The sequence below is a fragment of the Sinohyriopsis cumingii genome, chromosome 5, assembly GCF_028554795.1.
Source record: "Sinohyriopsis cumingii isolate HCF-2022 chromosome 5, ASM2855479v2, whole genome shotgun sequence".
Lineage (NCBI taxonomy): Eukaryota > Metazoa > Mollusca > Bivalvia > Unionida > Unionidae > Sinohyriopsis > Sinohyriopsis cumingii.
Window position 1 is genome coordinate 151,306,142 of NC_142965.1, and position 72,089 is coordinate 151,378,230.

At 36.8% G+C, this 72,089-nt stretch overlaps 1 protein-coding gene across 2 annotated transcripts; it reads left to right on the forward strand.

Annotated features, from left to right (window-relative positions):
* The first annotated feature begins 29,764 nt into the window (after positions 1-29,764).
* Positions 29,765-50,973, forward strand: LOC149800466 (uncharacterized). Of its 2 annotated transcripts, none has more exons than XM_089960093.1 (18): positions 29,765-30,011; positions 30,609-30,756; positions 32,213-32,312; positions 32,863-32,960; positions 33,902-34,022; positions 34,908-34,977; positions 35,448-35,651; positions 36,431-36,566; positions 36,953-37,066; positions 39,639-39,779; positions 40,201-40,326; positions 41,328-41,498; positions 42,429-42,554; positions 44,097-44,294; positions 45,535-45,711; positions 46,275-46,511; positions 47,247-47,370; positions 49,692-50,973. In XM_089960093.1, the coding sequence occupies exons 1-18, from the start codon at positions 29,976-29,978 to the stop codon at positions 49,705-49,707; spliced, it is 2,343 nt and encodes a 780-aa protein (XP_089816219.1). In that variant the 5' UTR covers positions 29,765-29,975; the 3' UTR covers positions 49,708-50,973. The 2 variants fall into 2 exon arrangements, with proteins under 2 accessions (XP_089816219.1, XP_089816220.1); XM_089960094.1 differs by having other exon boundaries at positions 32,866-32,960.
* The last annotated feature ends 21,116 nt before the right edge of the window (positions 50,974-72,089 follow it).

Consider the following 72,089-nt stretch of genomic DNA (forward strand, 5'->3'; position numbering starts at 1 on the left):
CGGATCATGGCACCGTACGTCCTAAAGTCACTTTGAACGGACCCAAAATCATTTTCATGCAAGTGGGACAAGTGCAGTTTAAAGATTCGATGAGTTACTTAGCCATGCCTTTGAGTCGAATGCCTAAAACGTTTGGAATGACAGAAATGGCTAAAGGGTACTTTCCACACTTTTTCAATACGGAAGCCAATCAACATGCCGTTCTACCCCATTTACCTGAGGCTCACTATTACGACCCCGACAACATGCGTACCGAACAACGAGAAGCTTTCTACGCTTGGTACCAGGCTCACGCCTCGGACCCTTTCGACTTTCAGGAAGAAATGCTAAATTATTGTCGTTCCGACGTGGACATTTTACGGCGTTGCTGTGGAAAATTTCGAGAACTGTTCATGGAACACGGAGGGGTCGATCCTTTGAAGGAAGCTTGCACCATTGCCAAAGCGTGTTCCTTAGTGTACCGACAACGATTCATGCCTGAAAACACCGTGGCTGTCATCAGTCCTCAAACGACCCACTATGTCAAACGTCAATTCTCGGTCAAAGTCCTACGCTGGTTACATTACTTGTGCGACAAGGAAGACAAATGGATTCAGCATGCCCGCAACGGAGGAGGTGAAAAGACCATCGGAACGTATTCGGTCGATGGCTGAGACTTAAAAAACTCCAAGATCGTGTACGAGTTTAACGGTTGCTTATTTCACGGATGTCCCGTCTGTTACCCTGACCGTGGCACTAAAAATCATTTTTTACAACGAACCATGTAAGCCCTGTACCAGGACACTTGTCAGCGACGCCTAAAGTTAGAACAGCAAGGATACCAAGTGGTGGAAATGTGGGAACACGAGTACGATCACCGTATGAAAACCGATCCCGAGTTTAAACGAGTCGTGGAAAGTTACAAGCTGATGGACCACGCTGAACCCGAGGGATAGTTTGTACGGAGGAAGAACCAATGCCACCTGTTTGCTGTACCAAGCCGACGAAGAGAAAGGAGAAGAAATCAAATACTTGGACGTGTGTTCGCTGTATCCCTACGTGTGTAAATATTGTCGCTTTCCTGTAGGGCACCCACAATTGTTCACGGAACATATCGACCTGAAAAACATTCGACAATACGAAGGCTTGATCAAGTGCAAAGTCTTGCCGCCCACGGACATGTACCATCCCGTGCTACCTCACCATTGCAAAGGCAAACTGATGTTTCCTTTGTGCCGTACTTGTGCCGAAACGTGCAACCAAGATCAGCCTTGTCAGCACACCCAGGAAGAACATGCCTTGTCGGGGACTTGGGTCAGCGTGGAATTGTTCAAAGGTCTGGACATGGGATACCAACTGTTAGAAGTGTACGAAATTTGCCACTTTCCCAGGACACAACAATACCACAAGGGTGACCCCACGCAGAAAGGCATATTCTCCGACTACATGGATGACTTTTTGAAACTGAAGCAAGAAGCCAGTGGCTATCCTTCCTGGTGTCACACTCCCGAAGACCAAATACAATTCAAAGAGAAATACTATGAACAAGAATGCATCACTTTAGATCACATCGAGAAAAACGACGGCAGGCGATCGTTTGCCAAAGTGATGTTAAGTTGCTTGTGGGGAAAAATGGCACAACGACCGTGTTTACCCAAGACGGAGTATTTGACCGAACCTTCCCACTACTTCCAGATGATTCACGACAAAACCAAATGCATGAAACACGTGGACGTCGTTCGAGAGGATTTGATCTTGGTCAATTACGAAGAAGATCTGGACTTTGTACAAGACGACCCTTTTGGAAATGTCATCATTGCGGCTTACGTGGCAGCTCATGCTCGCTTAAAATTGTACGAAGCTTTAGAACTGTTAGGGGAACGCGTCCTGTACTTTGACACGGACAGTTGCATTTACATCCATCAACCGAGACAACAGCACCCTGACATCGAAGGAGACCGTTTAGAAGCCTGGACAGACGAGCATCTCGACGACAAGATTCTAAGTTTCGTCAGTGGCGGTCCCAAAAATTACGGTTACGAATACCGGGACAAACAAGAAGTGCAAACGCAGTGCAAAGTGAAAGGATTGACTCTGAATTATCGTACCAGTCGTGTGGTCAACTTTGGGGTATTGAAAGAAGCCTTGCAATCCGGAGAGGATGGACATTTTAAAGTGACCACCTATCAACCGAACAAGATTGTACGTTTACCCACTCACCACATCGTCAGTCGGCCCTTGGAAAAAGTCTATCAAATCGTGTACCAGAAGCGAGTGCGACTTCCCAATCATTTCACCTTACCGTATTGACACGTCGGTATTGGTCTGTATATAAAAAGGAACCCTAGGCAAGATCGATAGTTCATTGTGACTACCAAGACCAAGCGAACAAGATGAATACTTTCAGAGAAACACAAAACAAGTTTAGAAAGGCACAATTCAAGTGTGGGGCTTCTGAAGTGGAATGCGATTGTGAGCCTTGCGATGGGTACGATGCTGTACGTTGTGACCTTAGCGATGCCGTAAAGCATCATGGGAACTTTGTTCTCACTACCCCTATCATGGAAAGTGATGCTGTGCGTGTGAAACCTGAGGGATGCGAAAGCGATGCCGCTCGTCCTCTTGGACATTTTACTGGGTTTCGTTTTAAAGGTGGATGTTCACCTTCACGTCTATCCCCCTACGGATGTCATCCAGCCCTCAGCAAACTCCTGTCGATGTCACCCAACCCTCATCGAAACGAACCTGTGAAAGACGAATATTCGTTTCCTGTGCGTTTGTCGGAATACTGCGACTTTGAAAATCGTCTTCAATCGTTCAAAGGAAAATGGCCAAAGTATCTGGGAGGACCGACCCCCGAAGAATTAGCCAGAGCCGGATTTTTCTACTTGGGCGAAGGAGATAAAATCAAGTGCTTCAGTTGCGGTTTGTCACTTCACCACTGGGAACCGTAAGATTCGGCCTACGTAGAACATGCTTGATGGTCACCGAATTGTCATTACTTACCCTTAGTGGGACCGAGACATTAAAGTAACTTACCATGTCGTTGACGAAGAAGAAACCAGATTGGTTAGGAGTCAAATGTTGGACATCACCGAGACCAGTATTTAAACTTCATTTCAAAAACGATATTAAATCATTACCTAAAGAACTACAAGAGAAGATTTACAAGGAAGTTTGGCAGGGTTTTGCCAGAGTGAAATCTCAATGGGTCACTGAAGAACTTTTGTGCCGAGAAATTCACAAGAGGAAAGTGAAAAAAGTCAACCAGTGTGTTAGATTTCTTTCTGTCAAGTGTGATTTCGTCCTATTGTATTACTCTAGACCGATTACATCAAAAGAGTTCAGTGACATTCTTGGACGTTACCCTGAATGGCAGTGGCCAGAAATTACTCACTATGTGGATTACCTTTGCTCTAGGAGAAGATTGTGAATTGTACGGACTGACCTATTTATTCATGGATACTTTACAAGAGAACATTCGTGCTTTGCCTGTGGAGTTGAGAGAACGCATTTACCGAGAGCTGGTCAAAATACAAGTCAAACGTAAAGAACAGTTGCATCCGTTACGTCACCGGTGTTTGAACCACTGGTACCTGAATGGTATAAAAGAACTGATTCGTCAGAAATTATTTCAGTGGTCAGACCTTGTTGAATACTTCCAGGGCCCCGATGATCCACGTGTTGATCATTTTGGTTACTTCGAGATTCACCTATTGAAACGCATTGAGGAAGACAAGTTAAAGGATTACCAATATATTTTACGTGGAATCTACTTAGTGGAAGAGGAAACTCCTAAACAAACTTTGAAGTTTAGGTTACAGTATGCAAGATTTAGATTCCCTACTGGAGAACGAAGATCTCTGGCTAGAAAGTACGTGTATTGTTTCCGAAACAAATTGACTATAAAAACAGGCTGCCATGCCACGACTTATGTCGTATGTAATTGAACAGATTCCGTGGAAGGAACTCAATGACCATATTCAAACCGTGGATCATTACCATCGATTATTACAAGAACTGTATCCATTCAGTTTGGGTCGGCAAGTGGTGTGTATCTTAGTGACTTGTTTTCTGGGATTTCGTTTACCAGCCGATTCCTTGTGGACTCTTTACGAACAGTATTTACCACCCATTCAACATGAAAGTGGTGCCTTTAAATGTTCACGAGAGACTCCTTTTGCTCAAAGCCTTACGTTTTCATCTGGATACTTCTCGACCTCTACGGGAAAAAAAGATTCGTCAACTTTTAGCTACCCAAGACGTGTATGACGATGTGTGTGTAGCTTGTGACTTACACCCGCATTGGACAGATGTCCGTGCCTGGAAAAAATGGGATTTTGAGGCTTGGACCCAAGAAGTGGCCCAGTATGCTCGAGAGCTGTGATCCTTCCTTTCAACGTCCAAAGAAAAAAGTTACTTTTCAACCTGTGTTAGTGACGGTGCCAGAAGAACCCGTCACCCAGGACAGGACTGTCACGGACAGGCCTGAAAGACCCTTTCGGGAGGACACTTGTGTGACATTACCCCCTATAGAACTGCTCAGAACTTTACCTAAAACATGTTGTACAAACACTTGTTTTTATTCCACGTTAATGGTTATCATGTGCCTTTTATCCTTGTACTTAACCCTTTGGCTTTTATGTATTTTTCTCTTTTGTATTCATGTTTAAAACATTCAATAAACGTGTTCTGAAAAAAAGTATATAAACTCTCGTCGTGTTTGTTTTCGTGTCACAAGTGACATTCCTGACACTATGGCTACCTCTGCTGTCTCTGCTCCCTCTTCCTCTACTGTCAAAGTCATCGACGAACACTTAGATCGTGCCAGTTGGGAGGCTTTGTATCTTCGCCATCCCTTTAACATGCTCATTGCTGGACCTAGCGGTTCAGGCAAAACCGAATTCGTCAAACGTTTGATCGAACATAAACATCATTTGATCGATCGACCACCTCAGCGCATCTTGTGGTGTTACAAAGAGTGGCAATCGGCGTACAGTCTCTTGCGAGAAAGTCAAGGCGATTCCATCGTGTTTGTGGAAGGCATTCCTAAAGAAGACGACGGCATCGTCTCCGACTCCCGTCAAACCCATTTGGTCATTTTCGACGACATGTTAGGAGAAGAAGAAGAAGAAATTAAACTGTGGTTCACGCGCAAAGGGCATCACCGTAATGCCAGTGTCGTTTACATCACCCAAAATTTGTTTCAACAAAGTAAAGCCCATCGCACCATCAGTCTCAATGCGCATTACGTGGTCTTGTTTAAAAGCCCTCGAGATAAATCGCAAGTGCAAGTCTTAGCCAAACAGTTAGGAACGCCTTGGCTGACTGAGGCGTACGACGATGCCACTAAAACGCCACACGCCCATTTACTCTTCGATTTGAAACCTACGACCCGAAATGATTTGCGATTTCGTACCCACTTGTTTCACCACTGGTGCCAAGACGGAGGGCCTGTCCTGTACATGTCTCCGTCCTCGACTTAATTTCACTCCACAAAAAAATCGATAAAAACCTCAGACACTTTTCGTCTGTCTCACACAGCGTCAACATGACGTCCCTTCAGTCGCTTCATCCCGTCAAATTGATTCGTGCCTTGTATGGCATCAGTATAGAAAAAAATCCACAAATACGAGCTCGTGTCTTATCAACTGGTCTCAAAGAAGTCTTACGATGGTTCACGGTGACGGCACGTCAATTACTCCAAGGAATCATTCAGATTCCTCATCAAACCAAACGCTTTTTTGATCGAAACAAAGTCGCTTTGACCCAACTGGCCGATCCCCGCATCGACATTCAAACCAAAAAACAAATCATTTTGAAACCTGGAGGGAGCGGTACTCTAGGATGGGTCATCATTCGCTCTCTCTTAAGATGGGATCCTAATGCCCCCAAACTTCTCCCCAAGAAAAAAGTCAAACGAAGCCCCAAGAAGAAGAAAAAGACCAGGTCCCCAAGGGTCTCCAGTGGCGGGACCCTCCTCTTACCAGACACCACCCCGGAAAAAGAAAAGAAGCCCCCAGAAAAAGAAACAGAGAAAAAGTCCCCAGAAAAAGGAAAGCACACAGAAGAAAACTAGTCACAAGAGAGGCACTTCTTCGGCCAGGACGCAACCTTACACTCGCAAACCACTACCTGTCACGATGGTGACTGCGTCTCCGGCAGCCTCACGTTCATCCACTTCTCTGTTGATCACACCAAGAACTTCTCCGTTCATGACCCCAAGAACTTCCCCAGTGGCAGGACCCTCCAATTTAGTGGCAGTGGCTGCTGCTCACAAAGTACCTTCTCCCAAAATCAAAGTTCAAGAAAGATCGGGCATGTTACAAAATTTACTGGATTTGTCCAAGCAAGAACTGGCTCGATTTAGTCCGTTGCGTACCCCTGCACGACGTGTCATGCCTGTCCTCAAACTGATACGACGTAAAGACAAACAGTGGCGACGCGTTCCAGTATAAAAAAGGCCTGTGACCAAGTCGGGGTATCAGTGTTTTTGGTGCTCCTGAAGACTCAAAGATGTCACCCTCCAGAAAACATCCCTCTTCTAAACAACCCCAAGGAAGGAAAAGAAAAGGACTGCCTCCTCGTTTAGTCAAACATGGGGACATGTTATCTGTCCTGTCCAAACTTCTCCACCTCTACGAAAAAAACTCATTCAATCAGCCTCCAAAGAGGTCATCGATACCGTGTGCGAATGTTGTTTGAACGTCTTGAAAGGCACGATCCCTTTGTCCAAACACCAGAAACAATGCTTAGGCAAACATCATCACGTTCTTCGCCAAATGGTTCAAAAGAAAATTCCCATTAGTCAAAAGAAGAAGATGTTGGTCCAACGTGGAGGAATTTTACCCCTCTTGTTAGGTCCCTTGCTGAAAGGAGTCTTGGGAACCATGTTGGGAGGACTGGTGGGAGCAAGATTAAAAGGCCCTCTGAAGTCCCAAGATCTCAGAATCGACCCCTGACAATCCCATGGAAGGACGAAAACTGGCTTTAGTGCCTTACAAACGATGGATGGAATACCATCGTTGGCAAGAACAACGCACCCCGCATTTACCCCCCAATCCCAATTTGAGCGAGATGTCCCAGTTACAACACGAATTGCAGTCCTTGATGGATCGCCAAGATTTGTCCGAAACAGAAAAATCGCAAAAGTACGGTCAACTCTTGCAACGACTGCAACTCTTTCACCAGAAAGCTTTAGACGAAACAGCTCTACCCACTCTGAAAGATTTTAAGACCTTGATGAAAAGTCCAGCACCATCACCAGTACCAGTACCACCACCACCAGTGGCCAAGACAGAAAAAGGAGAAGAAGAAGAAGAAGGGTTTCAAAATCCACCAGAAAAAGTACGCAAGTTAACAACACCACCTACCTCCAGAATTGGATGGATTAAAAAGATGATGGCCACCCCTTCTTCATCACAAGAGAAAAGAAAGTGAAGACAGAAGTGAAGACAGAAGTGAAACAAGAACCGATATCCCCCGCTCAGACATCCTCCTCTTCAACACGTATTGCCGGTCGCACACGCAAAGCATTGCAATCCAAGAAAGTACCCCAAGAAAAAAAGAGTAGCATCCTCCAAGAGTGGGTGTCTTATTAACACACAAACACAAAAAAATGGAAAAAGTCTTAGCCAGCATTTACTACGATCCCTTTCATCCTGCAGGTTACGCAGGAGTTCAAAAATTGTATCGTGCTGCCAAAACTCGACTGAAAAGTCTCCGTTTACCTCAAGTGCAACGATGGTTACAAGAACAAGCTACCTACACTTTACACAAACCCATTCGACGCAAGTTTTCCAGAAGTCGCACCCGAGTGGAAGGCATCGATCATCAATGGCAAGCCGATTTAGCCGATGTCTCTCATTTGGCCAGCTACAATCGTGGCTACAAATATTTGTTTTGTGTCATCGACGTCTTTTCCAAATTTGCCTGGGTCGTACCCTTGACTTCCAAATCGAGCAGCGAGTTAGTGCGAGCCCTGCAACGAGTGTTGAAACAAAGTGGTCGTCACCCTCTTCGATGGCAAACGGACAAAGGCACCGAATTTCTGAACCAAGCTTTCCAAAAAGAATTAAAGAAACGTGACATTCATTTTTTTACCACCGAGAATCCCGAAACCAAAGCTAGCATCGTGGAACGTTTTCAACGCACTTTGAAAGAACGCATGTGGAAATATTTTACGCATCACCACACTCTGAATACATCGACATCTTACCGCACCTGGTGCAAGCGTACAACCAATCTTACCATCGAAGCATTGGACGTGCCCCGCAAGAAGTGACTCCCGACAACGAAGTGTTGGTGTTTGAGCACCTGTTTGGTACGTCCCCGACGAGGGCTGTCCCCAAGAAAAGTGGAGAGTTGGCCGTAGGAGATTGGGTGCGCATTGGCAAAACCAAACGCACTTTCGACAAAGGTTACTTACCTAACTGGACGACCGAATTGTTTCGTGTCACTGGACGAGTGCATGGTCGTCATCCTGTCGTCTATAAATTGGAAGACATGAACGGAGAAGTGTTCGAAGGAACGTTTTATTTACCCGAGTTACAACTTGTCACCAAAAAAGAAGACGACGTGTACGACATCGAAAGCATTCTCGAACGCAGAACCCGTAAAGTGTGCAAACGACGTGTCAAAGAAGTCAAAGTACGTTGGAAAGGATATCCACCCAGTTTTGATTCTTGGATCGACGCTTCGCAAGTCATCGACTATAAAAAGAAGTGACCATCATGCCCTTTCACACAGACGCAGCTACGTCGACCACTCCTTCACCCAGTTCTTCTGTGCAAGATTTACAAAAACAACCCTTGTGGATGTGGTGTGGAGAACGTGTGCCTAAAACGCAAATCGTCTTTTTCTGCCAAATCTTCGTGGTGTATTGTGTCATCGAGGCAGCCATCGCCAATTTGAGTTTGCAACAAGGAGACAAACAATTGTGGACCATTTTATTGAGCAGTTGCATCGGTTACCTGCTTCCCAATCCCTCCCTGAAATTCTCCTCGAACGGGAACAACGGGAACCTTGTGTCCAGTGCCAGTGTCAGTCACCACTCGAACAACAACAACCCCATTTTGGGCGGAGACACTCCTCTGACGTACAGTAACCCCTCGGACAGCCACAGAACTCTGGAATTATGAGTCACCAAAGCCAATTTTACTTAACCTTACCCAGTGACAGTTCCATGGAGGTGTTTCCCCACAACACGTTGTGCTGTTACACGGCCAAATTACCTCAGGCCATCCCATTAGAGCACGAAGCCCATTGGGGAGTGGCTTTGGTAGAAATGATTCACCCAACACAAATCAAAAACATCACTGAAACTCAAAACACTTTTGACGTCGAAATTCTGGACCCAACGGTGCAGCAAACCATGACGAACACTCCTCAACATAGATCATTTCTTGCGAAAGACCCAATACCCCGCATCAGCAGTGACACTTCTCCTCCTTTTTACGTTTATCACTTTAAAATTAACTCAGGCCATTATTTTAGTGGTCAACATCTGGTGGAGACCATCGCTGACAAATTCTATGCAACATTTGACAAAGTTGTGACCGGACTAAAAAAACGTGTCACCATTGAGTACCATAAGCTGTCTCACCATCTACTCATTAAATTTGAAAGTGAGGAAAAAGGTATACGTATTAAATTTTGCCCTGAATTGTATGACATTTTGGGTGGAGACCTCAATTTGGTCACGGATAAAAAGACCAAAAAGATAGAGAAAGCAGAGATTGACAACAACGGGCATTTTGCAAGGTATTTTTGTTTCCCGGTAGAACTGAACCAGGGACTGAATTTGATGTTTGTGTACTCCGATGTGGTGGAGTACAACGTGGTGGGACACACCTCCGTGCCGTTACTCTGTGTCATTCCTTTCAAAGTAAATTCTGCCACGGCCACTGACGAGGAAGGTGGAAACACTTACCACGTCCACCGCGAATTTGTACATCCTCATTATTTTCCTGTCAGCAAGTCCTATTTGGACACGGTCAACATTGCTATAAAAGGAGATCTGGGACAAAATATTCCATTCACCAAAGGAAAAGTCACGGTGAAGCTCCATTTTCGAAAACGGTTCTCTCACGACTCGTAAGTCATGTATCCAGTGTAACGAGGGGTTGCTCGACAGCGAGGACACGGTTTAGGAGATATGTTGAAATCGGCCTTTCGTTCGGTGGCTCCGGTGTTGAAACCGATGGTGACACGCGGATTGCACGCCTTGAAAGATGCGGCAATGACGCAAGGCAAAGAATTTCTCCAAAATGTCATCATCGACAAACAAAACCCTAAAGAAGCCTTCATGAGGGCAGGCAAAAATGTCTTGCTACAAACGGGTAAAGACCTTTTGGGCCGACGAGATACACCTATAAATGCCCTGCACGCTACCGAGTCAGGCATTCAGCAAGGACAAGGCAGAAAGAGACGACGAAGAAAACACCCTTTCACCAGACTTCACACGTCTAAAGCTAGAAAGACAAAGAAAAGAAGAACCGTTCGAGACTTAGACGTTTTCGATTATTGAGAAACAGCAACAAAAAAATGATGCACCGAGAGTCATGCGCCTGTTCCAAGTCGGAACTGGATCTGTTTGCCATGCCCCCCACCATGATGACCATGCAAGAATCCCAATGGGTGGAATTTCACCCCGTCTCCTCTTTGACGGATTCCGCTCCCATCGAGTTTGAAATCAAAGGACAGCCCGAAGATTACATCGATCTGAATAGCAGTTACTTGTACCTGAAAGTCAAAGTTCTAGATAAGGATGATGGTGGAGTAGAAGACACTGAGAATATAGCTCCCGTCAACAATTTCATGCATTCCTTGTTCAGCTCAGTGGACTTGTACTTGAATAACAAACTGGTCAGCAGCAGCATGGATACTTACCCTTACCGTGCCTACCTGGAAAATCTCTTGACGTACGGAATAGATGCCAAGAATACTCATCTCAATGCTTGTGTGCTATGGGAACCTGACGAAGCGGACAAGTTCGAAAAAATAGATGGAAGCAATGACGGCTTTGAGGAAAGACAAAAAAAAATCTTAAATAAGAAGACTTTAGAACTGATGGATCGTTTGCATTTGGACATGTGGTTGCAAGAGAAATATTTGCTGAACGGTGTCAATGTCCGCTTGAGACTGAATCGCAGCAGTGCTGCTTTCCATTTGTTGGCTGATACTAATGCCAAAAGCAAAATCGAGGACGTCAAACTCTACGTACGACGCGTGGAAGTGTTACCCAAAGTTGGAAATGACATCAGTCAAACGTTGAGCAGAACTACCGCCACGTATCCCATACGACCCGTGGAAGTGAAAACGTTCACCATTCCCGCTAGCCATCATTCCATGATCGAAGATCATCTGTTTCAAGGACAGTTACCCAAGCGTTTAATCCTTGGTATGGTCTTGAATTCAGCCTTCAACGGAGCCTTCGCTGAAAATCCTTTCAACTTTCAACACTTCGACGTTAAGAAAATCGAAGTCAGTCGCGATGGCAAGACCTTGTGTACCCGACCTTTCGAACCGGACTTTGAGCCTACGAAGATGAATTGCTTGAGATCGTACTTGTCCCTGTACGAAGCCACCGGACAGTTAGGAACCAACACCAGTCATGGCATTACGTACGAAGATTACGCAGGAGGCTATGCTTTGTGGGCTTTCGATTTCACTCCAGACCAAGGCAGCGACGAGGGACATTTCCACCCTATAAAAATCCGGCCAGATTCGTGTGGAACTTCAGTTTGCAAAGCCACTGGATAAGACAGTGAACGTTATCCTGTATGCAGAATTTGATAATACGATAGAAATCGAACAGTTTGAGAGAAGTCATTCTAGATTATTAGAAGCTATGGAAGACTGTTATCCCTCTTTACCTAGTGGAGAAACTTTGGAGATGGAATGTAAGGAGACCGTGGAAGGAGAATCTCAAGACAAAGACGAAGAAGTTGTCATGATGAAGTCGAGATGGCCAAAACAAGAAGCCCATTGAGTCTCCTGTTTTGCCAAACACTTGGTGGAAAAAATGACGGAATTGATCAAGAAAGATTGCTATGGATGTCAAAACGATCATCCCAGTCAAATTCAACACGATAAATGCCTGATGTTGTGTGAAGAAGAAAAATTGGACGAGTATCTGGACGAAGCTTGGAGTCTCATCTCGGACGAAGTCGTGTTGCATCAGTGGCATAAAGACTTGCGTGAACATTCTTGTCCACCATTAACCACTCAAGAGATCCATCGTATCGAAGCTCTCCTGAATCAGAGTGGGGAGACGAAGCGAAGAAACGGTTACTCGTCAGACATTTTCAAGCAAAAAGTCAGGATCGAATTGATGACTTATTATTTCCTGTGAAGAAGAAGAAAAAAACCACACAAAACATGGATACCTGGGAACTTTATTACCTTTTGAACCACAGTTCGTACACTGCTTCTTGGAATCCTGTCGTCTGTGCTAAAGATGAACTCCCTCATCGCAAACCTCAAGACCATCTAGCTTATGTCATCAACACGGACGACATTCATCTCCCAGGAACCCACTGGGTAGCCGTCTACTTTCCTCAAGAAGGATGTGTGGAATATTTTGATTCGTATGGATTGCCCCCTTTGGAAGACGATATCATCGACTTTATGAGAAGAAATGCTCAGACCACCCGATTCAATAATGTGAAATTACAAGGCACAGATTCCTTGGTGTGTGGAAAATATTGTGTGTATTTTCTGCATCATCGCAGCCTGGGATATTCCTTAGAACATTTAGTGACTCATTTTGATCCTCGTTCTTCTTCTAGAAACGATGTGAAAGTAGATCGATGGTTTTGTGACCATTATGCTTATCTTTTGTCTCAAGCTAGGAAACGTAGTGTCCATCAATGGCCTAATGATTTCCAACAGTGGAAATCAAAATTTCATTCACAACGTTGTCAGCCCTGTTTAAAGTAGAGTGTTGATTGAAAAAAATGTTTGTGATTTGAAAAAAAATGTTTGATGTTATATTGTTGGATTATTGTTAAAAATGTTAGAGTTGTTGGTTAGTGTTAAGTGATTTTTTAATAAAAAAATGTTTTGTTTTGAAAAAAAAATGCCTTTGTCTTTTGTTTGGCTATAAGAATGTTGATTCATGTTCTTTGACTTCTTACTATCCCTCTCATGACACTCATTGAACGTTCCGGCTCGAAAACCGTAGAGGGATGTTTTTCTTCACGTCCGCGCTTTGACTTTAAGAACCGGGGGAGTTCCCAGTCTAACCATCCATTGTCGACTCATCCTCCTACGAAGATGTGCTCCAAACTAGCTAAGCTAAACGAAGCCTACGTGAATTTGCATAGGGTCAGACTCAGTCTGATACCGAAGCCAGAAGAGGTAGAGAATGTGAGAATGTTAAAAGTCACTGAAGACCTGATAGAAGAGCTCTTCAGAGAAGAAGTGAACAGGGAGAAAGAAGAATGGACAGAGAAGTACAGACTTCAGAGACAGCAGCAACAGCAACAACAACAGCAGCAGCAGCAACAGCAGCAACCTGAACCTGACAGAGGCTTTGTCGATTGTCGTATCGACACCAAAGAGTTCTTCTTCTCTTTCCGAAGAAGCAGACCTATCGTCAGAAAGTCTATCCTCAGAGGACGTCGCATTCTTAGAAACTAAAAGATTGCCATAGCAAACAATACTCTAGAAAAGAAATAACAATCGATTTGCCAATGTGTGTAGGTAGAGTAGTGTGAATATAAACACTAACTCTTTTTTTCCTAGTGTGAGGGTATGTGTTTGTGTATAGGATTGTGTGTTTGTAAGTGCTCACGTACGTTGGTGTGGATAGTAGATTAAGATCATGTCTTTTTTTTTTGCTGTTAGAGGTGTGGGGAGAGTATATTTGGGGTTTGATTGCTTTGCGTATGTGAATAGTATATTGAAGTGATTGATGAAAATTTTTTAGAATAGTAATGGGTAGTATAAAAAAGTGAGTGTTTCTTTTAGGTCCGCGCGTTGTTTGGTCATGATCTAGGTAAAATTAATTTTATGTTTTTAGGGGGATGTTTTCCATCACGTCCGCGCTTTTACTATAAATTGAAACTCTTTCGGCAGTCTAGCTACCCTTGTTGATTGATCAACACCACCAGAATGAACACCAGAATTGTGAAACTGCTAGAACTCCAGATGCACCTGGAATATGCCAGGCGCCTGTTAAATGAACTGGCCGCGGAGGCCATTGTCGAAGAGGGAAGGATGAGAGAGGAGGAGGACAGAAGAAAAAAGGAAGAGGAGGAAAAGGAGAGAAGAAATTTCAGAATCCCAGAGACAGAAAATTGGGATTCTGAAGCCACTTATCCCGCCTCTGCACTCTCAAGAAAAAAGGTAAAAGGAGACTGGGGAAGAAGATGTGTGTGTGGCGCCAGACCAGGAAGGTGCCAGCATTAGATAGGTGCATCTGGAGTTAAAAGCAAACAGCCCTTTTCAGGGCTACCCAATACTCTAGAAAAGAAACAACAATCGATTTGCCAATGTGTGTATGTAGAGTAGTGTGAATATAAACACTGACTCTTTTTCTCCTAGTGTGAGGGTATGTGTTTGTGTGTTTGTGTGTTTGTGTTTGTGTTTGTAAGCGCTCACGTACGTTTGTGTGAATAGTAGATTATGGGTTTGTTTATTGTTTCTTAGCGTATGTGTAGAGTATAGTTTGGGTTTTGTAACCGCTCACGTACGATTGTGTGGATAGTAAATTATGGATTTTGTTTTAATGATTTGAGTGTGTAAATAGTAGATTTGGGGTTTGTTAAATGTTGCTTCACTTATGTGGATAGTAGATTATATGAAATGAGAAAGTAGGGGATGTTTTCCTTCACGTCCGCGCGTTGTTTGGTTATGATTTAGGTAATATCAATTTTATGTCTTGGGGGATGTTTTCCATCACGTCCGCGCTTTCACTATAAGAACCCACAGTATTCGTCGTTCAAACCATTCTAAGGAATAAACAAAGAAGATGGAAGTGTCCCAACTGTTCAATGATTTAAGGCATGTTTATTTTTGGATGGTGGATGGTGAATATGGAGTTGAAAGGATTGAAAGAGATTGGAGGTTAAGAACCAGTGTGCACTATGAGAACGAACTAAAATTAGCCAGGGAGATGATAGAAGGATTAATTGAAGAAGAAATGAAGAGACTGAGAGGGCTAATAAATCCCCCTTATGTCAGAGTGGGAACATTAAAAGAGGCCCTGGAGAAGGTAGAAGAAGTAAGAAGGTTTTTGGAAGAGATAGAAAAAAGGTCAGAGTGGCCCTTTGTCAAAAGGAGTGTTGAAAGATTGAAAAAAGGGGAAGAAAAGATGAGAAAGGTGATAGATGAAGAAGTGGAGAAAATAAAGGACAGGTGGGCAAAAGATAGAAAAGAAGAAGAAAATAGAAAGAAAAAGGAAGAACTAGAGAAACTGAACGCTAACTGGATAAAAATCCAACAGAAGTTCCGAGCCATGGGTCACCCGGACTGGATACCAGAAACAGAAAAGAAGAAGAAAGGAATGATGGAAAAAATAAGAGGATGGATAAAGAAGTTAAGGAGTTAGAAGAAGAAGAAACCCAAAGGCCCTTTTCAGGGCCACCCACATTTCTCGAAAAGAGATTGACTTTCCATTGCCTACCCCTTTTTTTTATTTTTTATTTTTTAATTTAAAAAAAATAAAAAATCCCATGTTCAGTTGCCTTTGTCCCTAGAATGGATATTTTTTTCTCCCATTGTTCAAATGCCTTTGTCCCTAGAATGGATATTTCCTTTCTCCCATGTTAAATTCCCTTGTCCCCAGAGTGGATGTCTTTTTTTTCCCATGTTAAATTTCCATTGTCCCCAGAGTGGATATTGCTTCCCATGTTAAATTTCCATTGTCCCCAGAGTGGATATACCCCTATTTAACATTAAAGTCCCCGAGTCCCTAGGGTGTCCCCATTCACTACTTATGATGTTCTGTTTTAAGCAAATTATATTTCAACCAAGTGATCTGTTCGCCCTTCCTGCTGCTAAGACACAAAAGTTTCTGTTTAATAAATACAAATTAGGAAAATAATTATAAAATGTGCCCTAAAAAGACCATTCAAAGCTTGCATGTCTAACCATGCATGACTGCATGCAAAATACTTGTTCTCATTCGTCATTTCAACCAGAATAGTGTAACCAGCTGCCTCGCGACATGACACAAACGTAACCTCCATAATGATATCATTGTATGAACAGCTTCCATTAGACTATATAGTCCTATCGCAGCTTCCATTTCACTATATAGTTCTATCACAGCTTCCATTTCACTATATAGTCCTATCACAGCTTCCATTTCACTATATAGTGCTATCACAACTTCCATTTGACTATATATGTTTAGTACAGATTCCTTTTGACTGTATATGTTTAGTACAGCTTCCATTTGACTATATATGTTTAGTACAGCTTCCATTTGACTATATAGTCCGATTTCAGCTTCCATTTCACTATATAGTGTTAGTACAGCTTCCGTGTGACTATATAGTCATATTACAGCTTCCACTTAACTATATAGTCCTATTACAGCTTCCATTTAACTATATAGTTCTATCACAGCTTCCATTTAACTATATAGGGGGTTTCACGGTTAGCATCTCCCCTTGAAAACACCAGAGGGCATCTCTGTGCAACTCACTTCCGGATAGTTCAGTCAATTAAGATGGCAGATGTAGATCTAGAAAACATGACAGACCGCTCACATTATGCAAGCAGGATCGATATCTCACTATCTTAAAAAGAAATTCTATCAATACTTGATCAATTGTTTTTACATCTTTGTTTTCACTAACTTACGCTGCTCCCAGCTTTCAAATAAATATTCTCTGCCCGTTTCAGAACTTCATTATCTTTCCATTGCTACCTTATGCTCTAATTTTTATCATTTGATCGTGGGAAAGTGTATCGCTGCGTAAAAAGGTCTTGCAATTTATCTCGCTTGAAGAATAATGAAAATATGTCTATTTTTTACAGCTTCAATCATAGCAGTTAATGTAGGTAGAACGAGAACGAGAAAAATAAGTCTAACTTCTGAAGGTTCTTTTATTATTGATTTAGTCTGTTGCCTTTCTATTAATGTTCTTTATATTTTTCATCAAATAACTTGGGTTATTTTTTCAAAAATGCACAAATATCAACCACGCTTGAACAGACAGGCGCATTTACGAGTCTCCTTGATGATTATTTTAATTTTATTTCCTTGAATGGTTGGAAATGTTAGAATATACAATTTGCATTTATAGGACATTTGTGGTTTTCACCTGTCTGCCTGTCTGTATGTATGTATGTCTGTCTCATTTCATCTGGTGCATGGGTATGTATATCCTCGAATGAATGTGTGTTCGCATACGTATATTACATAAACATATTTCTGGTTAAAAACGAGTATAAAATGATGCTAAGATAGAAAGAGTGACTGATAGATAAAGACAACAAATCATACTGTTTCCAATTTAACATCCGGTCACGTGGATCAATATTGATTTAAAAGGCGAACCAACGTAATAGGACGGAATCTGTGAAATAATTGGATCTTTAAAATTTACATATTTGATGCAAGGAAAGTTAAACAGAATTATACTAATTTTATGAATGCTATTCTAGATGAATTTGCTGGTGGCAATCAGAAATGTTGTCGTAAGTCCCCATCAAATTTGAGAGTTATTCCGTGTCAGTATAAGCAAAGAAAAATCATGCTGAAAGTTATTGCATGTACCGTCCGAAACTTGAGGTTTCAAAAGTAAAAAATAAAATGAAACAAAAAAAAAAGTCATTGGGCATGTTATATAATCTGAATATTGTACGATATTTACACCCAAATATGAATAAATATTCCGTCTGCATTAATTACACTCATTTATCGTTATGAAATGCTAATGTAATTATTGTTTTGTTAAGTTCCTCTAAATACATTAAAATACTGTGTTCCATTTAAAAAAAATTAAAAAATTTCTGGTTTAAAATATTCTGCATTACAAATCAGCTGACGTATCGAATTTGCGTTATAATTTTCTTATCGAACTTTTGTTATAACTTTCTTAACTCGTGCTATTAACGGACTATTAGCCTTGCGAAAGTAACTGAGAAAGAAGGATATATCAACATATGAAGAATGAACATTGTTGAGATTGTTTTCGTTAAAGTTATATAACCAAAAATGTGCAATAAATGTTTAAAATCGGAGAGCAAAGTGAAATGTTCTTACAAATGTATCTGAAATTATGGATAATGAATCTATATTATCAGGTATAGACAGTGTATTTAATTTAATTATTTGATATCATTTAAGTATGGAAAGTAAATATTATTTAATTATCTGATATGATGTAGGTATGGACACAAAATCTAATTATCTGATGTAATGTCTATAATTATTCTCCTAGTATGAACAAAAGATGTTTAACATATATAATTTATTCATTAGCTTCAACATAATGATCTGTATGTAGTACAGCTAAGATTCCTTCCTTTGTTGACTTCGCTAACCAAGTGTAAAACAGTGAACTATCCGGATTTTTTGTGAGCATGCGCATTGGAGCTAAGGGAGGTAATTTTAGGCGCTACGATCAGTAACTCCGTTGTAACCGTGAAGTTCCCTATAGTCCTATCACAGCTTCCATTTAACTATATAGTCCTATCATAACTTCCATTTAACTATATAACTTGATTACAGAAAGTAAATTCATTGTTGGATTAATATGTGTATGAGTCAACACCAACACTAATTTCGATTTGCTTAATTTCTTTGAAATTTATTTCCCGATGCCGACAGCTGGGAGCAGCGCCTACATGACCATCTAGAGTACCAAATACGTTATTGAAAGGAATGAGGTTTATTTCATTAATCTGAGAGATACCATAGTTTATGGACCTCATTAGTGCATAAAGCGATAAAAAAATGTCAAAATTAACCAGTTCGGGTTGATAAAAGCTGATATAAACTCGAGAAAATATCGTTTCTTAAACAGAAAAAGAAGCGGTTTATATTGCAAACTCAACACTTTGTCTGTTTGAAATATCTGGTCTATAACCCATCACTTCGATTCAGCCAGTTTATGCTTTCCTTTTTCACTGTAGTGTCTATCGATATTAAATTCATATCTGCGTTATCAAGGTTTATTGATATTAAATTCATGTTTGCTGTCTCATGGTTTATCGATATTAAATTCCTGTCCGCTGTATCAAGGTATATCAGTATTAAATTCCAGTCTGCTGTGTTAAGGTCTATCGATATTAAATTCCTGTCTGCTGTGTCAAGGTCTATCGATATTAAATTCCTGTCTGCTGTATCAAGGTTTATCGATATTAAATTCATGTCTGCTGTCTCATGGTTTATCGATATTAAATTTCTGTCTTCTGTATCAAGGTCTATCGGTATTAAATTCCTGTCTGCTGTGTTAAGGTCTATCGGTATTAAATTCCCGTCTGCTGTGTCAAGGTCTATCGATATTAAATTCCTGTCTGATGTATCAAGGCCTATTGGTATTAAATTCCTGTCTGCTGTATCAAGGTCTATCGGTATTAAATTCCTGTCTGCTGTATCAATGTCTATCGGTAGTAAATTTCTGTCTGCTGTCTCATGGTTTATCGATATTAAATTCCTGTCTGCTGTATCAAGGTCTATCGGTATTAAATTCCTGTCTGCTGTGTCAAGGTCTATCGGTAGTAAATTTCTGTCTGCTGTCTCATGGTTTATCGATATTAAATTCCTGTCTGCTGTATCAAGGTCTATCGGTATCCGCATTAAATTCCTGTTTGATGTATCAAGGTCTATCCGTATCGGTATTAAATTCCTGTCTGCTGTGTCAAGGTCTATCGGTATTAAATTCCTGTCTGCTGTATCAATGTCTATCGGTAGTAAATTTCTGTCTGCTGTCTCATGGTTTATCGATATTAAATTCCTGTCTGCTGTATCAAGGTCTATCGGTATTAAATTCCTGTCTGCTGTGTCAACGTCTATCGATATTAAATTCCTGTCTGCTGTATCAAGGTCTATCGGTATTAAATTCCTGTCTGATGTGTCAAGGTATATCCATATTAAATTCCTGTCTGCTGTATCAAGGTCTATCCATCTTCAATTCCTGTCTGCTATATCAAGGTCTATCCATATTAAAATCCTGTCTGATATGTCAAGGTCTATCGGTATTAAATTCCTGTCTGCTGTGTCAAGGTCTATCGATATTAAATTCCTGTCTGATGTATCAAGGTCTATCTGTATCCGTATTAAATTCCTGTTTGATGTATCAAAGTCTATCTGTATCCGTATTAAATTACTGTCTGATGCATCAATGTCTATCCGTATCCGTATTAAATTCCTGTTTAATGTATCAAGGTCTATCCGTATCCGTATTAAATTCCTGCTGGTGTATCAGGGTCTACCCGTATCCGTATTAAATTTATGTTTGATGTATCAAGGTCTATCCGTATCCGTATTAATTCCTGTTTGATGTATCAAGGTCTGTCCGTATCCGTATTAAATTCCTGTTTAATGTATCAAGGTATATCCGTATCCGTATTAAATTCCTGTCTGATGTATCAGGGTCTACCCGTATCCGTATTAAATTCCTGTTTGATGTATCAAGGTCTATCCGTATCCGCATTAAATTCCTGTTTGATGTATCAAGGTCTATCCGTATCGGTATCAAATTCCTGTCTGCTGTGTCAAGGTCTATCGGTAGTAAATTTCTGTCTGCTGTCTCATGGTTTATCGGTATTAAATTCCTGTCTGCTGTATCAAGGTCTATCGGTATTAAATTCCTGTCTGCTGTGTCAATGTCTATCGATATTAAATTCCTGTCTGCTGTATCAAGGTCTATCGGTATTAAATTCCTGTCTGATGTGTCAAGATATATCCATATTAAATTCCTGTCTGCTGTATCAAGGTCTATCCATCTTCAATTCCTGTCTGCTATATCAAGGTCTATCCATATTAAAATCCTGTCTGATATGTCAAGGTCTATCGGTATTAAATTCCTGTCTGCTGTGTCAAGGTCTATCGATATTAAATTCCTGTCTGATGTATCAAGGTCTATCTGTATCCGTATTAAATTCCTGTTTGATGTATCAAAGTCTATCTGTATCCGTATTAAATTACTGTCTGATGCATCAATGTCTATCCGTATCCGTATTACATTCCTGTTTAATGTATCAAGGTCTATCCGTATCCGTATTAAATTCCTGCTGGTGTATCAGGGTCTACCCGTATCCGTATTAAATTTATGTTTGATGTATCAAGGTCTATCCGTATCCGTATTAATTCCTGTTTGATGTATCAAGGTCTGTCCGTATCCGTATTAAATTCCTGTTTAATGTATCAAGGTATATCCGTATCCGTATTAAATTCCTGTCTGATGTATCAGGGTCTACCCGTATCCGTATTAAATTCCTGTTTGATGTATCAAGGTCTATCCGTATCCGCATTAAATTCCTGTTTGATGTATCAAGGTCTATCCGTATCGGTATCAAATTCCTGTCTGCTGTGTCAAGGTCTATCGGTAGTAAATTTCTGTCTGCTGTCTCATGGTTTATCGGTATTAAATTCCTGTCTGCTGTATCAAGGTCTATCGGTATTAAATTCCTGTCTGCTGTGTCAATGTCTATCGATATTAAATTCCTGTCTGCTGTATCAAGGTCTATCGGTATTAAATTCCTGTCTGATGTGTCAAGATATATCCATATTAAATTCCTGTCTGCTGTATCAAGGTCTATCCATCTTCAATTCCTGTCTGCTATATCAAGGTCTATCCATATTAAAATCCTGTCTGATATGTCAAGGTCTATCGGTATTAAATTCCTGTCTGCTGTGTCAAGGTCTATCGATATTAAATTCCTGTCTGATGTATCAAGGTCTATCTGTATCCGTATTAAATTCCTGTTTGATGTATCAAAGTCTATCTGTATCCGTATTAAATTACTGTCTGATGCATCAATGTCTATCCGTATCCGTATTAAATTCCTGTTTAATGTATCAAGGTCTATCCGTATCCGTATTAAATTCCTGCTGGTGTATCAGGGTCTACCCGTATCCGTATTAAATTTATGTTTGATGTATCAAGGTCTATCCGTATCCGTATTAAATTCCTGTTTGATGTATCAAGGTCTGTCCGTATTAAATTCCTGTTTAATGTATCAAAGTCTATCTGTATCCGTATTAAATTACTGTCTGATGCATCAATGTCTATCCGTATCCGTATTAAATTCCTGTTTAATGTATCAAGGTCTATCCGTATCCGTATTAAATTCCTGCTGGTGTATCAGGGTCTACCCGTATCCGTATTAAATTTATGTTTGATGTATCAAGGTCTATCCGTATCCGTATTAAATTCCTGTCTGATGTATCAGGGTCTACCCGTATCCGTATTAAATTCCTGTTTGATGTATCAAGGTCTATCCGTATCCGCATTAAATTCCTGTTTGATGTATCAAGGTCTATCCGTGTCCGTATTAAATTCCTGTCTGATGTATCAAGGTCTATCCGTATCTGTATTAAACTCCTGTCTGATTATCAAGGTCTATCCATATTAAATTCATGTCTGCTGTATCAAGGTCTATCAGTATCCATATTAAATTCCTGTTTGATGTATCAAGGTCTATCCGTATTAAATTCCTGTTTGATGTATCAAGGTCTATCCGTATCCGTATTAATTCCTGTCTGATGTATCAAGGTCTATTCATATTAAATTACTGTCTGCTATATCAAAGTCTATCCGTGCTAAATTCCTGTCTGCTATAGCAGTGCCTACCTCTCTCTCATTGAACCATTGAAATACCAGAATAGGTCTTGATCCAAATCTTGCCTAATTGCGCGGCGAAATCAACTTTCAGTGCCGCCCGAATAATCGACTCAACTTCGCTTATTAGATGTAACAACGTTAAAATGTCAGAATGTGACTTTGAAGAAAATTTACAATGTCAGAGTTCACGACCGTCCCCTCCAACCCACACCTCTCTCTCTCTCTCTCTCTGCTGATTATCTTCGGTTTGATCTATATATAACTTCCATCTGTACTTTTAAGAGACTTGTAGAGTCGAATTATTTGTTTTCATTTTCATTCTTACCTTTATTTTTTACTATTCACCGTAAAATTATTATGATCACATCGGTCTTGTTTTGGATGATGAACACCATTACGTCAGTAAAACTTTCAACTGTTTCATACATAATTCTTTGGTAAGATCGGAAAAGGGACAGAGCCAACTTGCTGTATTGTTTTAGGCTCATTAAAGCAAAAGTCGTTCAAAAGGACATGGCCAATCAGATTGCTGGAAATCGTAATGAAAATAAAAAGAATTAATTATTAATGTTTGATGTGGCTAACATTTTCATGTCGGTCAACACACACCCGCACACCCGCGTCAGAACATCGTACCAATTTAAAGTTTTAAATTTTTCATCAATACATCTTTCATCGATGCATCTTTCATCGATACATCTTTCATCGATACATCTTTCATCGATATATTAGTATTTAGCAATTTTGTGATGCTTAAAAGAATATTAATGAAGTAGTTTTTAAAGAGAAAATAAAACCAATAAGATATTTACAAAATCAACACAATATATTGATACTGTTGGTAATACGAGAGCAATATTTCTATCAGCTATAACGAAACCTTTAAAAGAGAAAAACAAAAAAGACATTTGAATTTTAGATGGTCACACCATTGCTATGATGTGTGGATAGGATGAAAAAGAAAATATGAAATACCTTCTTGCCATGAAAATTGATACTTGCGCGATTTTAGTCAGGGAATTTATATTGAGACAGTAATTAATCTTTCATTTTATTTGAACCTTGAGTATTACATTTCGATATATTATTAATGTGTCATTATAAACAGATGACACACCATGATGGTGTATGGTGCGTAAAATGGTTAGACAATGTGACTGAAGTAACGCAGACTATGACGACCACGAAGAAGGAGCAAGAGTAAGATGAGGGGGGGAGGTGAATTTATATAAGACTTAGCTATAAATGTATGTATGTTTGTATGTATGTATGTATGTATGTATGTATGTATGTATGTATGTATGTGTGTGTGTGTCTATGTATGTATGTATGTATGTATGTATATATATATATCGTTATACATGCAAATATCACTTTTAGAATTTAGTGATACAACCATTATGTACAAACGAATGTGTTGTGATGCAGACCGGAATCGACTCCTCCAACCTTAAAGTACAGGTCATGTTTCTGTATGACTTAATACTACTTGATAATACTAGTATGTTAGTAAGAAAGCAAAGTGAATCAGTCGTTTAGTAATCATTATATGTCATGACTTCTATTTCCCTGGACTTGTTATCATTCATTTTTATCTCTTAACTATAAACGGACCAGTCACTATAAACTAAACTGCCAAGAAGGAGCGTTGCCTTTGTACATTCGGTTTTTAGTATTCGAATGTTCTAGTCATGAATTACAAAAGTAGAAAATATGACCTGATATTCAATAAACTCTTAATTAAAATATCTTTCTAATTAATCAGGATAGAAAAGAGAGAAATCAAATATCACAATTTATTTTATATTCCATATTGTTGCCAGTTGTACTCATTAATGAACTCATTGGCATGGGCCCAGGGTGGCCGAATTGTCTGGCATGGGCCCAGGGTGGCCGAATTGTCTGGCATGGGCCCAGGGTGGCCGAATTGTTTGGCATGGGCCCAGGGTGGCCGCATTTTTCTAATGCGCTCGCCTTTACCGATTACTGCCATCTCACCTCTGTCCGCTTGAGTTTGAGTCTCTGGCGCGGCCTGTCTTGTAGCTTAGCGTGGGTCGGTGGGTCTTATCGGGGTTTTTCCGGGTTCTTCCTCCACCAGTTATGCTGACTGCAAAGTGTAGCCTCTCTGACGCTGGAAAATGGCGTTAAACCAAAAATAAAAAATATCAGCTATTTCTCGCAATTTTAAAAATGTTTTCAACTTATTTGTGTATCTGTTTACAAGTTTCAGCAAAGCAACTTTCAACTTTCAAACTTTGAACCTTTTTTATGAACGTTTCACATCACATTCCTTTGTTGAGTTTCATTTTTTATTTCTATTTGTTTCAAATAATAAAAGGATGTACATGAAAACGAATACAGTAAAGATATGTGCAGTGTGTATAGATATATTCACTGTGTAAAGATCTATGGATTGTATAAAGATATATGGATTGTATACATATATACGCTGTGTATACAGATGTATGGATCGTATCTTTAAATATAGATGCAATATAAAAGATATATGCAATGTATAAAGATATATGCAGTGATACATATATATGGCTCGTATCTTTAAAGATACATACAGTGTATAAAGATATATGCAGTGTATAAAGATACATGCAGTGTATAAAGATATATGCAGTTTATAAAGATATATGCAGCATATATAGATTTTGAAATTACAGCATCAACGGCAGAATTCGATAATGACCAGAGAATTGCCAAATAACTTGTAGCCAGTAATATGTATCGGAAAGAAAGAGGATGAACTGACTTGTAATTTGATATCGTAATGGTCTTTTCAATACAATATACTCATGCAATGGAAATGATGTTTGTGGACGTATATCCTTAAATCCAAATCTAAAAGAAAGTTGATTTACACTCGAAAATCCGCTTACACGATTTACCATACAATTTGTTTGCACGTAAAACCCTACATTATATATGGTAATATAAGCTGACTTACTCATTACAGTGCCATGGACATTTTATACATTTGTACTGATTTTAATAAAACTGTATTGTTCTTTATTTCATTGATGATTTGAGAAGGGAAATATGTGTGAGTATGGTACGGTGATAAATACGTAACAAAGGCCGGCTTTAGCAAACGCTGATACTGCTCGGTTCCGGAACAATATCACAGAAGCAATTAAAGTCAGTGAGACGGATCTAATTACCGTGGTATTTTTTCTATCTGATTTCGGTAAAAGGGTGCATTTGATCACGAATTAACAATATTAAAACATCGTCATTGGACATTGCAGTAAAGAGAGAGAGAGAGAGAGAGAGAGAGAGAGAAAGAGAGAGAGGTCACAGCAAATTAAACTAATTCCATAAAATAGACATGCACATTGTTCCTCTTCTGTCAATTTCTTTTACAACGGGAATATTTGTATTCATTTATTTAATGCAGTTTATCTTAATAAGACAACACAATCATTACAAATTGATTTGGAAAAGGTAAATTTTGGTAACGATTGGTTATTTTATAAAGCATCTTTTTTTTGCTAAGTTCCAAACTATTTTAAAATATTTTCTATTTCGTTATACGACTCATTTTCCTGACTGTTAACTTTGTCAAGGTCAAGGCCTCTGATCTGAAATTATTGTAGTACCCTCATCGTTCATTGGTAGATATTACACTTTAGCGACAATTAACACCGTATTTATTAATGTAATTTTATTCAACACTTTACACTATCAACATGAGTTCATGCTGGCACATTTCTTACGTCATAGGCACGTGACAATGACCACGATATTACGTTACGAAATGGTATTGTAACACTGAAAATGCATTTTAGAAAGAAATACGACCTTTTGGACAATATTTGATTTAGAGAGATATTTTGTAAAATTTTCGGGAGAGAATTTAAAGACAGTTAACTAGATATGTAGCTCGAATGATTAGACATAGAGACGAGTGTAGTCCATGGAGGGATGACAACTATATATCTGACTGAATCGCATAGAATACTCGACCTTGGAGTAAAGGTAGACAACTCAACTGATTATGCCAAGAGTTGGACTCATTATTTTAGAAATACGTATGAAAACAAAATAAAACCAAGAACTTTTCTTTCTAGGACTTAATTTTAACAAATCTATCTATATAATATAAGATGTCCGTTCTTCTGTTAGTGCGATTTAAGTTTAACAATTAGCGTTTTCCATTTTTGGCTGCTAGGCTTGAAACCCCATTTCACAAAATTTGTAATGAGAATAAAATATCAAAATATACTTATATATGCATAATTACATCCATACAGAGTGTAGTGATTACTTGGAAGTATACCCGTACTTCCGTCCAACCATTATATGGCTAACTCAACATATATATAAATTATAGCCAGTCCCCGATTAAACCATGTAGAGGCCCTTAGGCAGTATAAATCTTGGAGCCACCCTAGCAAATTATATCCTAATATGTTTTATCAATATTATTTTGATATGATGTCGCGGGGACCCTAGGCTTACGCCTTTTCTGCCTATTTGGTAATCTGGCACGGATCATAGTCATCAAAAGCCATAAATCAACATACTCTCTACATAATAAGTCTCAAAGCCTATCACGGTTCAAACTGAAACTGGCAAAACCTTAGGGACTTATTATTTACCTAGCAGTAACTTTCATTAAGTAGACAAAGATAAAGCATTGGACAAAAATAGTTAATTGATGAGAACTATTACTTCACTCCAATTCGTGCTACCGGCTTGGAGGCGCGAAGTAACGAGTTCGAACCCCGGCTAAGTCATACCAAAGACGTTTAAAAATGGTATTTGCATCTACCTCGATAGCCGCTCAGCATTAAAACGTTAGTGTTAGGACTGGTCGGCCTGGTGTCAGAATAATGTAACTGGGTGGGACATCATGCTACATGTCTATGGCATGATGCCACAGTGCTAGACATCACTATAAACTGCCACACTGCAGACATCGTAGCGAAATGACTAAAAATTGTTAAAACAAAGTTAAAAATCAAAATCACATCACATCTCATTATTCACAGATCAGCTATATTATCTGTTCAAAGCTCCGTCAGTGCCTGTTTCTGTGCGTTTACCCACTCATTCATTCCGTCTTTTTTTCCATCATTTTGCGTTAAAACACCAGAAAGTCTAATAACCATGCAGAAATAAAGATGTTTTGAAGTAGCCATACAGTATTCGTAAAAATATCATTAAAATCTCACTTAGGTCCAATTTTAGACAATATTCAACCTAGTCCTTTGATATCAAGTGTCAAATTCTATTTCCAGAGTACATCAGTGTTTTTATTCAAATCACGGCAAAATATACCTTCAAATGCGAATGAAAAAAAAATACCGTCCTATTTGGAAAGTGTTCGAAACGGTACACACACACACACACACACTTTACAAGCAGTTTTTGAATCCAGTGCTATTATATTTTTTTAAATACGTTTTGTATACCTACAAACGTATCTGTAATAACCTCCCCGTTATTGAACTCCAGAGTCTCATGAAATGATGTAAACTTCTCTGCTTCATCTTATTTTTCTGAACTAATAAGAAAGTTTTAAAAGTACTTTTCTAGGATTCTTAATATGTTCATGCATGACATTAATTTAGTACGGGTACCTGCTATACTTTTGTATCATCCATATAATTAAAAAGTGCATTAAATTGAATTGTTCGAATCGCCTGCCATTCCATGGGAAAAAAAGAAAAAACGCAAAGAAAGAGAACATTCAACAAACACCCAACAAACATGATGCGCCTATTGATCTGTTAGTGAAAAAGACGAAGTTATTTTTGCACATTAAGAATGTTTCTCTACTTCTCTATCAGATATTCTCTCTATGTGTCACTCTGTCTGTTTGTCTCTCTCTCTCTCACTATATATATATATATATATATATATATATATATATATATAATTTGGGTATTATGCATGTCACAATACATTACAATGTTATGTACGTGTGTATTTATGTACGTACGTATGCTTGCATGTATGTATGTTTGAATACACTTCTGAATATACTTATGTATGTACCCATAAAAGCACATATACATGCAAGGACCTACGCGTATGTATGTAACAGTTCATATATTTACGCTGTACGTATGTATGTATGTATGTATGTATTTGTATGTACGTATGTTTATATGTGTTTCTTACGGTGCAATTCGACGAATATAATAACTTTTAAAACGTGGAACACACCTAATTTTTTGTATGGTAACCAGAATGTATGTTTTTCTCACCATATTTTAAAAGATACAAAATAACAGAAAGGAATACAAAGAATAAGGATACGTTCAAAATGAAGGAAAGAAGAAAGAAAAATTGAACGACTTAGATCTCCAGCAGTTTCCAACTATTTGGCATTAAAACATATTTAGTAGGATTCGCTTCGCAACCATGATAAAATAACGCGTGATCTTTCTTCACTACGTGATGACAAGACATTTGTATACAAAGTACTTAAGTTATTCGAATATGTTGATATTTTGTAATCTCAAATGAAGAGATGACTACAGCTTCCCACGTCAATAATGAGTTTGTTAACTTGTCATACATAGATACATGAATGCATGCATGCATGCATCCATCCGTCCGTCCATCCATCCATTCATCCATCCATCCATCCATTTATGCATGCATCCATCCATCCATCCATCCATACATATATACATACATACATATATACATACATACATACATACATACATACATACATACACACGTATTGACTTGGGTATTTTGTTCCTCATACACCCTTATATGACGGCCCCCAAAATGTGACTAACTAGGAAAAACGGAAATAGTTTCCTAACTGTAACACAATACGTCGTTTCTATAAATATGTGGCATGACATTATGTAAGATATCGTTTAAAAAGGTTTAATTATATTTTGCATGATTGCAAACAGAATTACTATCCGGATTCAAGCAAGTGTTCACCAAGCGGATCCTCATGAATCAGAAAGAACAATAGCATCCAATTACGTCATAGGACCGGAATTGCTTCTGTGGTTACCTATCCTGTTTCTCTGTGTATATAAAGCCAGAGATATAGCACAGACGGAATAATGAACCAAGAATCGAAATCGCTGCAGAACTCTAAATAGAGAAGGAAAAGAGATAACTGCCGAAACCACTAATTGTCAAGTGTTACAGGAGGACTGGTGTATAAACAAAGAGACACATAACAAAACAAAAACAAATTACATTACAGAAGAGAAGAAGAGAACCAATCTATACTTTGGAAGAGGACTAACAACCATGCACTTACGTGTTGCTGGATTTTTGTTTTTCTGTGTAAGTATTGTGCCATACTTTAATGTGTCATGATTATATTACAAACAGAACTTTAACAATCTAACTGAAAAATCATTAGTTGTTAGATAAATTTCATGGTAATTGCTTGTACTTTGACAATCTAATAGAATAACTCATCACAGAGTTAATTGATCATTCCACAGTATTTATCTGGTACTTTGTCAATCCGGTGTACGTGAAGTCTCTTGTCAATAAATTTGACGTGAGACTACATTTGACTACATCTAATTTCAGTCATCTTATTATTAGTCATGGAGACATTACAAATAAAAATAAACTTTGATTCTTTATTCTTGTACTGCGAATGCAAGAACTATGTGAAGATTATAACTTATTCATTATCAGATATATTTCCTCCTTGATGATTGTTTTATAATTGTGTCTAGAGTAGTGTTCATTTCTTATTACGTTGTTCTATGACATTGGTATTAATTGTTGATATTGTATTCCTATGTTATATGGCATTGGTGTTGGTTGTTGAAATCTTTTAAGTTTGTTGTATGGCATTGTTAGTGATTGTTGATATCTTATTAGGTTGTTCTATGTCATAAGTGTTGATTGTTTGTATCTTATTAGGTTATTGTATGGCATTGGTGCAATGGACAGAAAATACCAGAGGAATTACAGAAGTACGACATTACCCCTCCAAACATGTTTGGACGAGAATCTCCGACAAACAAAACCATGGATCAGCTCATTATGGAAGCTATGGGAGGCCTCAAAGGTGGGTAACAAACATATACATTGTAATTTTATACTTAATTGTATCACAATCAATCCTAGAGTAGGTTAAATATGGTAGAACTCAGATTAAAGTGTTATTACAATCCGGTCAAATGGTGTATATCTCCTTTATATCTATTACAACATTAGGTGTCTCCGAAATATCACAGCCCGATAACTTTCCTGTAATTATCAGGCACAACAACAACAACAACACAACAACAAAAAACAAAAATTATAGAAACAGTATTAAGTTTTACGCAAGTTTACACACAATAATTTCGAAACAAAGTTTTATTTCATGAAAATGCATTTGAAAAGTGTTATAAACATTGAACAGAAAATATACAAAAGCTATGCTACGTAGATAAGAAATTTAATATACATTTTGTACATAGCTACATGATTGGCTGTATTGATGATCATTTGATGCAAAGTCAAGACTTAAATAGGATTTTTATACTGATGAAACTCATACGATTTATGCAAAATTGTATATTAGAAACCTCACATGCTGTATAAATGGTGTATTAGGAGCCTCACATGCTGTAGAAATGGTGTATTAGGAGCCTCACATGCTGTATAAATGGTGTATTAGGAGCTTCACATGCTGTAGAAATGGTGTATTTGGAGCCTCACATGCTGTAGAAATGGTGTATTAGGAGCCTCACATGCTGTAGAAATGGTGTATTAGGAGCCTCACATGCTGTAGAAATGGTGTATTAGGAGCCTCACATGCTGTAGAAATGGTGTATTAGGAACCTCTCAAGCTATAGAAATTGCGTATTAAGATGGTATAAATACTGTATTATTAACTTCACAACCTGTTCAAATGTTGTATTAGGAACCTACACACTGTAGAAATGGCGTATTAAGAACCAAACAAACTGTAGAAATGGCGTATTAAGAACCAAACAAACTGTAGAAATGGCGTATTAAGAACCAAACAAACTATAGAAATGGCATATTAAGAACAATACAGTCTATAGAGACGTCGTATTAAGAAATTCATAAACTGTAGAAATGGCGAATCAAGAACTCATAAGCTGTAGATACACTCTAGTACGAACTTCACTAACTGTAGGCATATTACGAACCTCACAAACAGTCGAAATGCCTTGTTAAGAACCTCACAAACAGTAAAATGTTTTTCAATTCAATAAAGGCTTTGAATCTAAACTAAATAATCTAAGTTTCTCAAAACTTGGGTGGTCTTATTGGCTAGGGTTTATTTTTTACTTCTTTGAATAAAAATCGACATTATCATTTATATTATATCCAAATTTTGTGTAGTGAATATATTAGCTTTCAACATAGAATGGGAATTACTGGTCTTTAGTAAGAAAATTTTCCAGTAATTTTCTTAAAGATTTATATTGTATCAGAGAGAGAGAGAGAGAATATAACGGTATGGAATTTAACAATTCAATCTGTATGTTTTGAATTTGTTTTTTTAGGTGCCCTCAGTTTAAAAACTATAAATGGTGGCATCCTTATGGAACTGGACATGTTATTGTCCAAACAACAATACTACAATCTTTATGAGCAACCGAACAGGTATGTTAAATGTCGGGGGAAAGTCCAAATTTTCCAATGTCGTGTTAGTAAAAGCCAATTCTCTGACAAGAAACGGAATTAACAATGTTTTCCTCCATATCCTCGCTACCATCTTTCTTCCTCCTCATTTTCATCTGCTACAGCTTCTTCGTTTTGTTGAATTTTCTTTCAAACTTACTTGAAAAAGATGGCAAAAGAGAATAATGAATAGAGATCAAACCAGATTTGTATTGAATATATTGTACATTTTCTGTAAAGTACGGCGACATAAATTGAAGTAGATGTATCTAGCATGTACGTCTATGTGAATCTTGCAGACATGAATAAATATGAAATAATTATCAACTCCGGCAGCTTATTTATATGAGTTATCCACTTGAAAAATACGCTGTAATGTGTTTGAAAACTTATAAACAATAGTTATCTAAAATATAGGTTATGTTTAAGTCAGATAATCTATTGACACCCATCTGTATATATATATATATATATATATATATATATATATATATATATATATATATATATATATATATATAATTTCTTGCAGCAGTACACTGATTCGAAGTAAGCGTAAAGCTATTCGCGATCCAATCTATCGTTGGACAAACGGAGAAATTCCATATCGTTTCTACCCTGGACATTTCAGTAAGTTAACGTTGATGTAAAGAAGAACCATGCGTTATAGATCTAATCAGGGAAATGGTATATTCCTTGAAAGGTTTCCTAATTAGCAATAACATTTTTAATCTACTCTGTTCGACAAAATAATTGTTGGGGAATAATAAGTGTCAAACAATTTCGTACGGATTGTTTCTTACATATACCAATGTATGTGTTCTTTCGATTAGGGATGGGTGCTTTATGACGCAAAAACACTATCGAAGCGTGTTAGCACAAGTTGTCTAATTTCCGTTAATGTTTGCAACAATCGTCACCGGTTTCTACACAATCAATAGAGAATGACCCACCCCCACCCCCCGAACAAAAAAAAAACCACTGAAGGGAGAAAAAAAATCTACTGAGACCCACACATTGACGGAAATTAGTCAAATTACCATAAGAGAGTAATGGTAATAATACACTTAGACAACACAGAGTAGCGGATTTAAGACAACGAAGACTAACGGAAATAAACAATAGATGGATAGATAATAAGGGAAATAAGACCTTTGAGGCACATAAAGTAACGGAAATCGGACAACTTTAGGAACAGATATAAGACATCTCAAGCCCAAACATCAGTAAAAGGCCAACTGAAGTCCACGTTATAGTGGATATAAGACGAAATCGCATAGTTTCCGTTTATGTTTAAAAATAGCACGTGCAAACGTTACATAACAATATCTGATAGAAGTTAAAGTATCGTCAATGCTATATCAAGAATAGAATTTCACATCCATGCTCATTGTATATACAAAAATATCACACTTGTTGTTTAACAAATTTTGCCACTAACTGAAAGTGATTATACTACTGTCATAATGTTTGATATATATTTAACATCCATACAATATTCTCTACATGCCATTTCAATAGCAAAGGGACACTTACACATTTGTACACTGTACACATTGTATGTTGTATAGATCAGAGAGATCAGTACATGGTTCGGCAAGCTATGACAGAATGGGAGCGTTACACGTGTCTACGATTTAAGGAGGCCACGTCTTCTGACAGCAATGTTATCGTTTTCCGTAACTCTGAAGGGTAAGACAATGACGATGAAAACACAATGAAATCTCTCCAGTTTTTGAATCTGGCAACTCGGAATTGCTGTATAATCAGAAAGAATATTTGAGCATTTGCTATTAAACTCATTCGATTGGACGTGATTACAGGCATATATTAATATTCGGAGAGATTTTTAAATTCAGATATTTCATACCTTTTATTTCCTCTTTTGAAAACGTATGATCTAGACTGGTCCTAGACAGTTTAGAAGTTCTAATTAATCACTCGATTGTGTATTGTATTCTCTCTCTTTGTATATATATATATATATATATATATATATATATATATATATATATATATATATATATATATATATATAAGGCTAATTATTTTATTTTTAATCACATTATTTGGATTCCAAGAGATTATTTTTCCCTTGAAATACTTGTGTTCTAAATTCTTTCCTGGACAAAGACAGTTATCAAAGTTATACATAATTCAAACTGGAATGTTATTTTCAGTAATTCAACAAAAAAAATGTTGACACTTCCGTGCGACGCTGACCACAGCATATGTCGTCGCCTTCCATTTTGGATTTCATCGGGACTCGAACTCAGTTTCATTTAGGACTATTTATTACAATGACTTCTATTTTTAATCCTTGGATTATTTTTGGATTTGATTTGTAGAAACGTATTTTCGTTTTCTCATTTGTATCTTGTTTTTCTAAGGAACTAAATTATTTGTTAAATTTTACAAAGCTTGTTTTCTTCGCTTTTGTTTCTTCTAGTTACGTTTTGTAAGAGCCTAAACACGTAACACAATAAAAAGTACATTTTTGGGTGTTTGCAATATCCAGTATATTTCTGCCTTCCAGGAAAATACAGCTACTTAATACTCGTTTCCTATTCTTTCCAGCTGCTACTCACAGTTGGGAATGGTCGGTGGACAGCAGGTGGTTTCCTTATCCTTAGCTGGGTGTAGATATGTAAGTACCAGTTATTAGGTTTTTAACACACGTATAAACTCACACACACTGGACAGCAATACTTTGTTCATGTTGGTTTTGTTTGCTGCTGCAGGATGGTCCCAATCTGACAAGTCGGATGTCCAGATAATTTACACTGCACATTTATAGGACCATGAGCCCTTCAAGTGGACTCAAGTTAAAATATCATGAGAGATAAATTTGTATTGATCTAAATATTTCCAAAATGGCAGCCTTGATTTTGCTATATCTGATATACTATCCTGTGTTTTCAATATCAATATACATGCATGAAAGGTGAGGAATGCAGGAGTCGATTATTATACAAAACTGCTTGAAATAAATTTTAACGTAAAGTCTAAAAATCGTTATGAAATGAATTGTTAAGTCTGTGCAGATTGGAAAGTGATTATTAGGTTAAAGGAAAAAAAAAACCATTATAATATTTAATATATATCTTTATTATACAGACAGGATTGTACTTACACGAGATTGGGCATGCGATTGGTCTCGTGCACGAACACCAGCTGCCGAACAGAGACGATTATGTTGAGATCCTTACGGACAACGTGCAGCCCGATCTGTTGGACCAGTTCACCAAGTACACATCACAGGCCGTTGACCAGATGAATGTCCCCTACGAATACTCTTCTGTAATGCATTACGGTGTCACCGTAAGTGGTTATTTTCTTAATATTCTCAACCAACTCTCGTAGATCTTGTATTCTCTGTATAATGTATATATGTGTGGAAATAGGTACACGAACATGCATACAAACACAAACGCATTCACACACACACACACACACACACACACACACACACACACACTACAGGTTTAAAGAAAGGAGATATGGTAGCATATCGAGGAGCTTGGTAAATACATTAGAATATTTAAAGAAGGTAACCAGATTTGTTCAAGACTTCGTTTGGTCTGGTCTAGTGCATCTATGATTAATATATGAACTCTAATTTACGTCTTACGATGATTATACTATGTTGGTTGGTTGGTGTGTGTGTGTGTGTGTGTGTGTGTCAATGTGTGTGTGTGTGTGTGTAAACGTTTCATACAGATACACATGTTACAGCATTGTCTCTGATCTCTAGTGTAACCGTCTGCTTGTTTCATGGGTACGTCTTTTGTCGGTGATCTCACTCGGAACATACTCGTCATTTGTCAGCCAAAGTTCTTCAGACCAAGATAACATCACGGATGACGTGATCTTGACAGAAATACATACTAGACATAGGGGGCCAACATAATTTATCGATGTATAAAGAATGGAAGTAAAATGGCGGACAGATGATCGACATATTCTTTTCCTTTCTTTTTTCTTTCTCTCTTTATCAATACCGTGTTCATGTGAGACTGATTCTAATATGGGACATACACCTTTTGCCTGTATCAGATCACAGACGAGTAGAATGTATTTTCATTATATCATCCATTCAGGCATTCTCCAAGGGTGGAGGGTTGAAAACAATACGTGTTAAGTACCCAGAGAAAGAGGCTAGCATAGGAGAAGTGTACATGAAAGAGCTGTCATTCACAGATGTAGAAATCGTAAACAAAATGTACAAATGTCCCGGTAAGTACTGAATTTTTCTGATTATAGAATTTGAAATATAATGCGATTGACTAATTTCAACTTTACTCAGCTGATGATTTTGATTTAAAATACAATGATCACATTAAATATTGGCATACGTTTTACTTAAAAAATTAACGACTTTATTTCAAACATTTAAAATGTAACGGTATACCGTCCAGGTTGTAAGTAAGATGCTTGAAACAAATTGAATACAAAATAGGTTTGTAAAATGAAAACAAAATACATTTAAAAATGATATTTCTTTAATCCATAAACTTGTCCCTATATTTTATGTGATGTGGTACTAGCATTCGAAGTTCAAAATACGTGAATATAAGTAAGTGCAAGTAATTAAAAGTAATTTTGTTACCTCTTTTTTCCAGCAAAGTGTAATCCAAGCATTCAGTGTTCGGGTGGCTACATTGATGAAAACTGCCGCTGTGTTTGCAAAGATGGCTCTCAGGACTGTCAGATCGGGGGAGGAATACAACCTTCAGGTAGTAAATAATAAGTAATACATATATATATGATACGGTATGACTTTAAATACAAAGAACTGAACCTACTGTTTGAAGGGAATTGGTAAATAAGATGGGTTTCCGACACAAGAAGGAAAATATAAAAGTCCAAGTATCAGCAGACTGAGTTCCTATTCTTTTGTTCAACATGCTTAAGAGTTTTTAAAACCTCTGTGTATCTCCCTGGGTATTAGGGGCGAAGTATAATGTCATTTGCACCCTTCTAGTATGTCGTAATAATGTACCCTCTCCCCACCCCCACCCCCCCCCAAATATTAGGGGGTGAAGTAGATTATGGCATTTGCATCCTGCTACTATTTCGTTAGAATGTATCCCCCTGCATACTAGAGGGTGTAGTTTGTGCCTGTTTCACTCGTCTTCCATATCGTAAGATGTATCCCCCTCCATACTAGAGGGTGTGAAATATGCCCGTTGCACTCGACTTCCATGTCGTATGAGGCGGTTAGTAGTGGGAACATTTTTGAGATGGGTTGTCTCCCGTAATGTTGTTCTCATCTATAAGGTCTGAAACGTTTTAGATGAAATATGTAGACAAAATTCTACATAACTCTTAAAGAATTTTATCTTATTTGTCTATGTCTCTGTATATCCGTTTTGGATATCTAAACGTATTCCGCACTAAATATCCAGGATCGTACTGCTGTGTCGTTAAACCCTATCCATCTATCCATGTATACATACATCCTACATACCTTTGTATAAAGATTCCACTTTTTTGGGAGCAGTATTTTGAAGAGAAGACAGACGCACACACTCAGATATATATATATATATATATATATATATATATATATATATATATATATATATATATATATATATATATATATATATATATATAGAGAGAGAGAGAGAGAGAGAGAGAGAGAGAGAGAGAGAGAGGACAATACGAAGATGAATCCACGATACAGAAATATCAAGAAATGGTTTTGAAGGAATCAGAAGAATAAAGTGACGTAATTGTGACTTCCCCGATCTCCTACACAAAAGACTATGGAAAATATTAAACTATTGAAATAATAGAAGTAACATTCCTTTTGAAAGCAACTGATAAAATCAACGGAATGTATACATGCTATTTGAAATCTTTAGTGACTTACAATCAGCCGTAAATCGGCCGTGCAGGGTATATGTTGATGAAAATTTATTAGACCTTATTTAATACCATCCTACTGAATAATGTACGTTCATAGTCTTCAGCTTGTACCAACAGCACTGATGTCGAAATAGTCATTCAGCTATTATCCTATGGACGTTGAGAGACACGGTACTTATTCCAATACTGTAGTATGAATGACCCTTACTAGGAGATGGTCATTCCATTACTTTAGTATATAATTACCCTTACTAGGAGATAGCCACTCCATTACTTTAGTATATAATTACCATTGCTAGGAGATCGATATGACATGATTGCGCACACCCATAACGTTGTAAAAATATCCATTTTCATTTGAAGCTAAACGCGCACAACATTTTAAAATCCGTTATCATTAATGACGTTGCAATACATAAATGTATACCTTGATTAGAAAGGCACATGGATTTAGTTTATTGAGAAAATTAAGGAAACAGAAAAGCTACTTAATATGTGGCAAGTTCTAGGGGGTTAATATTTTCTGATAAAATAACGGAACAAAGAGAAAATGAGAAAACTGACATCATAGGAATTGTATTGGGAATTATTGTTTAGTGACAGAATGAATAAAAATTGCAGAAACCGACGTCAGAGGTGCAAGGCAGTTTAGGTTGCTTTTATTGCTGACCATCTAAAGGCAATACTGTCCCTTTAGGATACAATAGTCAGAAGGGCAAAGTCCGAAATTCGTAGTTTCCACTTAAGAGTATATGTATTATTTATACGGTAAGATGAAATTAAATCTTCCCTTTCCTCGATGAATATCTAAACGATAGATCAGGAACTACTTTGCACTGTGAAATGTTGTATTATGGGTAGGCACTACTTTGCGCAGTGGAACATTGCAAGATGGACAGGTACTATTTTGCACTGTAGAATGTTGTAATATGCACAAGTAATTCTTTGCACTGCGGAATGTTTTAAGACTGGCCGATACTACTTTGTACTTTGCAATGGTGTAAGATGGATATACACTACTTTGCACTTTAGAATGGTGGAAGGTGGATAGATACTACTTTGCACTTTAGAGTGGATTAAGATGGATATACACTATTTGCACTTTAGAGTGGATTAAGATGGATATACACTACTTTGCACTTTAGAATGGTGGACGGTGGCTAGACACTACTTTGCACTTTAGAGTGAATTAAGATGGATAGACACTAATATGTACTTTAGAATGGATTAAGATGGGCTGGCACTACTTTGCACCATAGAATGTTAGTATCTTTGTCAAAATATTCGCAATCAACTACCCAACAAAGTTCATTATCACGAAACACAACTATGAGAAAATATACCCATACTACCATATTAACTTCTTTATCATAACGTGTCTTCAATTCAATGCGTGTTTACCTGTTATTTGTAGACTTATGTTCTGTATTATAGGTACATGTGGTGTAAACACGTATGGCGATAGCTGGAAATGCTTTGTGTGGGCGCAACACGGCCAATGTGAGTCAAACCCCTCCTTCATGACCAAATCATGTGCCAAGGCCTGTGGTCCTTGTATTCTCAAGAGAAAGCCAGGTAAAGACGTTCTGAAGGAATCTATATTTATAAACATTCGTCATCCTGTTGCTTAAAAAGCTTGAATGCATTTCATAGTATATAAATCATAATGCACATTCATGGTGACATCACATCTCACACGTGACACAAATCGTATTACTCGATGCTATATAAAAGTATTCGATTTTATGATTTTTAGCATGAAAGAAACAGTGTGTAATTTCTCAATATGAAGTTTGCATTCATATTTGCTGCGTTTTATTTATTGTAATTATTTCTAAAATATCAGTTTAGTAGTTAGTGTGTAAAACCGGTCTTATCTTTTCTTCGCAAATAAACTGTTAAATTACAATGTTTACATTTTTTGTTGAAAGGTAATATTAACCGTTGTTAGTAAAATGATTATATGCTTAGAGTACAAACTTAAATACTTTTATAGGGACATGTGCTAAAATGTATCCCAGTGACAAATGTCTGAAGTGGGCAACTCGTGGTGATTGCCTGACCAATACAGAATGGATGAGTAACTACTGCTGTGGGACATGTACAAACAGTAGCACTGGAAGTAAGTGTCTCAATATACTCTCACACTGAGCAAGGGTAATTACAGCTAATCATTTTATACATCTAGCATGACATTTCTTTGTTTTACATCACCTTGTGTTGTATTTGTTGTTACTTACTTTGATGTGGCCAGATACACAGTAGTGTTTCAAACTATTTACCCTTTGAAAGTGTCTGTATGACTGCATCTAAAGGGCGTGAGAACATTTCTTCAATGGAGGTAACTTATAAATCCGTATTACGGAACATATGCTTAATAGTAATTATATACAATTTCCCCGCTATCAACGTTTATGTTCTCGCAAATAGGGCTTTTCTATTTCAAAGACAAAATCAGCTTAATATTGTAGAAAAAAAGACGAAATTGTAATTTGAAGAAACAGAATTCATTTTTGTTCCTTTAATATACAAACACCGTGCTGAGGACAATTATCAGCGTTTGGACCCATACAGAAGACAATAATGATCACATAATTAGGAGGGAATTTATTCTTAAATTTATTATTTTAAACGTTGCTTCAAATCTCAGAAATAACCTTCGGACTTTCATTGTCCCTAATTGGTTATGCGACACACATAGTTTAATTTTTCCGAATTGGTTATGCTTCACACATAGTCATGGTCCCTAATTGGTTATGCTACACACATAGTGTGTATAATATTAACATATAAACACTTTTACCATTGTGTAAAAGTTATTATTTTCCTTTAAAGAAATTTGAGTCAAGAATAGCAATAAGTATTAAGTATTTATTTCTTATTTTTTTAAAAATATATTTAAAATCTTCAGGAAGTAATGACTTTATAATTTTAATACACGAGTGAGGATAAGGTCTGAGCAAACCAAATGATTTCACTCCCTGGAACAAGCTTGCGTTTCGCCACTTTTCCGATAATGAACTTGTTTCACTTTGTCGATTGGTTGGCCTTTTGGTAAATACGTTGAAGTCTGTGTTGTTTGCCATTGTGACAGGGTAACTGATTTTGAAATTACTTTTCCAGCTGGATGCCAAAACAAACACAGTAATTCCATCGAGTGTGACCGTTGGGCTGTCGAAGGTGAATGCGAGGCTAATCCTCTGTGGATGATTCCAAATTGTCAGAAGTCGTGCCGTGCATGTGACAAACCAATACCCACACAAGAGCCAGCCACAACTCCCGCTCCGGATATTGGTGTGTTAATTACGAAACAATAATATCATTCTGTTTGGATTATAATTAATAAATTGTAGAAACAATATGTGCAGTAAAAAGTGTCGAAGTCATCGTTTTAAACTTACGTCACGATGGATAATTTGATATGATACTATTTTCAGGAAGTAATCTTGTTTAGTGAAAATGATTTAAACAATGTAATACATAAACTTGTATCATCTTTATAGTGAATAATGTTCATGTTGGATCAGACGTATTGAAAGACAACCTTATATTATTTTAAAGTGAACATAATATTAGTGCTAGCTATCGGAAACGAATATTTAAGTTGGAATGAAATAACTATTTCGAGAAACTACTGACAAAAGTACGAATATTCATTTTTCCAAAAGCTGAACAATGACACTATACCACCTATTTCCTGGCTCTGTATTTAGAACGCTATTTTTTATTGGCACTCTAGAGTCATTATCGTATCAATATGCCGTTGTGCATACATACATCCATACAGACACACATACATACATACATACATACATACATTCCTCCGACTTCCGGGAAAAGTTTCAATCAGTTACCTTTAAAAAAGAAGTATGAAAGAATGATGCTATCAGGAATGGAAAGACGAGAGAAGTGTCAAAGTTAATTTTTCTAACAATAATAAAAAATACATTATAATATGGAGATTTTAAAATAATGCCTCCATTATTGTAAGAAAATATCGCTTCTCTTGATTTTTTTCCCACCAGAGTTGTGGTTAAAATAAATTTGAGTAAAGACACAAGAAAAAGATTAAAACTAAAACATGCATCACAAAGAAGTAATCATATTTAGTATTACTGTTATACAACTTAATAAGAAAAATATAAGATATACAAAACGTGGCCTATTTTCTGAGTGTTGCATAACATATTACACCGGGTTTTAAATAAACCTTCCGCTTTTCAGGAAACTGTACAGACAAGCACGACGCATTTCAGTGTCAGAGCTGGGCTCGGGCAGGGGAATGTGACAAGAATCCAACGTGGATGGTACCAAATTGCCAAAGAGCTTGTGGAAAATGTTCTTTATCCGGTAGGAAATTACTAGAATGCATAATCGGGCTTGATGCCATTGTGCTGGCACTATATTTTTACATTTCGACTGGTTCTAACTTGCCCCCATCCCCCCGGTTTTGATTTTCCAGTTAAACTAGTATACTTATAGTTTCAAAAACCCAGACCATTTGACCAGTCACTAGAAGCCCTTTTGGAATAATCCTTTATCCGCCCATTATTGATTAGATTGTAGTTTTCTGCGTTTAAGATCCGTATAACAGTCCTTGTGCATACGAATACATGAAAGACAATTATTCAGAAGCTGACGAGTATGCAATTATTACCCAAGCGTTAAAGTTTTCCGTCTTCATCAACTTCTTCCAAGTGGGTATTTTGATAGTACCATCACACATCTGCGTAAGTTCGAGTCTCGGTCTCGGCCAGTGAGGGTACGTGAGAAAGATTGTCAGTATCTTCTCGTTGGTCGGTGGTTCTTTCTGGGGTTTTCATCCCACATCCTCCAACATTTATAGAGACCGACATGTATATCATATATTGTGATGAAAAATGGCTTTAAACCCTATAACACCAACAACAACAACTTGGATAGAAAATATGTACTCAGTTGATTTCAAAGACTTCAAGTTTCATTGCAGTCAAAAACTTCATGTGCCTTGTAGTTTTTGTTCATTATTGGCAGTCACTGCAATCAATAAAATAAAACCACGTGTCTTGAGTGAAAATACATGTGCTAAATTGTATTGTGTGTTGTAACCGAAATGTCTATATACGAATAGAATAGCATCAGTTTACCACGACATATGTTGTTAAATTTTGAGATCTGCTGTTTAAGAAGAAAACGAATGGGAAGGTCATTAATTCTGCACTTTTACCTTGATAGTAAAATACGACTTCTACAACACCACGTTTATTGTTTGACTTTTACTACTAATAAATTTCCACCTATTTGAGAATAACAACTTCTGTGTAACATGCGATATTAACCGTTACTAACGTCAATGCTTAGTTTTGGAAATTAGTCTTTGACGACAAGTCTGTCTTGTCTTAAGAAGCCCCTGAATTATATAATTGTTTACTATATCATACTTATTGTATATTTATTTTAATTTTAATTTACTATTGATTAAATCATAAAAATTTAAAATTAGAATCTAAATTTAATTTTAAATTATTTATAGTCATTATATTATAATAATTTTGTAATTTTATTTGTCATTAGTATTATAATTTTATTCTATTTAATTAATTTCGTTAATATTTTTATTTACTTATTATTATTATTATTATTACAAATGGATCCTTCGGCTTCCACTGTCAATGTCTATCGCCAACTTGTTTTGAAATATTAACCTGCTATAATCAATCGTGGTTATACTAGATTTCATTTATGATCAAGCTAGGGTCCCTTTTTGTCTGCTTCGTGGAGTTGATTTCATTAATTGTGGGATCTTCCTATATTGGCACCTTGCATTATTAAAACTTGATTAACATTCCACCAAAATGCACACGTTGTCCAACATCTCGATTTTTTAATGAAAATACTACATTCTTTAAATAGGTTGCATCAATTTATACGATGACTTTGAATGTGATATCTGGGCCGCAAGTCGGGAATGTGATAAAAACCCTGGTTGGATGCTGGTGAACTGCAGGAAGAGCTGTGGGCAATGTAACAACAATACCACTAACACTTCAACAACGAAAAGTTCAGCATCTACAACAGCATTGCCATCAACAACCAGGAACAGTACACAAAGTAAGTTTAATGAGAAAACGTTTGAATAAATCAAATTCATGGCAAGTATATAGTCTTCCTCGTAGTCTCCATCTCCGAGATCGTAAAGTCCCACTCGACCTTGAGAATAAAATAAGTCTCATAAGGAGGTACATTGTCATACAATTAATAATTTATTATAGCAAATTTGAAGACTATACACTACGAGCACACGTTTGTTTCCTTCTGTTTACTTGTTGCTGTTTCTCACTTTGATGGAAATACATTTGCTACTATACAAAATGTCACTGGACATCTGCTTCAGATACGCCCAACGTAAATTGTTGGTTCGACAGCTGGTTCTTATACGCCCAAGCGTTACTTGTTGGCTCGATAGGTGGTTTAGAAACGTGCAAACGTTAAACATTTTCCTATTCATAACTGCCGAACAGTTGCCTCTTGAGTATCCTATTCATTCCAAACCAGATTAAGTCTCATACAAATATGTGATTTCCCTCGCAAATGTTGCAAAAATAGTTATGATTTTTGGGACAATCAACATTAAAAAAATATGACGACACGAAACTAATCTTATATGAAACTAATTTATTTCATAATTCTTCAATGTAATTTGAAATTTGTTGCATTGATTAAATGGACTAAACTTGTCATTAGTTACCTAAATTGGAAGCATCAAGACGTTATATTAACATGGACCGTTTATATCCTATTTTTGACTTTTACTACTAATAAATTTCCACCTATATCCTATCTTATACGCCTAAACGTAACTTGTTGGCTCCATAGCTGGTTCAGAAACGTGCAAACGTTAAACATTTGCCTATTCCAAACTGCTGAACAGTTACTTCTGGGGTTTCATATTCCCTCCAAATTAGACGAAGGCATATGTGATTTCCCTAGCGAACGTTGTAAACAATAGTTACGGCTTTTTGGACAATCTACATTAACATAACATGAAGACACGAAACTAATCATAGGTCAAAATGATTCATTTTATTATGCTTCAATGTAACGTGAAATATGATGCATTGATTAAATGGAAGAAACTTCTCATTAATTATCTAACTATGAAGCATCAAGACGTTAGATTAACATGGACCGTTTATATCCTATTAGATACTTTTTTAAGTATGGTGCAAATGGTAAAAATGGGGATGAATGCTTCAGCAACAGGATGTACCCATTGTTAAGAATCAAACTAATTCCCTTATGTACATAATGCTGTATACAATAATGGTCACTTTTATGTGTTGATTTACAGCTGTTTGTACAAACAAGTATCAGGACAACAAACTATGTGACACTTGGGCGAAGGCCGGACAGTGTAATGCGAATACCTGGATGATTCAGAATTGTGCAAGGTCATGTGACAGATGTTCCGGGACAGAAACGACAACACCCCGTCCAATCACCAAACTAACAACACAAAAATCAATTGGTGAATATTATGTTTCAATATTTTCAAAATCCAAAATAGGCAGAAGTAGATAAAGAGATGCATTGATAGATAGAGATATATAAATATAGGTAGTTAGTTTGATTGGTATTTAGATAAAACCGACATCCATTATATATTGGCATTATCTGTTCAAATAAACACAGAGATGAGTTGGTTTTTATTATACAGGTACATGTATATCCTGGAGAAATTCAACATCATTTCGCCTATGATAGAGTTCAATAAAAGAATATGTAAATTACTTTGTTTCAGCTAAATACTTAACCAAGCCACTGTCGTTGACTCAATGCTCACGCTTGACATTTTGTGTGTGTGTGCTGCGTAGCGACAACATCAGAAACGTGTATTTCATTCGTTTGAAAGTCTTTAATATATACTAATATTGAATATGAATTTAAATTAGATTTGTTAGTCACTGAATTTACTGCATTTTCCTATGCCAGGAGAACATTGTAACTAATTAATGTAATTTCTAGTCATCCATTTTATTCTGTGTGCGTGTATTTCTTGCTTAACGTGTTCTAAATTTGATTCCACAACAGGTGAATGTAAAAATCTGCTCAGCGATAGCAGGTCTTGTGACGCATGGGCAAAATCAGGGTACTGCAAGACGAATCAGTATGTGACAATAAATTGTGCTAAATCGTGTGGCAATTGTTCTGATCAAGGTCTGTCGACATCAAGCAATGTACGATTCGCTAATACCATAGTGAAGACAACGAATGAAAAACCACTGATAAGTAAAGTGAATGAGGAAGCACCTGCTGACGATCCAACTGGTAAGATATGATGAGTGTCATAGCAATGCATTTGTATCGGTGAGTTCGGGAATGGGAGCGAAAACGTATCTGTATGTTTGGGATTGGATGTGTAAGTGTATCAATGTGTTTGGGCTCGGGTATTTAAGTATATCTGTGTGATTTGGCATGGTCGTGTATGCGGATCTGTATTTATCACGGCGTGGATGGCAGCGGTTCATTCTGTATTTACAAGTGTGTTAATTTGTTTCCGTGCTTAGGCATGAGTGCGTTTGCACATTTGTGTCTGTTTGGGTATGCGTAGCTACGGCTAAGTGTGACTGTTACAAGTGTGTAAGTTTATCTTAGTATTTGGGTATGGGTCTGAGTGCGTATATGTGTGTATTTGGCATAGGTGGCACGGCTAAGAGTGACTGTTGCAAATGTATAAGTGTGTTATTGTGTTTGGCCGTGTGTGTGTATGCGTAGCTGTGTTTATTTGGGCATGATTTTGTTTGAATATCTGTGTTGTTTTGGGCATGGGTGTGTATGTGGATCTGTACATATTATGGCATGGGTGGCGACGGCTAAGATTTGTATTACATAAAGCATTACCTCTTTGAGAACTATAAACTGAACAAGCTGATACGTTAATAATACATGTCTTCTAATCCATGCTTAGTCTTTGTTTTGTTCTTTTGAAGTCATTTTAATATTTCTTAAAAATTGTTTCCATGGAGGTGAACAAACCATGAGTCAATTATCTATACTATTTAGGTGGTTGTAGAGACGAGAAGGATACCTGTGTAACCTGGGCTAGATATGGTTTCTGTGATAATAACAGAGATCAAGCAGTACGATTGTGTCCAAAAACATGCAATCTCTGTGTTCAGCGTCAGGGGTAAGACTTTCTTCTCTATTTTATTATTATTTGTTATTATTTTATTATTATTTGGAATCTTATTCTTTTAAACAGTTATCTTTTCTTTGGATTAGGTAAAAACATTTTGATTAAGTTTTAGGATGGAAATGTTTGCGTCAAAAATCAAAGCAAAGCACTAAACATTTAATCATCAGAAATGTACATGATAAAGCATCCTTCTAGATAAAGTATAGTCAACAATGCTTTAAGTGCACGCATGTTCGTATATGAAGCATGAAAACGTTTCTGCATATTAATCAAATGAGAATACCATTCTTCATTTCTTTCTTTGCTTCAATAGTACCATACAAACGTGAGACAATATGTAAGAATGATTTAGTCTATTTGCGTTGGATGGTAATTTAGTCTACGTATCCTCGGTGATGATATAGTCTATTTATGACGAGTGTTGACTGATTCATGTTTTGCTGGATGATAGTCAGACAGATGCTCCATACAATTATTAATACTTTGGTAAAATCATTCAACATTTTAATAGCGTAGGTATTGCCTTTATGAATAATGTTAGGTAGAAGTGCATTGTATGCACGCTCTCATATATCGATACTGCAAAATAATTATAATGGACTAATTTTATGCCATGACAGGTTATTGTTGAGTTGCTATGGTAACCCTACAGAGCTTTAACTCAATGTTTAATAATAGAATCAGTATCAAATATATCAGCGTGAGAACAATTTAAAAGCGGCACCTCCACAGTGGCGATATCACATTTGTAATCACTTTCATTTTCTACTTAGAAAATATGTATTCCCTTAGATAATATATATTTTCAATATCTGAGTAATTTTTCGTGTTTACTTTCTTCTTTATCGTTTTCAACTTTTTCTTATTCTTCTTCTTCTTCTTCTCTCTCTCTCTCTCTGTTTCTTTATACACCTTAAGAACATTAAACACGTTACATGTGCCAACATTGTCAGTAGGGGAAAGTTTCCGTGTTGGAATGTGATAAAAATTCAAACAATAACACAACGATTTTAAAGTTGCGGTAAAGTTTGAAATTTTAAATCAATAGATTTTCTCAAATGTGAATTATTTTAAAACATTTGTTTGTCGAGACAACCATGTGCTTTTAACTCGGCAATAAGATTTTTTCGTATGGTCATCCGGTTGACGTCTGTGCTTATTGAAAGTGGTTATACCCTTCCCTTAGTTTGTAAAGTTTTGATAAATCAGGCATGTGATACTGCTGATTGCAAACTGAAATACTGAAATAAAATCACTGTCATAGTGTGGTGTTAGCGTCTGTCACCGAGCGAGACCACCGATTCTCAAGGCTACGTAACTCAGATTTGGACGAAGAAACAGCAAAATAAAAATAAAAACTAGAACACTTATTATAACCGTTAGTTTAAGATCTTATTGTCTAAAGGCTGTTAGATTCGACTGATCACTGTCATATACGACGGAACACTGTCAGATACGACTGAACACTGTCAGACACGACGGAATGCTGTCAGATAAGACCATATATTGATGCTCTACTCCAGTAATATTTGCAGTACCAATTCTCGTAGTAAACGTGTCCATGTAAAGAATTACAATATTTGAGGAACAATTATATGCAGTAATACGGTTTGCTTGGTTGTTGTGTTAACTACATCGACACCGAAATAATGCGAACATTTAATGGAAATGAGTTTTGCAGCCTTCACATCTGTAATAAAATAATACGAGTTTTGCAACCTTCACATCTGTAATAAAAGTATCCATGAATTTTGCAACCTTCACATCTGTAATAAAATAATACATGAGTTTTGAGTACTATATCTTAAATAGATTCAGAAACGTATTTTGTTCTTGAAGTCGAAGCTCTGCGTACCGTTACTCGTGGCTTTGTTACTCGACACAATGTAATGTTTGAATTAAATTTGTGAAATTTTCTCTATATCTATTGTCTTTTAAAAAACCCTACAACAAATTCTATTTAATCAAACCTACCCGGCATAGCCTTTTGGTTAGCAACGGACTGTAGTGCAATATAATCATCGTAATGAGATTAAGATTTTTGTAATTGAATATATTAGTCTACGTGATATACGTGAATCAATATATTACTCAGTAACTGTTGTAACTTCATTTCTTAGATTAGCTATTATATATCGTCAGCACACTTACTGCATTTGAGTTTTAAATCGTTCACATAATGTCGACCTTTATCTGGACAGCAGTCAACTGTACATTAACATGGACTCAAATCATTAGAGTATCAATTTCATGGTTTATTTTATTTAGACCATTTTGAAGTAACACCTGTCTTTTTTTTCCTTGCATTTCAGACTGCTACTACGATAATACAGTGTTTGAAACGAGACCAGTTTAGTCAGAATCCATTCTACACGAATACTTGCTGCGAATCAAATGACGTGTGCCCAGTATGTTGAAACAAAAGTCAGACAGTATATTAGGAAAACCTTGCGTTAATTAGAAGCAAGACCTTAAGCATTTTGTTTCATCTTTAGATGAATCGTGGCCACATTTTTAGTGTTATCTGTAATCGCCATCTCATTATCTAGCAACTATTCCAATGAGCGGCAAATTATATTTTCCTTCTTTTTCTGACGTATTATTTTGTGAGTTTTAGCATCTTTTAAATATTTATTACATCTTTATTCATTATTTTAACTCATATGAATGAAACAATACTTATCTCAATTAAATTGTTTCGTTCCTAATTATACTTTAGGTATATAATTATGTTTATCAGTAATTAGTTACTTTAATCATTCTCAGACACTTAAAAATGAACAAAAACGAGGTACATCCAATACTCAGGACTTTGTTGTATCCTTAGTTCTGGTAGATATGCGATTGTTTTGTTCTAATCATTAAGGTTGTATCTTTTTTGACATGATTTCGCCGTGCATTTTGTTCTTCTGTTTGTTCATTTGTGGAGTTGTGTGTATCCGCATAAATGTCTGTATCATGAATACCACCGAGGACATAAATTTGAAACCATAGAGGGATGGAAGTGTTTTAAAAATTGGTGTTACATCTCAATACTACCGATGCATATCTTTGTGTTTGGTAGACGGGGATTGGAAATGATTATGAGTGGGGAAAGATTGGCATTTCGGTGTCTTACTTCACTGCAAAACAGATGGGTTATTTAGTTGCTAAAATATGGATTGAAGTGCTTTCCTAATAAACGGCACTACACGGTAGGCAACTTGGCTTGATCCGATGGTGGGATTCGACCAACTTTCTTCCGTCTTGAGTCAGGCATGCCACCTACTGAATCACCGTGGATTCTTTTCTATTAGTTCTCTCGTGCGACATGCAGGATAACTCTTTTGATCTATCCCGCATTGTCCATCCCGTGAGGAAATGTTTTAAACCAGTGGATAAATAACCGAAAATATGCAAATGTATGTTTTTGGATCAAGGTGAGATGAATTATTTTCGAATATACAAAATCAAAGAAATCGCCAAAATATGTGTTTAGCAATACATTTTTTTTTTACTAGAAAAAAAACAACATTTTTTCATATTTGTGTTTTTTATATTTCTTAAAAAATATTTTATTTATTGGTGAATAAAGAACATATATTTCGCCTTGGATCCTTTACGTTATTGTTTTCTGTTTCCAAATTAACGTTGTGCCAAGCCAATGTTTAAAGAGAATATTTCAGTGATAAAACCAAAAACTGAATCACTATGACTACGCACGTGACAAGAAAATCCTGAAAATAATTAAGAGACAAGAAAATAATTGCAACAACTCAGTATTATTATTGTGCTTTAAACTGAAACCAAACAAGTATTTAATTCATTTAAATTTAAACCAAACTCGCATTTAATTAATTCAAATTTAAACAGACATGTATTTAATTACATTAAAAATTAAATGAAAAATGTATTAAACTAATTTAAATGTATACCCAGCATGTATTTAATATATTGAAATTTAAACAAACATGTATTTCATTCATTTAAATTTAAAGGAAACATTTATTTAATTACATTAATATAAGTTGAAGTGTATTTTAGGTAGAGCTACTAATAATTACGTTCCCACAAACATCAGATGACGTTGTGTTGGACCTTTTACAATGTATCGTTATTAATGGAATTAAGTGTCCATTTCTTCTCTGGAAAAAAGAAACGTAATTGTCTTTTTTATTCTGTTTACTTGACGTGTTGTTATAATTATTTATTGCTGCAGATTATGCAACGTATTTGCGACATTTCTTATCTTCTGCTGGTATCTGTGTAACATTATTTCATCGTTTAATTGTAGAATGATAAACATTGTTTTTGTTAATTTTTCACGGATGCCTTATTTTTGTGGAAGACGGGCTGCAGGCAAAGATATCAGAAATAAGAGCACGCTCGACATAACTTCATGGAAATTACATTAAACATTAAAATCGGTTGTTTATAAGAATTCGAATCGAATATTAACGCGTTCTTCTCGTTCGAGTCGGGAATTGGGCGCCGTATTCGTCCTTGTGTCCAAATATGTTGACACATTTCGACTTCTTGTTTTCATTGCAAAATATCTACATATAACCTCTTCAGATCTTCACTGGTATCTCTTGTTTTCTTTCAAAGAAAACCACTATAATGTCTCTTAAAACTGATTGAGACGTCATTAGTTTTTAACATCTCTGAAAGCATTGACTCTCAGAATCTATACATTTCACGAATCAAAAAACTATATACTCGGTAAAATAATATTATATTATATTTCTTTTAAGTTTAAATTTTATTTAATGTTTTTACTTGTCCTTAAAACATTAACAAAGAAATACAATTTATAAAAGCTGGCTTGGGAAGAAGACTTTCTTGTATTAGTCATAACAGTGTAGAGAATGTATAGGTTTTATAACGCACACGATTCTGAAGTTCAAAATAAATAAAATGAAAGCCCGCACAAACAGTATACATTATATAATGATAGACGATTTAAAACGGTGAGGAAAGAAATCGAGGTTTTCGCTTAATTTCATGAAAAAATGTTTTCCCCATGGGACAATGCAATACACATACGTACACGGACGCAAACAAGCACACACAGTCAAGAGGAAAACAAAGGTTATGTATACTTTGACGAGGAGAACATGGATTATCCAGAATACAGATGAGGTCAAGACTGAGAATTAAACTGAACAAAAGCAACAATAATAAACAATTAGTTACATGCCTCAAAGAAAACATAGCACATACGTGCAGAGTAAACAAGAGAGAACGAGTTTCCATAAAAGCAATAACCGGATCATTTCATTTAAGCCAAGTTCAGTACGTGTTGTTAACCGCAGCATGGGATATATTTGTTCATTTTGGCTACGTTCATTTTCTATACATTGTGAGTTTACTCAATGGACAACTTTTCGAAGGAGAGAACTGAGTGTCTAGCTTAGTTAAAATGGTCACTATCATTATACACTCGCAAATCATTTGTGGCTAACCATACATCGGTATTGATGCTTTGGAATATTGCTAATTGGTTAATATTGCAGCAGTCTGTTTGTGGCTATTTTCGTCATGAATTGAGAAAATATTACTACTACTACTACTACTTCTATTAATACTGCAAGATGCATTCATATCTTTTTTTCTCGTAGGTACACTTTTTCCAGAATATGTCACGACCGGAATAAAAAGTGATGCGCCCCATTAGATGGCTTTAACAATTTGACGTAAATAACTAGTTCACGCAGTCAGTAAAGCAGATTCTTGTCTCCATACTCCATCCAAATGTTTAATTATTTTGTTCGAATTCTTCACAGATTCTTGTCCCCATTTTAGGTTTGTACATTAATCTTCTATCACATTTTATTCTTTAGCTTCAACTATTTCATGTTATGTACTTCTTGTATGTGCAATGATGCAAATATTATTTGTTTCACACCTGAACATTATACTGGAAAATAGATGTACAATTTAAAGCTCTCTACGCTCCACAGCAACTCGTGAAAATACTGAGATTTTCATCCACTCGATGAATTATATCCGTTATTCACTCGTTTCAAGCAAATATCCTCTATATTATCAAAAATTTAGATAAAAGACTGGAGTGAATATAACAAACACATTGGGATGAGATTTATTCACTAATATTTTTCCACAAGGAAATTAATAATTAAATGTGTCTAATTGAATAAGAAGTGTTATAGGAGTGAACTATTTAGATTTGTTTAAAAATGTAACAGAAAAGACACATAGACCCACAGCAACACACGCTTAGTCGTACATGTACACAAAGACCCACATATACACACACTGTAGCCCACACACACACACTTAGACACACATATAGACACATATAGACCCACAGCAGGAGAGGGGGCGAACAGACCGACTTTGGAAGCGTCAGAAAACTGAAATAAGACTTCTAACTAAAAATATTTCGAGCTGAACATTTGCTTGAGGACTCCGGTTAATTAGAAAACTCGCGAGATTACAAAAAACGAACCAACTTGAGGTCATGGCCCCCTCTGCTGCTATTAATCTATCCAAATATTTTATCGAGTCCGTTTCGATATCGTGTTCTAGGATCGTGCAAATTTATTGTTATAAATCCATGCGGAGTAGCTTGCGCTCGTGAAGAGAAGTTTCTGAATTTAATTATATCCATGTCACCGCTGCACCAGGTTTGATGAATATTTCGCAACGTGTGTGTATCAACTCCATTAAACATGACTAAAATATTACAGTTATCTCTGATCACTTATTTGTGTGTATCGTTGAGTAACATAAATAACATCGGTGTTTTTATGTCTACCTCGAGAAAAAATCCTAGCTGGATTTGATTGTTTGTCCAGCATCACATCGTCGTATACAACTAAATTATTAATAAATCCGTCTATGGAATCAACTGATGGTGCTTCATCAATATCAGTTATAAACACGTTATCCGCGTTTTCATTAAAATCCTTAAGCACATTATAACATCGTTGATCATCAACTGACGGGGCTAACAAATACAATTTATCCCACTTTAACCATCTCATTATAAGACTGAGTAACAACTGTGTCTTTCCACTTCCAGATGGTCCTATTATTATCATTCTAATTGAATTTGGTAACGCAGGATGGTGCTTGACAGGTTCTCGTTTTCTTGTCGCTGAAAAATCAATTATATCCATGCTGTATAAAATATCTATGAATTTATATTGTGTGAAGTGCAGGATGCGTACCCATACGGATACACTGACAACTATTACCACAAAAAATAACAGATCAGCGGTTACGGGTAAGTGTACGCGGTGTGGTTCAAAGAAATTTAAATTTATTTCCGGTGATAATTCAGGGACAAAGTCAGCGTTAAAAAAAGCAACGAGGAGGTGATATTGCAGTAAAATTAACAAAATTACCCGGGACTGCGTGGGCTAAATACCCAAGAGAAAAACATCTACCAGGATATAATTATTGCGGTCCTGGTACTCGACTTGATATCAGGCTTGATAATCAGGATCAACCAAAACCAGGCGAGGAACGAATAAACGCTATTGATCGAGCTTGTCATGCTCATGATGTTGCGTATGAAAGCAATGATCTACAACATAGGCATATTGCAGATGTGAAATTAATTCATGCGCTAGATTCTATAAAAAATAAAAATATCAAAGAAAAATTAGCTAATTGGTTAGTAAGATCCGCGATGAAAGGTAAATTAGCGCTAGGTGCTGGTAATATATAAAATGGAATCGATTTGTTATTCACCAATTGGATACTGGAAGGGTAAAGCAGCAATTAGTAAACTCGCTGATGTAGCAGCGGTTAGACATTCTATTACTAAAGCGTGGTTATCCAAACAGGCAATATGGCAAATTTATCTACCGCGTCCTAAGCAAATTCGATTTGCACATTTCAGTGTCAGTGTTCCTAATGAAGTTCATCAAGCTGATATTCTGTTTTTACCACATGATACTGTACGTAGAAAAACGTATAAATACGCGCTAACTGTTGTTGATGTTGCAAGTAGATATAAAGATGCAGAACCGCTATCAACGAAAACAGGAACTGAGGTAGCTGATGCTTTTAAACGAATTTATCAACGAGGTGGTCTGCGATGGCCACAGCTGCTACAAGTTGATCCTGGCAAGGAATTTCTTGGTCCTGTATCATCGTTAATGAAGCAACATAATACCAAAGTACGACGAGGACATACTGCAATTCATCGTGATCAGGCAATTGTTGAACGATTTAATCGAACACTTGCTGAGCGGTTATTTGGATATCAATACGCGAAGGAATTTATTCAGGATACGAGATCTCGTGAATGGGTGGCAAGATTACCAAATGTGATAACTGCATTAAATAATGAGATTACTCGAACGACCAACATGAAACCTATTGATGCAATTACAAAAAAGAATATGCCTACACAACAACGTGATTTTTCAGCACAACCATTATTAGGTAATATCACTGTCAGGTATTTATACGAGCCCAGTGAACTTGAAGGCGGTAAAAAAGAGCGACTGATCCTATTTGGAGTGTTACCACACATAAGAAATCCACCGTGACAAGATCTTCAGGTAGACCCGCAATCTACAGACTGGATTCAACTGCTCCTCAACGTGGATTTGTACGTGAACAATTACAGATAATTCCCGATAACACACAATTACCACCCAAATCACTTAACTAGCACTGGTGCCAGCACCCTGACGTCGATTACATTCAAGACAGTTCAACATGATATTTTCTCGTGTATGACCAAGATTGTTATTTTTTCTATCTACGGTAAATTGTCTTGGATCATTTTTCAAATACCGCCATAACATTATACAATTACAACTTGCACAATGATTATTCTCTTGTTGTTTCAGCGCACTAATCAAATCAACATCAAGATCAAAATCGCGTTTGTGTTTTTATCACACTGTTTATAACCAGATAATTTTTTCTTATTATATCGCTTTGACATTTGTCAAGGCCTCGACGATCGAGGTCATCACTAATCACTGACGAGTCCATGACGATTCGTCTCAATTGAGATATTTTTCTTACTCGAGACACTGCAAGAAAAATCAAGTTCGACCATTCAATACGATCATCAACGATCCAAACAACTGTATCAGTAATAGTTAATCCCTGAGATTAATGAATCGTCATCGCGTATCCAAGCGTCCACCGGGATTTATCAGCACATAGAGCATCTTCAACAACATCAACATCAACTGCAACAATATCATTCAATACAAGATGACAGAGTCAAGGGTCCTGGTATATCAACGTCGATATTTTGCCGTCGCCTATCTGCTGGTCGATAATATAACGGAACTGGGAACGTTGGAAACTTTTCTCGTTGTAACTGAAACAACTCCCGTTGAAGTGTATCACGAACTATCTTTCTACTTGCAACTATCAAATCGTTTGGTCGCCATGTTTGTAGAAAGTCTTTCATGGGTGTTTCTGAAATTATTTCACGCATTACTTCACACTGAATTTTATTCGGTTGTAGTCTGATTCATTTTTTAAATTCCTTCAAAGTTGCATCAAGTGCTCTATGATCATCAGATACTTCTTCGAAGTGGTCAACGAAATTTTTCAGCCAATCATGTGGAGATGGTCCAGCTACTGGTGGTGGTTGACCGTGATCGTCGCACATTATCACGGCAGTATTTCTTGTTAATAACCAATCAAGAAATATTTTTAATGTTTCTAGCGGTACAGTGCATATTTCATCTCATATTATGATCCTTGGAATGTATTTCTCGCCCATCCTTAAAGATGTCCATGTATCACCCTTCCATCGGAAAAAGCTGTGATAAGTACATGATTGTACTCCTCGTTGTTTCATCTCTCGCGCGAGTCTATGTGTAGGTGTTAGCACAATCATATCTGAATTCTGAAATAGTTCGATAGCTCGAGTGGTTTTAGCAGAACCGACAGGTCCGTTTAGATAAACCGTTTTATGTCTAGTTATTGGATCGTATACCGATGGTAACAGTGAAGTTGTCGACGATAGTTTTAATGTTTGATATTTTTTACAGTAAATATCTTTAACCGCAACATCAGCGGATTCGGAATAATCGAGCATATATTCCTTTTTTATTCTCCACGAACCCCACGATGCATAAGTGTCTATGTTTAATCTTTCTAACAGTATTGAATGTTTTTACTTATATAAAACGAGTCCGTGGCAACTGTGACGGTGAGTGTAGAAACCTTATTTATCATCGATAATAGATTTATTGAAACGTACGCGAGCATCGATGATCTTAAATGAGAATACTGCGGTGACTCACCGTCCATGTAGCTCACAATGGTACCTAGTTTATTTCCATTTGACAAGAAAGCTGTTTCTCGACTTATAAACGTGTTCTTGTTCGTTGTATCAGCGATTATGAAATCTAACTCAGCATCGTCCATGATCAGTCTTGTACAATGTCGTTTATGATCATATGCTCCTCCTTGGGTGAACTTGCCAATTATTTTTCTACCAAGATCTTTTGAATCAGTTTCATCCGAATGTAGTAACCAAACTTCGGTTTGTTTCCGGTATGATATAATTGCTTCGCTGATCGTCAGCGATATTAATATCGCACAATCAAGCATATACCGTAATAGTAGTATTGGTGTCCACATTTTTTCTGAAAAATGTTTTCCAAACCAAACATAACAAATTGGATGAAGTCCTTTAGACATTTCGAATGACTCGATACGAGCAAATCCAGTCAGGTCAAAATCCGGTAATGGTCCATTTATCGATACTCGCGTCATTTCGTGTGTCGGATGACCGAATGGCTCAAAATACACAGAACAATCTCCGTATCCAAGAAAACTTCCGGGATAACATGCAAACATATCAACTGAAATAACATCTCTATGATTGGATTTAATATTCCATAATAGCGGTGTCCATATTCGACACAACTGGATACTATGTCATTGAAAAAATCAAACCGAGTTGGTTTCCACGAATTTTTCTTTCTAGCAAAATGAGTCGCAACTGACGGAACACTAAAACAGTTGCTCATTAGTTCTTCAGTGTCATCAATATATTGCAGTGCAAGATTTTTCATTTTCTCGTGAAGAAGATTTGTTCGATAAATAACGGCATTTGGTCTCACAAACTGATCAAATTGATTTTCTTCTTCCACGCAAGACTGAAATAACCATACTGACACAGGATCGTTTTTACTTATTTCGTTAATAAAATCAAATATACCTACATCAGAATTATCTCCGGGATAACATTTAACAGTTCGATCTCGTGGAAATATTGTTACTGCATTAGTCCACGCGTGTGCGTTATGATCAATAATTTCAATCGAAGCTCCTTTTGATCTATATTTTGATTCATACAAAATCTCTCCTGTTATCGTCGCTACGGTTATTGGAAATTTTAATCTTTTTCCTAACTCAGCGACATCTTTGATACACGCACCGGTATCTTTAACCGTTTCTTCCCATGTGTTTATTATTTTGCGTCTTTAATCAGTCAGACCGTTTCCACGAGTCGAAATGGTAAAATGTTCTGTTACTCGTTCAGCCACACAATTTATTTTTGAAAATTTCATCGGCGCCAGTTTATCAACGCTGGGATTTTCATTTATAACATAGATTCCATAAATAACCGCGGTCACAGGATATGCTCGCTCATAATACGGTTTATCAATACCTGTCAATAGACCTGGTTTGGAATCTTTACTTAGTACGTAGTTTTTTTATTACCGTGGACAGGATCATATTTGTCACGAATAATCCAATCATCTGTTTCTGTCAACACGACAAATTTTATTCTGAAAAGATATTTGCGATTATCAAAATAGTTGATGATAATTGCTGCTCGTTTGTCGTTCATCATAGCGTCGATGATATCTTTGTTGCGTATAATCTTGAACGTTGACCAGACATGAGATGCACCATCTGTGTGAAATTCTTTCTTGGCGTCGTGAATTTTATTAATCAAACCCTTGTTTTTTGGATCAACCAAATCTCGTATCGGCACGTCAGGAGATATTCTGTCGAGGTTGAATGTATCACGCTCCAGGGCTTTATTCGAGATAATCTATCGAATTCGTTCATATTATATTTCAGACAAGTATTTAAATTAAAATATTATGTATACAATGTCTCAATGCAAATGGCTCATGGTGGGTTCATTGACTCGTTGTAATAAATCCTGTAAAAAGGAATTCTGCGGACAACACATGCAAAACGTTCACCGTGGAAGCTTAGGACCAATACCATGTCTGCGATGTGGTACTGGAGTGCGAGGAAAAACACAGTTGTGTGCGTGTTGTGGTGGTAAACGATACAGAGAGCTTAAAAAGATATTATGACAAAAAAAAATAACGTCAATAGCAACGCTATAAAATCCGTGGAGGATTATCTAAGTTTTCAGACAAATTATGATTTAAACAAAAGATATTATTGTACAATGGAGCAAAATAAATTTGTCCCACATCCTACAATAACAAACTACGAATCAAATATTGATGGTATGATAAGAAATTGTTAGAAGAAAAAACCAGTTGGTTATATTAATAATAATGGTTATCTATTGTTTACTGCTGGGAAGAAACCTTATCTCTGTCATCGTTTCACATACGAGTGTCACAAGGGTTGATTGAAGACGGTCTTGTGATTGATCACACTGACGGGAACCCTCAAAATAATAACTTATCCAATCTTCGAGCTGTTACACAGAGCGAGAATAATACACGTGGTAATACTGGAAGATGTAAAACAATTATAAGGAGGGCGGTAAAGTCTACAAATACAGAAACCGTAGAAGAGATTATATTTCAATCAATGAATTCAGCTGGCAATTATTTTGATGTTAATCCGTCTTCAGTACGATTTGTCGCGTAAAATATATACAAATCCACTTTCTCAAAAAATTATAAACAGAAAATCACCTTCCAATATTGTTAATGAGATAAACTATCATCATTACCTCGAATTATATTTAATAACCATTTTTTGACCATTTATCCTTTTTTGTCAGAAAGCCTCATCGTTACACTACTGAATTTTTAATTATGCAAAGAGAGATTACTTTGTAATATATAATTTCTTCGTAGATTTCCGATTTTTTATGGTCGTAATTGGTTAATTAATCATCTACGTAGTAATTAATTAATACCAAAGAAAGATATTTATGGTTTCTAACTTACAAAATAGAAAAATAAACGTATTTCACATCGTACAATATAGCGAGTTATTTTTAGATCTGTTATGAGAAATCGAGGCAAAACACGCTGTTTTTAATGCAGATATTTACAATCTGTTCAGAAATAAATGGATCTGTAGGTGGTAATGGTGCCGTGGCAATAGAAAACACTCTGTTAGTGCAAGATCTTGGCAGAAACCGCTGTTTTTAATGCACAAGTATTTACAATCTATTCATAACCACTGTTTATAATGCAGAAATTTACAATCTATTCATAACCACTGTTTATAAGGCAGAAATTTACAATCTATTTCAGAACACGTTGTTTTAATACAGAAATTTACAATCGATTCAGAAATACAGAAATTTACAATCTATTCAGAAATGCTGTAGCTGTATATTAACTTCTAAAACTTGTACTGTTAGATGAATTCAATAGCTCAATTGATAACGTATCTGACTGTGATACTCACGGCCGCAGGATCGAATCCCATGACTGACAACCGTCGGTGGTTACGCATATTAGCGATTTTTATAATGAATTGGGGCGCCGCCAGCCCCGCTCCGCTCAACAGAACCCCTCCAACCACATATCATCGGTTGGTTGATACATGTCTTGTGTCACCCACGGGCTGATTATTGGGTGGGTGGGGTTCTGTTGAGCGGAGAAAATGGCCTCATTTCATTCATTCATATCACATTCATTCATTCATTTCAACTCATTCATTCATTCATTCATTACATATGTTTCATTTCATTCACTCATTCATTACATATATTTCACTGCATACTTAATGAACTTGCTAAAAGACTCGAATAGAAGTTCGTTTCATAATATATGTTTGTGCCGTCCTTAATTCATTCATTGCATACTTAATGAACTTGCTAAAAGACTCGAATAGAAGTTCGTTTCATAATATATGTTTGTGCCGTCCTTAATTAAGATTGTCATTTCATTGCATACTTAAACCTGCTAAAAGACTCGAATAGAGGTTCACATTTCATAATATATGTTTGTGCCGTCCTCCCTCTTGGGCCTCTAGACCGTTGTTTGACGGGTTATGGGCTCTCATAGGGGGTGGTATTTCGTGTGCCCGTTGAACTTGGTAGAATGCGATGGCAAACTACGAGTTCTGGGTTGTACTGTCCTTAATTAAGATTTCACGTTCATTGCATACTTACTGAACCTGCTAAAAGACTCGAATAGAGGTTCATTCATTCATTGTATGCTCCTTCCTGAAGTTGCTAAAAGACTCGAATAGATGTTCATAGGGGAAATATTTTTTTATTTTAAATATTTATATATATATATATATATACTAAATAATAAACTACGAAAATATTAATGATGTAATTGTTGCTGTTAAAAAATTGGAAAAAGATGGAATTAATATATCCGATGAACTAAATCCTGAAAAAATAGTTTCTGATTTTGAAATTTTACAAGAACGTAAAAACCAAGGAATACACACACTATCATCTGAATACAAGTTCATGGAACTAATTCAGGCGGCGATGTTCCGGTCTCTAGCTACTGTAGAAGATAATCAGGTGAAGGGATTCGTTCTTCTCTCTGCCGCAGTAGAAAAAATTAGATTAGGGTTATCCCACGAGTACGAGGAAAAGAAAACAATTAGTCCTCGCATAAGACGATTAAGACAAATTATGTTAGATCGTGAAACGATCCAAAGTAACCTCGTTACTGGTGAAAATGAAAATGAAAGTTTAGGTAACTGGGCCTGACCACGTGTAGATCTTTGATCAGAAATATTATTCTGAAATTATATTTATTCTGAAATTATATTTATTCTGAGATTATGTTTATTCCGAGATTATATTTTTCTGAAATTATATTTATTCTGAGATTATATTTATTCTGAAATTATATTTTTTTCTGAAATTATATTTATTCTGAAATTATATTTATTCTGAGATTATATTTTTCTGAAATTATATTTTTTCTGAAATTATATTTATTCTGAGATTATATTTATTCTGAGATTATATTTATTCTGAGATTATATTTTTTCTGAAATTATATTTATTCTGAGATTATATTTATTTTGAGATTATATTTATTCTGAGGTTATATTTTTTCTGAAATTATATTTATTCTGAGATTATATTCATTCTGAGATTGATGGGCTAGTTGGTACTCAGAATCATGCAAACCAATCAATTTTGTAATTTTGATGGGCTAGCTGGTACTCAGAATCATGCAAACCAATCAATTTCGTAATTTTGATGGCCTAGTTGGTACTTAGAACTATGTAAAATGATCAAATTTTGAGAAAAAAATAAAATATTTCAACATTTGTTAAGGAAAATTGATGAATTTTCCAATATCATCAGGTCAAACCTCGACCGGTTCTCTAATTGATTTATCGATAAATCGTTAAAAATCAATAAAATTAGCTCCAAAAATGAGATTTTTCTTGCGGTTTTTGTTAATTTTTCTGTTAATTTTCGAAAAATTGAGGATTTTGACGATTTATCGATAAATCAATTAGAGAACCGCTGGAGGTTTGACCTGAAGAAAAATTGTAATTTGACAAATTTTCCTTGACAAATCGACTAAAATAGCTGAAAAAATAACAAATTTGACTAAAAATATTGAAATATTTCTGATAAAATAAAATATTTCTGATAAAATAAAATAAAATAAAATAAATATTTCTGATAAAATAAAATATTAAGATCAAAGATCTATGATAAAATATTCCTGATAAAATAAAAAATTAAGATCAAAGATCTATGATAAAATATTTGTGATCAAAGATCTAATCACCCCATCAGAATTACAAAACTGATTGATTTGTATAATTTTGAGTATCAATAATAAAAATTATTTTTATTTATTTATTTTGAAATATTATTTTGTTAAGTTGATCAAGTTTAATATAGGAGTGTGTATAATTTAGAATCTGATTTCTGTTACAAATGATCGCGACAATATGGAGCTCATCTAACTGTTCTTGTGTTAATAAGAAATCCTCGTTTCCGTGTTCATCAATAACTAAATTAACGTTAAATTGCTCTGTGTTTGGAGGTTGTGAAAACACTGTTCTGATGGCGTTTTCAAGTACTTCTTTGTCATGTATAAAACCCCTCACGTGCTGGTACATTATATAATATTTACTGGATCTTTAAAATCAAAGATCTACGATTTCACATACAGATTTATTACAAGCTCTACTCCACGTAGGTCAATTAAGCGATTAAGGTGGTCTGTGAGCTTAAAATTTATTCGTGACAAATACTGATTATGTGTGCGTAGATAAACAGGATTGGATGGTACTTGCACGATCAAATCCCCAGGGGGAACTTGTGGTGTGAACGTGTATAGGATGTATCCTTGTTGAGCCTGATTTGATTTTCCAAGATTTATTTGATAACAGCCTTCGATTACGTAACAAACTAGATTAACCGCGATTGTCGATGTTATATTAACGATTCCCGGAGATACGTGTCTGCCGCCGCCGTGTGGATCATTATTATATCTAAGAACAGTTGCTGGTGGAGTTATTTTTGTCAAGGCATCGATTATTTTAGGAAAGAACTCATCAATGACATCATTGACAGATTTTCTTAATCCATCTGGATTATAATCAGGGAACTTAAACGTTACAATGTCAGCTTCGGTATTTTATATTTGGTTGCGAAAAACCTTCTATGATCGCCCGATGATTTAAAAACCAGGTTTATGATTCTGTTAGGAAAATATTCAATGGTATCAGCTATATGATTTAAAATTTCTATTCGTTTAATAATTTCTTCACGCGTAGATGTCAAATCAGACAAATATTCATGAAAAAGATCACGTAAAATGACTAGTTGCTCTTTGTGGTCTGAGTTTATGATATTAATGACATTAGTGATATTTATATCGTAAAATGAATTATACAGGTTATTACCGTTATCAGCGTTGTGTAAAAGCCAATAGTATTCACCAGTTCGCTCAACACGAAATTGATCCCGTTTATTCCATACTCGTTTTTCTATGTTCCACCAAAAACTCGTATAATTCATTTTAATATTATGACGAAAACTCTTCGTGGATGTAAAATCAGCCCGAGTTAGTTCTGGTATCTGTGCAGGTATTGGTGTTGATATTTCAGGCCAATCTAGCACGGATCTGATTGAAGATTGATAAATATCAACGACATGATCAGGAGTGTTTATTTCGATTGTAGAAGATAGCGTCGGCTCATGAAGATTAATCGATATTTTTGCTTCTTTTCCTGTTATTGATTTTATTCTAAATTGAAATTCCTCATTGATTTGTTTGATCTCATAACTGCCAGTTGGTATTCCAACAACAACCCAGTCAGCTGTTCCATCGGGTTTGTTTTTATCAGCAAATACAAGCGAATTATTTGCTGGTGTACCATTAAATGATCTCGATCTGATATTTGGCCAACTATGGTATACTCGTAATTGCGCTAGTGCAATTTCATTTGCGCGAATTGCAGTTGGAAAATTGATGTTAAATTCAGGATTAATCGAGCTTACCGAGATCATCGTGGTCTTGTGCGGGATTGTGTTCGTCACGATCTGCTGGAGTAATTGCGTCATTATTAATACTCGTACCTTTAACAGCGTAGTTGTATATTTTAATCATTTCTGAAAACTCAAAATCGGATATAAGTCCATCACTGAGACTCGCTGATAACAACGACGATAACCGCGTGTATGCGGCAGTTGCTATGTGTAATTTTATCTTGTATAATTTTTCATTCGTGCAAGTACATATTCTTTTTGCAATGATATTAAGTACACCTGCAATCGTTGTTGCTGCTGAAATACAAATAATCACAGCTGCTGGTGCCATCATTGTTACCGCGGATAATATTATTCCAGCTCCAGCAACAACAGCGGATACCGAATAAACAACAACGTCAACGATAACTAATCGTCGCTGATACTTTTTTATTTTTACTGTATATTGTTCGACTCCATCTTTTAAGTTCGTTTGCCATTCACGCGCTTGATTGTACCTAAATTTTTGAACGTCGATTGAGGTACTCATTATATTTTATGCAGTATATAATTGAGGTGTTTCAGCTACAAATTCCAAACACCACCAGGAAGATGTTGCGGTTAATTTCTTATCAGCTGCTTCCAGAATAAATATTTCTTCGTTTGCGCTATTTAATACAACAGATACAACCCCGGAAAACTTATCAGTTGAATGACGCCATGGATACGTTGTAAATATTTCAAATTTTGCAGCACTAAACACAAACAGCCTGTACACGCCAGTGAATGTTGCGGCATATTTGATAGTTTTATTTTGCTTCGACCATGTTGCGAATCCCGATGATACCGTGTATACGATGTTGGTAATATGCCCGGGAGTTATTCCCGCTGAAATTTTAATCAAACTGGTTTTATTAACGATCTCCGGAATCCCCGCTACGACATCTTCAAGTGTTTTTTTAGTTGTGTCTAGGCTAGTATTGATATCAACGAGTTTTATGTCAATGGCGTGCGGAGTGCCGAAGAATTTATCTATGGCATCATCGGTTTTTTGAAAATTTCTTCGAATTCTTCCAAAAGCGCCTACGTGAACGTCATACTCGGCCCGCAACGTGGATAATGTACCGTCAAAGGTGCCATAGTTGACGTAAACGTATTTTTTTGTTGCTGTGTCTTCGTCGGATGTTGGATCTCTCAAAACTACTATTTTATTCCCGTTCATGCTAAGTTCACCTGTCATTGTGTCACCGGTATTTTTCGCGCGATTAGCAACACTTGCTGTAATTTGATTTCTGATGGTTGTAAATGATATACTTGAATCCCTAATTCTGCCGCTGTCAGTAAACACGGGTATATTATCCGTAACTGCACCAAGTACTCGTCGAATTATATCATTCCATTTGATATTGCTCGTTTTCAGTTTACCATGTTGATCCTGAAAAATAACAACCTCATCTGGGTCAACTCCAGCCAGGTTCATAATATCAGCGAGGTTATCCTTAGTCGCATACTTCGACAGATCAATGTCATCGGACTTTTTCTTAACGCGTAAAGAAGATCTTCTTCTGTAAATATCAACCATTATATAAGATCCTTCGGATCTAAGATCTGTTTAAAACGCTTTACGCGCAACGAAGCGGTTGCTTGTATAATCTTGCACGACTTTATGTGGTGGTTTGGATGATGTTGATATAGCGTTAAGTACATTAATTACTTCACGGCCACATATTGGTGGATCTGTCATTGTTTGTGTGGGTAGCGTTGAATACCAATCTCTGGAACCAGAGGTTCTTGCGTGAAGTGGCGCGATATACTTGATAAATTCAACAGGTGGAGCTAACCCATATGAATCAAAATAAACGATTCCACGTGGATCAACCGCATATGATACCCATTGAGTACCAGGTCCTGAATTCGAGTCGAGATTAATAATACCTGTTTCGAGTTTGTTCGGTTGTTTTGGTAATTGATCTCGCATAAAAACACCTCTGAAGCTTTTTATTTTTAATCGTTTAGCAGCATCAAGTAAATCAAAATTTGATGCTGAAGCATCTAACGTGGAAGCCTTAAACCTCTTCCCCAACGAGATCCTGGCAATCTTAAGCCGCGTCCCTTTTTTGTATCCATTTCCTGTTGCTTTCTTTACAGCCATTCCAGCAGCTGTTCCAACAGCACTTAACGCGGCTGCTTTTGCTACGGCTGGAGCGGCAGCAGCTATTAACGCTGAAATCTCCGCGAGAAGTGGAAAAATACCACCGGTTTTAACCGAATCCTTAATCGCACCCGCAGAGAGATTGAGTTTGACGCCTGTTTTTGATTGTTTAGCGCCGCTGAAATGTTTAAGCTGGCGTTCTGATAATGATAGTTTATTTTGACCACCCGTGATCTGATCTCGCTTTAGTGATATTTTCATTCCGCAGTTTTTTGCTGAATTTGATTGAAGGTTTTTAATCTGACCAGGAGTCAGACTGACACTAACATGATGATATGGCATTTTATGACTATACTCGTGTTTTTAAATAACATGATTAAAGATTTTCCACTTGTGCATCAACGACTCTCATTCGACCACTACCACCTTCAAGTAACATGGCTTTATCGCTGAGCATAACCGCGATTGCTCTGTAGGTGCCGCGAATAAGTGGTGGACCAGCTATATCAGGAGGAGGGTTAGTAACACGAGCTCGAAAGTGTATATCAACGACAGATTGCGTGGATAAATAAACATGTTCCAACGAAAAGTAATAAATCTGATACAGTTTTGTAAAATCTAACTGTGATATTTGCAGCCCAGTATCCACGTTTTGATCACGTCCCATAAATGACATCAAATGATGATATGCACGCGCTACGTGATTTTGATCAAAATTTAACAATATATCCTCAGCTGGTTCTTGATGTCCATTTATCCGCAAGGAAACTTCATTAACTCCAAGGTTGTCGAATATCATATGTGAATGTTCCTGATTATCAGTCCGAGCATTATCTTGCAGCGCAATAAAAATATGTCGTGGAGCAGAAACACCTTGCTGTGATGCTATATTGCATGTGAATAAACCATTAACAGAACTTGGAGCAGCATCTGTGGTTACTGTTAACCATGATAGCAATGATTTACCACCTTGATCCATAAAAGAGAGTAATGTTTGTTCTTCAACAATAGATGGAATCATTACTGGCATCCACAATGAAAGTTTTGATATATTTACTTTACCATCAGCAACACCAGCACCTCGCCAGATTGCATCATTATCATCACCTTTTCTTACGAGCACAACTGTGTGTTTAGCTCCAAAGATGACCTTTCTAACATTTCTGCAAAATCCAAAGATGTGAGACAATGGAATTGCGCATGAAAAATTTCTATTATTTCCTGACAACGCTGCTCGGCGTGTTGCAAATCCTAGGTTGTAATTCGCATTAACATTTTTTATAATATCAAAAGCAGCACCTGGTCTGTCTGCGTGTTCAAAATGAACTGGTTGATTAACATCTGCCGTATCTCGTGGTGTTTGTATTTTAATATACTGAACATGATCAGCGTGGTTAGTAATATCTATAACAAACATCATTGTTGGACCGGCTGATATTGTGTAATCATCAGAATATCTCGCTAGACCAATTATTGTTGTAGCAACATCGACATCCTTCTAAATTGATTCAATATTTTTTCCATCAATCATGTATGTGGCGCTATCAAACAGTGCCATAATCCCGTTGTTGACAAAACCAACACACAAATTGGTACCATATGGCGTATTAGCTACAACATTCGTTACAAGTCTACCTTCTACTTCAATAAACGCCTCAGCGGGTAAAAAATATCTACTTGTATCATGAACCTGTAATTCGATTCTCCCCCGCTGATTTGGTTGTCTTACTTCATAGGAATAAAATTGATAATCACGTACCGATTCATCTTTGAGGACCGGTGCATCCATGTCAAATGCTGGGTCGGATATACGTTTAAACATTTTATTGTAATTACCATTTTTCCAAATGGTGATCTAAAATTATCATCGTCGACGAAGACCTCTTCCTGTAATTAAATTTGCTGTTATATTTCTTTCTGCTTCTTCAGATAATTCCGCTAGTTTTTGATTTGCAGCCTGATTTATTATTTTACTGACATTTGCTGGCATAACCTCAGTACTTGCCAGTTTCACTGGTGGTTGTTGTTTTCGTCTTATTAATCGTGCTAGTCTATCTTTGATCGCCGGGAACGCCTTACCAGCAACATTGACAATTGCAGCAGGAGCTTTTTCACGAACAGCCTCAATAGCCTTCATCTCTAATTGTTTTGCAATCAGTATTACTTTTGGAGCCATCCTTCTAAATAGACCCTGAACAACATCAACATGTCCAACTCCGTAAATTACTTTGTAATTTGGCAGTCGTGAGTTTACTACCCCGACCATGATCGGTCCACGTTGAGCAGTGTGTATAATCATTTTTATATACTGATTAATTAATTGTTTAGTCGCTGTGATAATCATCAGCAATTTCATCAATAAGGGAACGATAAATGCTGCGATCCATAATACCGCCTTGAAATAATCTTCGACAAATATTAGATATTTCATTAACAATTTCTGTTGAGTTATTTCCGGCACGTTTTTCCCCTATGAGAACTTTTAACCGTGACACGTCATTGAGGATATTATTAGGACAAACAAAATTATTTCCCAAACCACTGCCAGTAGCTCTTTCTTCTGTTATTTTCTTAAATAGTCTTAAGGGTGATCTTTCTTCTGTTGTTTTCTTAAATAGTCCTGAGGGCAATACTTCTTCTTCCTCACTTATTGTTCTGAGAGATTGTGATATTTTTGATTCTTTTTGTGCAAGATACATGTCTATTTTTTTGCGATAATCATTATATACCTCATCATTGGAATAAACTCTATCTTTATTGTAATATAAACGATATATCCATTTATACCAGATTTCGGGATTACTAATACGAGCCGAACTATATTCAGGTTTTAAAAGTTGTTCTTTTTTTATCCTTACTTTCTGCTGCAAGTTTTGATAAGATATCAATATCCCTAATTTCTTTTATGAATCTGATACCCCCCTTGGTAAATTTATTGCTCAGCATAATCATTTCCCTTTCATTGTGTTCCTCTTCTTCTGGTTTTATTAATTCACGATATTTCATATCACCTATCTCAGTACGAAGTTTTCCAATACCTTCAAGTATTTCTTCACCAACGGGTGGAGGTTGAGCTGCAGCTATGTCAGTTGGAAGATCTCGTAAAATCCTTTCTGTTTTTTTAGTTCTCGCTGCTATTTTTCAGTCTGCGCTGCAGTTTGTTCTAATACTGGAAAAAATACCCTTTTTTCTCTTCTCATCTTCCTCCGCAATATCTCCCCATATAGTTTTTCAGCAGCCGCTGCAGCTTTCTTAGTAGTTGTAGTGACGGGTTTAAATAGTTTTTCAATGTCTTCTTCGTACTCAACTCGTGCTTGTTGTTGCGCTCGTAAGTTTTCTCTGAATGAGTCTCTGACAGGAAGAAATTTTTTGATTGCTTCTAATCGTTCTCGAGCTATCCTTGCAGTATGAGATTCCGGATATACCATTTTATTATAACATAATGATTTAATTAATAGTAGCAGAGGGGGCCATGACCTCAAGTTGGTTCGTTTTTTGTAATCTCGCGAGTTTTCTAATTAACCGGAGTCCTCAAGCAAATGTTCAGCTCGAAATATTTTTAGTTAGAAGCCTTATTTCAGTTTTTTGACGCTTCCAAAGTCGGTCTGTTCGCCCCCTCTGCTGCTCCCACAGACACACACACATAAATAGGCCCACAAACACACATACATTAACCCACATACACACACATTTATGCTCACAGACACACACACATTGACATACAGACACACACGCATTGAGCCACGGACACACATAGATAGACCCAAAGAGACACATACATTGACCCACAAACACACACACAATATCCCAGAGACCGAGTGGTCTAAAGTGCTCTCCGTTACGGACCACTGCCATCTCATCTCTGTCGGCGTGGATTTGAGTCTCGGATTCAGCCAATGTCGGTACGTTAGAAAGCTTGGCAGTAGCTTCGCGTGGGTCGGTGGTTCTTTCTGGGGTTTTCGCGGGTTCTTCCTCCACCATAAATACCGTCCGCCATGTATAGGGTATCGTGTGGTGAAAAATGGCGTTAAACCCTACAACAAAAACAACAACCCAGAGATATAAACATGCGTGGACCCACAGACACACCAAGACATATACCCATATCCACACACACAGACAGACAGACACACACATATAAACCCACAGACACACAAACATACACCCACTTACACACACAAATATACAGACATACACATATACGCACACGTAGACTCAACTATCCATACACACAGACCCACATACCCACACACTTATACATATGTTGAGATAATGCTTTAATTCCTTGTTTACAACGCAAATTCTAGGACAATTTTGGCTCCTTTTCAAAAGAACACAATTTACCCAGTCATTAGATCCATTAAATGTTCATCGAGTATGAAGACTACCATCATACAAAACGTTTGTTACATGGAGTATGAAGACTGCCATCAGACAAATGTTTGTTACATGGAGTATGAAGAAGACAAAATGTTTGTTACATGGAGTATGAAGACTGCCATCAGACAAAATGTTTGTGACATGGAGTATGAAGACTACCATCATGCAAAACGTTTGTTACATGAAGTATGAAGACTGACATCAGACAGAATGTTTGTTACATGGAGTATGAAGAAGACAAAATGTTTGTTACATGGAGTATGAAGACTGCCATCAGACAAAATGTTTGTTACATGGAGTATGAAGACTACCATCATACAAAACGTTTGTTACCTGAAGTATGAAGACTACCATCATACAAAAGGTTTGTTACATGGAGTATGAAGAATGCCATCAGACACAACGTTTGATTCATCGATTATGGAGTGTGCTTATTGGAGTATGGAAAGTGCCTGCGGACAAAATGTTTGTTACATGGAGTATGAAGACTGTCATCAGACAAAATGTTTGTTACATGGAGTATGAATACTGCCATCAGACAAAACGTTTGATTTATGGTGTATGAGGACTGCCATCAGACAAAATGTTTGT

What these genes read in the sequence shown, in the direction of transcription:
- LOC149800466 (XM_089960093.1), top strand. Translation starts at nt 29,976, where the DNA reads ATGCACTTACGTGTTGCTGGATTTTTGTTTTTCTGT. An exon ending in CCTTAGCTGGGTGTAGATAT is followed by an intron (nt 34,978 to 35,447) that starts GTAAGTACCAGT and finishes TTTATTATACAG; the next exon opens with ACAGGATTGTACTTACACGA. An exon ending in AACCAGGAACAGTACACAAA is followed by an intron (nt 44,295 to 45,534) that starts GTAAGTTTAATG and finishes GTTGATTTACAG; the next exon opens with CTGTTTGTACAAACAAGTAT.